General features: G+C 36.0%; 4 protein-coding genes and 1 long non-coding RNA gene across 7 annotated transcripts; 1 reads left to right on the top strand and 4 right to left on the bottom strand.

The window, feature by feature from the left end:
* Positions 1-17,464: 17,464 nt before the first annotated feature.
* On the bottom strand, positions 17,465-22,045 carry LOC110711941. 3 transcript variants are annotated; one of them, XR_002509460.1, is made up of 5 exons: positions 21,715-22,045; positions 19,188-19,347; positions 18,729-19,000; positions 18,132-18,622; positions 17,465-18,031 (listed from the first exon to the last, which is right to left on the bottom strand). It is a non-coding gene; the product is annotated as an uncharacterized LOC110711941 (long non-coding RNA). The 3 variants fall into 3 exon arrangements; XR_002509461.1 differs by lacking the exon at positions 19,188-19,347 and adding an exon at positions 19,924-19,960 and having other exon boundaries at positions 21,715-22,040; XR_002509459.1 differs by lacking the exon at positions 19,188-19,347 and having other exon boundaries at positions 17,466-18,031; positions 21,715-22,035.
* An 824-nt stretch (positions 22,046-22,869) lies between these two features.
* LOC110712017 lies at positions 22,870-26,229 on the bottom strand. Its single transcript, XM_021890444.1, has 2 exons — positions 24,123-26,229; positions 22,870-23,612 (listed from the first exon to the last, which is right to left on the bottom strand). Exons 1-2 carry the CDS (start codon positions 24,468-24,470, stop codon positions 23,016-23,018), a joined length of 945 nt encoding a protein of 314 aa, XP_021746136.1. The 5' UTR covers positions 24,471-26,229; the 3' UTR covers positions 22,870-23,015.
* On the bottom strand, positions 24,715-25,787 carry LOC110711907 (protein ALP1-like). Its single transcript, XM_021890346.1, has 3 exons — positions 25,572-25,787; positions 25,261-25,486; positions 24,715-25,172 (listed from the first exon to the last, which is right to left on the bottom strand). The coding sequence occupies exons 1-3, from the start codon at positions 25,785-25,787 to the stop codon at positions 24,715-24,717; spliced, it is 900 nt and encodes a 299-aa protein (XP_021746038.1).
* Positions 26,230-29,720: 3,491 nt separating the features above from the next.
* On the bottom strand, positions 29,721-32,844 carry LOC110711908 (endothelin-converting enzyme 2-like). Its single transcript, XM_021890347.1, has 7 exons — positions 32,764-32,844; positions 32,575-32,670; positions 32,342-32,465; positions 32,053-32,135; positions 31,816-31,957; positions 31,615-31,730; positions 29,721-29,852 (listed from the first exon to the last, which is right to left on the bottom strand). Exons 1-7 carry the CDS (start codon positions 32,842-32,844, stop codon positions 29,721-29,723), a joined length of 774 nt encoding a protein of 257 aa, XP_021746039.1.
* A 5,439-nt stretch (positions 32,845-38,283) lies between these two features.
* Positions 38,284-39,196, top strand: LOC110711870 (60S ribosomal protein L12-1). Its single transcript, XM_021890314.1, has one exon. The coding sequence runs from the start codon at positions 38,456-38,458 to the stop codon at positions 38,954-38,956; it is 501 nt and encodes a 166-aa protein (XP_021746006.1). The 5' UTR covers positions 38,284-38,455; the 3' UTR covers positions 38,957-39,196.
* The last annotated feature ends 32,893 nt before the right edge of the window (positions 39,197-72,089 follow it).

Consider the following 72,089-nt stretch of genomic DNA (forward strand, 5'->3'; position numbering starts at 1 on the left):
ACATTTCCAACGATATATTTTTAGCCCAATTCCGATGAATATTGAGGAAGTTATGGCCAATTTACTAAACTGGGCCCGGTTTGAGCTTTATGTACGACCCAATGATTTAGGGGAGGGCCTAATATGATTTATCATTCCTAATATAATTAGGAATGGTTTTAGTCTTCTAGAATCTTCTAGAAGGTTCTTTTCATTCCTAATTCAATTAGGACTTTTCAGAGTTTTAATTAAGATCAAATAGCATTTTCGAAGAAATTATATTATTTTATCTTCCAGTACGGTAAACTTATCAGATTTTCAAAAACGCGTTGGAATTAAGACTGGCGTCCAACCCAGGCCTTGGCGCCTGGAACCAGGCTTGGCGCCAGACGCTAGCCATTGGCGCCTGGCGCTAGCCACTGGTGCCTGACGCCACTTAGCCAGGGTTGGCGCCAATCCTGTTTTGTGATCTTCAGACTCTGTTTTGTTAAATTATCTTTTTTGGCCGATTTTCTCTATAAATATCGTATTAAAAAATCCGTTTTGATTCATCGACAATCATCATTCACGAATTCTCATCAACAATTAGTTTTAATCAACTCTCTTCATTCACAAGTTTTCATTCATCCTTCATCAATTCTCAATAAACATTAATTCTTTAGCATTCAATTCTTTCTTGCTTTTTAATACAAAATTCCGCATTCGCAAGATCTAGAAACACCTAGCCATATTCGAAGTTGCCTTCGCCCTAGGCGTGAAAGGTTTAATTTCTGAGGGTTTGGTCCCAAATCTCTCTTTAAATTATTTAATTTAATTGTTTTGATTATTATTTTCCTTTAAGTTACTAACGTGTGTATTTTGTTATTAGAAAGAGGTACGAAGCATCATAGTAAGTGATTAGGGGATTTTTATCCACCAATCACCGTCTGACAAGTGGACCAACCAGGTTCCGCCACGTGTCCTTCACGTAGGCCAATAGGAGCCTGCCACGTGTCAATCACAGATACGTCCTCTACGGACCAATTGAGACACGCCACGTGTCCACCCATGCCAAATGGGAAAACCGGCCAACAAGGCCCAATCCTGTTTAGAGGCCCGGTCAGCCCTAGGTTTACCCTAAACCTAGAGAGTGGCACGCTTCTCAAGACTATAAATACTTAATTAATCCTCATTAAGAGAGAGAACAAGAACAGAAACGTTACGGAACACACTAATAACCGGCTGATCTCGCTAACAAAGCAGATGACCAACATTAAACACTCTCACCTAGAGAGACCTTATTACTTTAATTTCCGCATTAATTACTCCTTAATCAGGTACTAACTTGACCGTTGGAGGTGGAGCTCTCAAGAGTCTCCGTTATTTTGCAGGTACAGGCGTCCGGTTCCAGTCTCGGAATTGTAACTCTCCCGCAGGACATCAGAAAACCCCGAAACATTTGGCGCCGTCTGTGGGGAGAGTACTTCACAGATGGCATCCAAGTCTGTACCGACTCCTGAAGAGAGGCGTCCCCTAGACGACCCTCAAGTTCAGTCGGACCATGACACTGAAAGTGAATTTGAAGTTGAAACTCATACAGCTCCAGACGGGACCCTAAGGGCCCGACGTACCCGTCATACCGAAAGGAGGGAACGGGAGCATCTTCAAACAGGAAGCGAGCCAGCAGGCGCACCGCCTGTTCGGCAACAGCCGACTGATGGGTCTGCTCCCATCACAAGGAACGAACTCATGACCTTCATGAGGGACTTCAAGGGAGAGATTCAAGAGTTAATCAACAAGAAGCCGCCTGCTTCAGTCAAGGAGCAGTCGGCCAAGAAACCCTCCACTTCACTGAAGAGGAAGCCAGTTCAAGGGCGAGAGGCGACTCCTCATCCTAAATCTAGGAAGCGGGAGCCACCTGCCCTTGATTTCACAAAATTCCGTTATCCTTCAGGAAATAGGAAACCAGTTCGTCATATTCAGGCGGACGGGTCAAAGCAAACATTCACAGATGCTCGGCTACTGCTAGAGCAGAAGAAGAGTGACCGATTGTCAGAGTCGGCTTCTACTTCAAACTTTCAAGATAGTTTGCGAAATGCCTCGATGAGGCATACTCAGTCGTACCATGAGAGTCAGTCAGGCGGCACCTCCCGTCAGTCCGGCTTTCATAGTGCCCAGGCGGTACCAAACTTACCATTTGTGCCGCAACAACAGTATTTTATGCAGCCACCTCCCTTTGGTGGACCTACAGCAAAAAACGTCCAACCTATGGACTGGCAGCTACGGTTGCTAAGACTTGGTGAACAGTCGTCGGCTTTCTCTAAGGAAATTACTGAAGCCGCTCAGCCGGCCAAAGTGAAAAATGTACTAGTAGGCACCTATGACGGCACTACTAACCCAGAAGACCATCTGATGGCATTCACCAACCTGATGTACCTTCAAGGGTTGGATGATCCCACTTGGTGCAAGTGTTTCCCAGCGACTCTCAAAGGAATCGCACAGCAATGGTTCGGCAACCTGCCGACTGGTTGTGTAAAGTGCTTCAGGACGCTTGCTTACTTATTTGCCTCCAAATTCGCCATGAACATCCCTGCGAAGAAAACGACCCTTGATTTGGGAACAATTCAGCAGGGCGAGAAGGAGGGGCTTCGTTCTTATATCAGGCGGTTCAACCTGATGAGAATACAGATTCAAGGGTTACCGGATGAGGTAGCTTATACAGACTTTTTTAGAGGTCTCAAAGACGGGTCTACCTTCAAATTTGATTTGGTTCGAAAAAGGGTGGCGACTCTTCAAGAGGCCTTGATTGAAGCAGAAGCCTATATACAGGCGACTGATCTGTGTACGATAAAACAGTCGGACGGGAAAAGGTTCGACAAAAGAGAAGGACGACAGAAACAGTCGTCAAACAAAGATGAGAAAAGAAAAGAGGTCTGGGCGGCTGATTCCTCTAAACAGCCGGCCCAGAAAAAGAAACAAGAATTCAAACCATACTCCCCAAAGTATGTGTTTAACAAGGATAACCAGTTTATCCTAAAAGAAATAAAGGGACGGATCTCAATTGAGAAGCCGGTCCCCATGAAGGGTTCTGCAAACAACCGGAACCAAGATAAAATCTGTGCTTATCATGATGACGTTGGTCATCACACCAATGACTGCATCAGTCTCATGCGGTACCTAGACCGCCTGGCTGAGCAAGGTGATCTTGACACTTATGTCAAGAAATCTACGGGGAACACTTCCTCAAAAAAGCTGTCGGCCAAAAAGAATCAACAGGCCGACAGCTCCGATACAGATGATGCAGTCGTCTACACCATTGCAGGCGGCTTCTCAGGAGGCGGCCCCACTATTAGGGGCAACAAAGATAATATAAGGCGGTTGGATGTAAATTCCGTTCACCAACAACGGCCGTCCAAATATACATTTCCTGAGATTGTCATCACTGAAGAGAATCTAGGAGGGGTAAGGGGGCCGCATGACGACCCTCTAGTTATTGAATGTAAAGTGGCCAACCAGAGGGTTGGCCGAATCCTCATAGATACCGGGAGCTCCTCAGATCTCATCAGCAGCAACTGTCTGTCGAAACTGAAATATCAGACCGACTGCATACATCCGGCCTCCCACCCTTTAATAGGGTTTGGAGGAGGAGTCGTCCACCCACTGGGACGAGTAGATTTACCCATTCGCCTGGGCGAAAAAGGGGAAGGACGACACATGGTAGTCCGGTTCCTAGTAGTAGAGGAACTCTCGGCCTACAACATGATTCTAGGTCGACCAACCCTGAATAATTCCAAGGCTGTTATAATCCCGTCTCTTATGTTGCTCAAGTTTGAGAGGGATAATGGAACAGTCGGCTCCCTAAGGGGAGATCAGAGGATGGCCCGAGAGTGCTATCTCTCGGATGTCAAGCCCACTGTTATGGCCACTGGGTTAAGTGGTGAAAAAACAGACCTTGACAATGTCAAGGAGAGTGCGCCTGTTCAAGAAGCAGGCGGCAAAAAGAGAAAGGCGTCCCAGACAGAGTCCGCAAGAAAAGCAAGGAAATAGCAATCATTGGCAGAGGAGCGGCCGGATGAGTTCCGCCCTCAGCCGGCTGGTGAGCATGCGGACCTGATCTTAGACGACTCATGTCCTGACCGAACAGTCAAAGTTGGGACGACTGCTCTGAGAAACCTAGGTGACGACTTTCACAACCTATTGAAAGAATACAAGGACATCTTTGCATTTGAAGTCCATGAAATGCCAGGCATTAGTCCTGATCTAGCGGTACATAAACTCGTTGTGGATCCGAAAAAGAAGCCGGTACGGCAAAAGAAGCGGAACCATGGCGAAGAAAGAAGTCAGGCGGCAGCCGCCGAAGTTAAAAAATTACTTGATGCAGGGTTCATTCGGCAATGTTACTTCCCAGACTGAATTGCAAATGTGGTGCTTGTTAAAAAGCCGAATGACACCTGGCGAATGTGTGTAGACTACACAGACTTAAACAAGGCGTGCCCCAAAGACAGTTACCCTCTGCCTAAAATTGATAACCTGGTCGACTCAACAGCCGGCCATGCCTTGATGAGTTTCATGGACGCCTATTCTGGTTTCCATCAAATTCCCTTATGGAAGAAAGATCAGGAGAAGACGGCCTTCGTCACTGATCAGGGGTTATACTGTTACACGGTCATGTCGTTTGGTCTTAAGAATGCCCCGGCTACCTTCCAACGAATGATAAACACAGTGTTCTTTGGTCAGATTGGGAGAAACGTCGAGGCATATATTGATGATATGATTGTCAAGACTAAACTTCAGAAAGATCATCTGTCGGACCTCCGTAGAAACTTTCGCCACACTCAGGCGGCACCATGTCATGCTCAATCCCAAGAAATGTGTATTTGGAGTTGAGTCTGGGAAATTTCTCGGATTCCTTATCAATCAGAGGGGAATAGAAGCGAACCCTGAGAAGGTGCAGGCGGTCATTGACATGCAGTCGCCTCGTACCATCCAGAGAGGTTTAGAAGTTAACAGGTTGTCTGGCGACCTTGGGAAGATTTCTAAGCCGATCAGGCGACAAATGCCTATACTTTTTCCAGGCAATTAAGAAAAAGGCAAGGTTTGAATGGGGGCCGGATGCTGAGGCCGCCTTCCAGAAATTAAAAGTTCACTTGCATTCCTTGCCGAGGCTGGTCAGCCCTTTGCCCAAAGAGGTTCTCTACATGTACCTGGCCGTCGCTGATCATGCGTTAAGCGCTGTTCTCCTCGCTGAAAGGGACGGCTGTCAGCTCCCGGTCTACTTTGTCAGTCACGTACTGAAAAATGCCGAGTTGAGGTATCCCCTAGTGGAGAAATTTGGTCTTGCACTCTTCATGGCTGTTAAAAAATTGAAGCCCTACTTTTTGGCACATACAGTCGTCGTGTATACAGACCAACCTATCAAGCGGCCGCTGACCATCATGGAGTCGTCAGGCCGAATGATCAAATGGGCCATAGAAATACAGAGCCTCGAAGTTACTTTCGAGCCTAGAAAAGCAGTGAAGGGGCAAGCCTTTGCTGACTTTATTGTAGAGATGACTCGTCCTCCTGACTCTCAAGTTCCAGACCAAGTATGGAAGGTATATGTGGACGGAAGCTCTACTTCAAATGGTTGTGGAGGAGGCGTCATATGTCAGTCGCCAGAGGGCGACAGGTTCGAGTATGCTCTACGCTTCAGTTTTCAGGCTTCAAACAATGAGGCAGAATATGAAGCTTTACTAGCCGGGATCCGCATGTGCAAGGCGGCAGGGGCAAGAAAAATAGACGCCTGTTCCGATTCACAATTGATAGTGAGTCAGTACAATGGCGAATACGAAGCAACCCATCCGGCCATGATCAAGTATTTACAGGCGGTCCGACAAGCAGTCGGCTCCCTTGAGGATTTCCATCTGATCCAAGTGCCGAGATCAGAAAACAACCAGGCGGATGCACTGTCAAAATTAGCATCATCCGCCTCCTCTGATACTCCTCGAACTGTTTTTTGGGAAGTAATGGAGAAGAGAAGCATCGAGGAAAACCCTATTGGAATCCTAGACAGAAGCTCAACCTGGATGGATTCAATCAGGGCATATCTGACAAACGGTACACTGCCGGATGATCATCAACAAGCGGCAGCACTGAAAAAACGAGCCACCAGTTTTGAAATAATAAAAGGAGAACTTCACAAGAGGGGGTACCTTCAACCCTTCTTAAAGTGTGTTACTCCAGAAAAGGGACGAGAGATACTAGATGATCTTCACTCTGGTTACTGTGCTTCTCATATAGGTGGTAGGACACTTGCTCAAAGGGCAAGGCGGCAGGGCTACTTTTGGCCTACTTTGGAAGCAGATGCAATGGAGATGGTGAAAAAATGTGACAAGTGCCAAAGCTTTGGCAAACTAATTCACCGTCCGGCTACTGACCTCACTACCATTCACAGCCCACTACCGTTTGCTAAGTGGGGCATGGACATTCTTGGTCCATATACGCCTGCTCCAGGCGGCAGAAGGTACATACTTGTTGCCGTTGACTACTTCACTAAATGGGTAGAGGCGGAGGCGGTAAAGGGAATCAAGACGAAAGATGTAATTTCATTCATTTGGAAAAATGTCATCACTCGGTTCGGGGTTCCCATGTCTATGGTTTTTGATAATGGTCCCCAATTTGAGACGCCTGTTCTCAAAAGCTGGTTGGGTGACCAAGGAATTGCAAACTACTTTGCATCTGTCGGCCGTCCACAAGCAAACGGCCAGGTAGAAGCCTTTAATAAAATCATCTCAGACGGTCTCAAGAAAAAGATTGAACGAGCAGGCGGCCTATGGGCGGATGAACTACCACATGTTCTCTGGGCCATTAGGACGACTGAAAAAGGGGCGACTGGAGAAACTCCATTCCTCCTAACTTACGGTGCGGAAGCTGTTCTTCCAATAGAACACTACGAGCCGACTCTTCGGGTAATGCTATATGACGAAGAGGCAAACTGGGAAGCCATGCGCCTGGCATTAGACTCACTTCCTGAAAAGAGGGGCAATGTTGTCTTGCGCCATGAGATCTATCGCCTGAGAATGACTAGATCATACAACAAAAAAGTACACAGGCGTCCACTCAAAGTAGGGGACTTTGTACTTAGAAAAATGGAAGCAGTTGGTAGGCCTAATGAGTCTGGCAAACTAACTCCCAACTGGGAAGGACCCTACCGAATCTATGAGGAAGTCAGGGACGGTACCTACCGTCTGGAAACACCAGACGGACAACCGTTGCCTCGAACTTGGAATGTAGATAATCTTAAAAAATATTTCTTTTGAATGATGTAAAGTAAAGAGCTACTTAATAAAAGTTTGCACTTACTATTCAATTTTGTATTACGAGGGGCATGCCGTCTGTACCTTTACAGTCGGCTACTCTCTATTGAGTTTTACACTATCTTCAGAGGGGCATGCCGTCTGTACCTTTACAGTCGGCTACTCTCCATTGAGTTTTACACTATCTTCAGAGGGGCATGCCGTCTGTACCTTTATAGTCGGCTACTCTCCATTGAGTATTTCACTCACAATAGGGGCATGTCGTCTGGGCATATAGTCGGCTACTCTCCATAAGAAGATGGCCGACTGGTTCCAAGCACATAGCCACCCCCCTAATACTTAGCTAAAAAGATTAGGGCCTGGCCGACCCTGTGCCTAACAGGCGGCTACCCTTCTTTTACTTAGCACCTACGTTCACCAAGAACTTACCAAGGCCACAGGCCGAATGATCAGACCAGGCGCCAAGCCAACTGATCAAATCTACAAAACTAATACGACCTGTCCCAACATCATAGCAGGCGTCCGACGGCATCCCTCCGGATGAAATTCGTCGCAGAGAGCAGCTCCCTTTTGGGTGGAACATTGTTCTATAAACTAATTACACGGTACCTATACGACTGTCCCCAAGGGCAACCACGTAGCCGTTTTTGAGACAAGGATAACTCTATCACTAACCAAACCAGTGGTAGCAGTTGACATCTGAGTCAGATGACCGCCTGTATTACTTGGGATAAATGCAGGGGGTACCTATTGAGTTAATAGCCAACAAACATTGGCGAATCAAGGGGTCTAGCCGGCCTACGCCGCCTGGTACCTCTACTTCTCAAACAAAAGTGACGGCGACTGAGTAACTCCAACGTTAACTCATAGTCACTCCCTCAAATTTGGTATGGAACCTAAAAGGTTTGAGTCGTCCGCCTGTTTTTAACAAACAAGGGCACTCAAACCCATATTCCTACTAGGTAACCTATTGAGTTGATAGCCAACAAACATTGGCAAATCAAGAGGATCAGCCGGCCTCCGCCGCCTGGTACCTCTACTACTCAATCTAGATTGTGACGAAGACTAAGTAACTCCTATGTTAACTTAATAGTCACTCAAACTTAGTATGGAGCCTAAAAGGTATGAGTCGTCCGCCTGTTTTTAACAAACAGGGGCTCTCAACCACTACTCTTGCTAGGTTAACAAATTATGAGTTAAAAGCCAACAACATTGGCAATAAAGGGAAACAACCGGTACCCGCCAATTCCTTGGCGACTAGGTAATACTCTATTTACTTGGTCAGACCACTTTCCTACTTGGTTAAAATTACAAAAAGACAGGCACGCCTGCCTAAATAGTTCGAATACCGATTGAATAAATGGCCGACTGATCGTCTATCCTGGAAACAGACAACCAGTCGTCCAGGGGCATAGGCGGCGTACTAACTATCCGTACCTGTCTGCAACGTTCGGCCATGTACAACAGTCGGTCTAGTAAACAATGGGATATTAGATATGGAATACTTGGACAAATTTAAAACAAAACAAAAATTCATTAAAAATAAGCCGGTCATTAAAGACCAGCAAAATATTCAAAGCCCCGGCCCCCTGGCCGGGTAAATACAAAGCAAACGGCACGCAGGCCGTGGAAAAAATACATTAAGCTTAAGAAGGGGGCGGCTCAGTATTAGCAGCTGCCGCCTGGTCAGCACTCTTCTTGCTGGACTCGGCTTCAGCTGCATCCTCTTTTGATGCCTTATCCCCAAGTGGCACAAGCGCCACAACCGGCTCCTCCTCCTCCTCCGCTTCTCCCAACGCCTCTTCTTCAGCAGCCGCCAGGATCTCTTGATTATATGTTTCCGAACACTGGCGGTACGTTCTTTCCCAAGAGGCAAAGTCGGCATTGGGGAACAGGCGGCCCCAGGTCATGCGCTGGATTTGAGCGGAGTCTTCCATCATCTCCCGGACGAGCTCTTTCTTCTCTTGCTCGGCCTTTTCCGAGAGCTCTTGGGTAAGACTCTTCTCTTGGCTCACCAGGCGTTCTTTTACGCTGGCCAAGGATTTCTCCATGGCTTCGTAAGAGTACATTTTTTGACGAAGAGGTTTCAGCTCGGCCTTAAGATTTGTGATGGTCGCCTCCAGCTCGTCATTCTTCTTCTGGACCGCCTCTAACTGAGCCCGAACAGCGGCGGTAGCCTGCGCCTGATAATAAAGAATATCAATGGTCAGTACTTCATTTTGGGCAATTTGAAACATTGCCTTATCACAGTCAGAGGCGGCCATAGCTTTTGCAGCCTTTACCTCTTTGTTCTTCCGATCAAGCGGCTTGCGAAGGCCGTTAACTCGGAGCAGGGCCTAAGTACAAAAAAAAAACAGGCGTCAGTTTCCAAACAAAAAAGATAACAGGCGTCCTGGAATTCAAATACTCAAAAAGTATACCTCAGCAAGGACCCCTGCAATCCCATCAAGGTCAAGGGTTCCGACACCCCTGACCGCCTCCCTTTCAGATGGAGGAACTACTTTGATCATGGACTTGGCTACCTCTACCAAGTCAGGCCCCTGAGGCCGGCTGCATCAAGCGTAAAAAAGCAAGTTAGACCTAGTCAAGAAGGAAGCAAGTGTAAAAGTTTTTACAAGTAATTGTCCATACTTCTAGGCGGCCCCGCCGGAGTTTTAGAAGAAGTGGTCGGCTGCTTCTCAGCCGCCACTGTTTTCCTGGAAGACCCAGGAGAGCTTGCAACAGTCGTTCTCCGGGCCTTGGGGTCCGGCTGTTGCGAGGAAGAAGCTCTTGGAGTGCCCGACTGAAAAAAAAAAAAAAAAAAAAAAAAAAAAAAAAAAAAAAGAGTTAGTATATGCATAAGACAACTCCTAAAAGAGGAAGAGTTTCGAAGCCTACCAAGGGTGCCCCCTTGTTGGGGGAGTCGGTACAAGACTGTTGCATGAGAGAGGCCCGCAACATGGCCGCCGCAGTCTTGGATGCTGTTATTTTACTCATGGCGTCAGCTGCAAAAAATAAACAGCAAAGTTAGTAAAGATCCCAAGTAAACAAGGCGTGAAAAAACAGAGTATTTGTCAGGCCGGCTACCTCTAGAGCACCGACTGCTGAGGCCACAGGCGGCCAAAAAGTACTCGTCATAGAGCCACTTGAAGCTCGGGACGCAGTTTAGGGATACTTGCTCTCGTACCCCTGAAGTAGAGTTCACCCTAGTCTCTACTTTGAAGAGTCCTTTGTCTAGGATCTCTTTTTTAGCCTTTGGGGGAACAGGCGGCATGCTGCGGCCGCCTGCGAGAAGAGGCGGATCCCTATTCCACTTGTTTAAGCGTTTGTTCAGCTCCGTGTCTGAACCCTCGATGATAAGGAAGGTGTTCCGCCAATCCTTCCATTTGTTCGCCTTACCTCTCGTCATGAGGTAGCCCCTATGGCTTGTTAATTGATACCAGCCGGTACCTCCCGACTTAGGGGTCCGGCTGAGATAGTTCATGTGGGCGAAAGCCTCAAAGCTTGGCTCCACCCCATACATTTCGCACCCGGCCACATAGCCGAGTACGTTTACCCAAGAGTTGGGGGCTAACTGCCATAACCCCAAATCATACCCATCTAAAATCCGCTGAACAGCCGGATGTAATGGGAAGCGCAGTCCAGCTTTGATGGCCGCCACATAGCAGCCAAAGCAGCCGTCATCATAGCTGGTACCAGCCGGCCAGACGACAGTGTCTTCTGGATCCGGCACGAACAGTAAAAATTCGGGGCCCATTCTGTGGTTAGCTATAAAGCTCTCCACTTTGTCTTGCATGGCTGCGATCCGGCCCCGGGGTACCGTGCAGTAGTAGGGGGTGTTTTCCTCTCTGTAAGAGGCGGACGGCTCCGCCCAATTGCCCCCCTTCTCAACTGCATGAGAAAGCCTCGCCTCTTGTAGGCGGCTGTTTCTTTCTTCTGAGCCTGGAGAAGCGTGGCCAGAAGAGCTAGACTCGGACTCGTCCTCTGACGAGTCCGAAGAGGACGACTCCTCCCCTCTCCCAGAGGGGCCCGCCTCCTCTCCCTTAGAAGGAGCAGGAGGAAAATTAGACATATCAACGGTGAAATGGGAAGGGACCACCTTGACCCCTCCCTCAGAACTGTCGGCTTGGCAGCCGCCTCGTTTCACTTCTACATCTGGCGCCTGGTCAGATGTTTCACTAATGAGCACCCTTTGGGAGGAGCCGTCCGAGTTTGAGATCATAGCAGTCTTTTTTGTTCTGGCCATCACGTTCTGCATAGACACAGATACAGTCGGACTTTGTATAAAGGGCAAAGATGGGTCCAGAAAAGGGCAGGCGGCACTCCTAGTCCTAGATTCAGCCGTCCCCGGTGACCGGCTGATCACTAACTTAGGTCGTGTCGTGTGCTTCCGTGGTGCCATTTCAAAAAATAAAAAGAAAATTAAGAGTAAGAGAACTGAGTTACCTGAACGAGTGACGGTTGATGAAGTTCTGAAAATCCTGTGCAGTCGGCTTGTCAGAACAGGCGGTAGGCAGAAAAGGTCCGAAATGTCAGAGCAAGTTCAGGGGTCCGAATGTTCTCGCAAAGTTCTCAAATGTGAAAATGACCGAAGTCAGCACTTCCTTATATAGGCAAAGTGAGAAGGCGAAGGGTCGCTTCCAAATTCAAAATTTGGGCGGGAAAATCTCTCGGCCATTTGCAAGGTGACACCTGTAGCAGGCCGTCGCCTGTCACCGTGCGACACCTGTCACAGGTGACACGTGACCAGTCACGTGCCACCTGTGAGGGGCAAATGATTAGGGGATTTTTATCCACCAATCACCGTTTGACAAGTGGACCAACCAGGTTCCGCCACGTGTCCTTCACGTAGGCCAATAGGAGCCTGCCACGTGTCAATCACAGATACGTCCTCTACGGACCAATTGAGACACGCCACGTGTCCACCCATGCCAAATGGGAAAACCGGCCAACAAGGCCCAATCCTGTTTAGAGGCCCGGTCAGCCCTAGGTTTACCCTAAACCTAGAGAGTGGCACGCTTCTCAAGACTATAAATACTTAATTAATCCTCATTAAAGGGGATCAAGCAATTAATCTCACCTAGAGAAGTCAAAACACACTAATAACCGGCTGATCTCGCTAACAAAGCAGATTACCTACATTAAACACTCTCACCTAGAGAGACCTTATTACTTTAATTTCCGTATTAATTACTCCTTAATCAGGTACTAACTTGACCGTTGGAGGCGGAGCTCTCAGGAGTCTCCGTTATTTTGCAGGTACAGGCGTCCGGTTCCAGTCTCGGAATTGTAACTCTCCCGCAGGACATCAGAAAACCCCGAAACAAGAGTTGTAAACTAATCGACAAAGGAGGGCCTTGTGCACCCTCGGGCAACATTTGGTAGTTGCTCCTAAAGTACTTCACCAAGTTTATGTTAATTTCATTTGTATCCCTTTCATTTTTTTTAAAGTACAATAAGGGTTATTCTGGGCGAGGTAAAATGAGCTGAATAGAGGTTGAAGGTTGGGTTAGTTGGAACATGGAGTTTGTTTTCTTTGCAGCCATTGTTCGGATTTGGGGGGGATATTTCTTTGAGGGAGTTGAAATCTAGGAGGGGGACTCTACAATCTTATTGTTTGAGGGAGATAGTCAAAGGAAAAGGAGGGAAAATGTAATTTTGAACAATTTTTGGAGTGTTTTACCGAGTTACCACGATCAATAACTGGATCCATTGCAGTTTAGGGTACCTACCCCCCATAGGTGTGAAAAAGTAGGCTAAAGACTTGTCTTGTCTATAGAAGCAAAAAATCATCCCAATGGGATTAATTTGTACTATTTCACCTGCACAGTTGAGCAAAAAAACTCCCATTGGATTCTTACTTTACCCTTGAATTAAATGTGGTTTGAACCATAATCGTATGTTGTATCCAGTTTTTAGTAGTACTGGTGTATTAGTGGTACATTGTAGTCTTTGTTAAGTACCACTGGGTGTAGATAGTTTATATAATCTAGTAATCCATAATTATAAGATTTATAAGGACACGAAATTGGTCTTTTAATTGAACCGTAGCATAAATTACACTGGTTACAAAAATTGCTACAATTTCTAATAGTAATTCGCGCCCCCCCCCCCCCCCACAACAACCGGATACACTAACAACAAGGCGGACCATGAACTAATTAACATTTGAAATACAACAAGATGGCTAAAATTAAAATTGTGAGGCCAAATTTCACGATGTTCACGTTTTGATGCTCTAACGCCTCAACCCTATGAACTACTCCACCGATGTTGTACGGTGGTCCATTCTTCACAAGGTCTGAGTCAACATCCCATTCCCAAAACCCGCATTGGCGGCATTTATAATACGGCCTCTTCGAATTCAGCTTGAACATGGAGATAGTATTAATTAAGTATAGGTAGATAGTATTTATGTGCATACAAAAACACTTTAAACATATTGGTACCCTATATTTAGCAAATGATCTAACAACTATGTATTAAATAAGGAAACATACACAGTTTTATTAACTAGGGAATTGCAATGGTACCCTAACCCAACACCATGGAACCCTTTGTATTACCAAAATGTACCACCTCTAGGTAATAGCGGGATTTTCACTGCATAATATTACACCACTATTATCGCAGATACTACAAATTGACAAATACCACTCTATCTAGCTCCACCGTTTTACCCTTCATATGATCAAATATTCCATAACCTATTCAGTGGTACCCTTGTTATTATCATACCATCAACTCATCTATGGTTACTTATCGAACCTAAATCTACCGCAAGTGGACGGGTCAATTACTGTAAATATAGGGTGAGCAAGGTATCGTATCCTCAAGGAGGTCTAATCAAATACCAAATTAAGAAACTATAATATTATTTAGACGATAAAAATATGGTTAGATTAAAATTAAAATACTACTACTAAAAACTAAAAAACTAAATATATAGACGGAATAGTAATCAAATATGAGAAGGAGTTCTAGGTTTTGGGTTCACCTTTTACTTTTCTACCAATGAATATAAACTAAATGTAGGGTTGAAATAACATATTGCAATGATCGAAATTCCTATTGTATATATTCTCCTCTCCCAAGGTAGAATACGTATGTCTATATCAATCTTATGTCTACTTCCGTGATCATAACAATTAACATAAACTCATTAAGAACATGATTTCATATAAAAGACCACCTCAAGTGAATAACTATTCCTAAAATTATTCTACTTGACGTTGATAATCCCACGAACTAATATTAAACTTTCACTCCCGCTAATAATTTAATACCTTAAACGTACAATCAATTGGCCAGATAAACTATACGAATTAAAATCAAGATTATCAATTTGCAATAATGTAAATCAAACCCAAACAAAATACTTCAATCCATTGATAAATTAATAAAAGACTACACCTTTAACCTAGAACAAAGAAATCTAGCAAGCCATGAAAATCAATTCAACCCAATTGTATAACACTGACAAATTAATACTTGACATAATAATTAATCAAAGTTTAACAATTAAAAAGAATAAGGAAGAATTAAACTCCCAATCAAGATGAACTCATCTTCCTCCTACACTGTACTCTGTTTCGCTGCTTCCCTCCGTGCTTTTTTCTTCTCCTATGTTTAGGGGTTTTAAATATACCCTTTAATCTCTCTGATTTTCTGGGATTTGGAAGGAAAAATCCTTAATTAGGATAAGGATCCCCTTGCTTTTAGATAGGATAAGTGGTTGTTTTATGCACAAATGATGTTTATGGAATGAAGTAGGATAAAAGTTAAAGTTACCACCTAAGTAGTAGTTATTTATTGAATTCATAACCCAAAACACAAAAACACTAATAGGGGAACAACCTAAATCAACTAATACATAGTATTACATAAGGATACATAGATAGTAACACGTTTGCATGTCTAAAACACTTTAAGCAAATTAGTAGCTTCTATTTTGTACAATCACCAGTAACACAAAGTTCGTATTACATAACGATATGTAAACAGTAATATGAATTTGCAACAAAAACAATTTGAAGACATCAAATATCTTGTATTAGGTACATACACATAAGTGACTAACACTTGGTATTAAATAAGGACAGTAGGGTATTTCAATGGTACCCTAACCCAACACAATGGAACCTTTTCTATTAGCAATATAAACCACTACATATACCATTATGGTACAATGGTACAATTTTTTCGAGTCTGTTAATGATACAATGGTACAATTACAGTACCATTATTCATGTAGTGGTACTTTTGACCAACTAATTTGTACCATTACTAACGCAAAGGTGTTTTCCTACCAATTATTTGTGCCACAAATACTGCAAATAGTACAATTACACAAAGAGGTAGACATAGGGGAAGGTCTAGGGAAATTACATAATTATGTGTTTCGATTAGTTTTTGTTTATATATATCACATTGAAGTCAAATGTGAAATTGATGTTACAAAGTTAATGGTCCTATGAAATATTGGTATTACGTGTTCATTAATCTATAAACCAAAGACTTATTCCTAACAAGGGTTATGAATCTCACATATTTATACACAGACTTATATCATCTTTCTAATACAAAGCGCAGGGACTAAGTTATAATGAAATACACAACACACCGTCAATAAGTTAATAGTAACATATGGTTAAAAATCCAATTTGGTTATATTTTCAAAAAGTTAAACACAAGGTTACACATCATCCCATTTCTCATTGGTAATCTTTTCAAGTAGTGGTACCCTAAGCCTAACCAGTGGTACCCTTCCTGTTAGGTTTATGATACACTTTTGTACCACTGCTGTTTTGATACACTTTTGTACCACTACTGGATGCACAACATCCAATACAACTTGGAAAATTCCTTATCCATGTAACGCCATCATTTGTTTTTTTGTTTTTTTTGGGAATGCACAATTAACAAAAGACATAATATTAAACGCTTATTAGTTTTAGTAATATTATGAGAAAATATTGGTTATAATAAGATCATTAAAATATGAATTTATTGAATAATTTTGGGTTTGGAAAACAATAACTTTGAATTGAAATAAAGTCATAATTTGTACCACTTCATTTCCTAATGGGCTATATTCGGGTTCTGAATTGTACTACTGAAAATCACAACCCAGTGGTACATTTTCTCCCAAACTTTGTTATAGGTGGTACAAAATAAACATCAGATTTGACAAATGTTTTCTGCAATCACAACATAGGAGTCCTGAAACTTAAATTAGTTGTCACATCAAAAGATGGTCCTGTACCTAGAAAAGTAAAATATGCTATGGAACCATCAAGATCCCTCAATTGAATTCCCCCAGCAGAACGGATATATTCATTGGTCGACAGTGACACAAAGGTGTTTTTCGCAGCAGCTGCCTTCTTTGCATCGTTTTTTGCTCTTGTAGCTTTCTCTTTCCCTTTTATTTTTCGCAGACGGGTTGTGGTTTGTTAACGGTTTGGTGTGGACGATTTTTATCCCGGATCAAACGGTTTTGGGTTAGAAACGGTTCGATTCTTTTTCGGTTCGGTTTTTTTCATTTCGGTTCGTTAACGCGTTCGGTTCTTATACGATTTAACATTATTCGGATCAATTCAGTTTCGGGTTTACTAATATATGGTTCGAGTTAGATTTCGATTTCAAAACTTCAATTTTTAATCGGTTCGGTTCTCATTTGGGTTGGTTGGTTTCAAGCTAGAATCACTACTACAAAACTAACCTCAAGTAACACCCAAAAAGTGTTACATAAAGTGGTAAAAATGTTATTATAGACGATAGGTAACACTTTAGTGGGTGATACATCTGCCCGTGTTACCTAAGGTCTTATGTAACACTTTGGATAACGTATGGTAACACTTTTAAAAGTGTTACTATATAACCTCTTATGTATCACTTTTTTATATCTTTAGTATCATTTTTAAAGTGTTACTTTTTATTTCTTATGTAACACTTACTTATCTTTAGTAACATTTTTCAATCATATAGTATCACTTTATCCGACATTATGTATCACTTTTTCGAACTAATATAACACTTTGTTGATTATTAGGTAACATTTTTCAATCATGTTTTGATATATAGTAGCACTTTATTCGACATTATGTATCACTTTTTTAAAAGTAATGTAACACTTTATAGATTAATAGGTAACATTAATTATAACATTTACTATTTTTTTTAAATATAAAAAAAAATTATTTATACAACAACTATATGAATAGAAATCAACACATATGATAGAAAACAATTTAGATTGAAATACTTTCATAATTCTTACAAAAAAAAATCCATAAACACCAATTTTAATGTTTGGCCAAACAATATAATAATCCAAACACAAAGAAAATTAAGTTCGATCTCTAGCTTGGAAAAAGTAAGGAAAAACAAAAAACTTCCAAATTTCAAAAAAGTCAGTGATAACAGTAAATAGCATTAGTAACAGCGTATAGCAGCAGCTACACAGCTAGCTAGTAGAATGGCAGCAGCTACGCAGCTAGCAAAATGGCAGAAGCAGTAACAGAAGCTGCTAGCCGCAGTCTTTAGCAGCAACCAGCAAAAGCAGACAGGAGTGGCAGCTTCCAGCAATAGCAGACAGCAGTTGGCAGCAACCAGCAGTAGCAGAGAGCAGTGGCAGCAAATCGAAGTAGCAAGAGTCAGCAACAGTAGCAGCGAAAAAACAGCAGTAACAGCAAAAAACAGCAGCAACACAGCGGTAGCAACAACAAAACAGCGGTAAAAGTAAGTTCTTATAGCATCATCAATTGCCATCCTAATTCTTCATCTTGATCCAATTGATCCTATGTGTGAAAGCATCATATATCAAACAACTAGAACAAAAATGGAATAACGCAATAATAAGAGTTAGTGCTTTTTAAAAGATTATATATAAACCATTACCTCATTTCGATGTTGTTCATTAGAGTGTACAATGGGAATATGATCTGTAAGTTCTGGATTGGATGACACATTTTCAAGTGATCGAGTCAAAGTATCCAACACTTTAGGATCAATTTGCTCGAGCGTCTTCATTAATTCTGCTACAATTTCTTTCACAATTTGGTCTTTATAGGGCTTTAAGAACCCATATGATTCTCGTAATTTTCCTGTAAGTCATGTCCAAATCTTTGTGGTTGTGAAAAACTTGTGCTTGTGAACTTCCTAAATGCACTTATGAACTAGCCATGTTAATAGTCTGTGAACTAGCCATGTAAATAGGTTGTAGTTGTCATCGTAGTAATAAATCACTTTCCTCTCAATGCCACAACCTGAAATTAACTAGCCATGTGATCTAAGTGTTGTCTCTCGGTGTTTTGAAGACGCATCTTAGTCAAAGAGACACCTGCCGTGTCCTTAATGTTTGTGGTTATCTTCCCTCTCAATGCCACAACCTGAAATTAAGTATTCATGAACATTATTAAACAAAATATTACATGATTTTCTAACAACTATGATTCACAAAATTAAGTTGACACAAAAAAAAAAAAAAAAAACCACCTTCTTTGAACGAGACCTCATGTTTACACCGGTTTTCCTTCTCTCATTTTCATCCTCTTCACTTGAGTGGTTCAGTTCTCCCTCTTCATCAGGTGTATACTCGTCAGTATCTTTAGTCACCTTCTTCCTTTTTTTCGTTTGTTTCGATCCCTTCATCGACTGTTTCATTTCATAAGCCATGGATGTAACCCCTAAATCCTCCATCCTGATTTTATTTTGTTCTATAATTTTTTGTCTAAGTTTCTCATATTCTGCCATCTAGATATTGTTTCCTACAAAGAACATACAAGACAGTCAGTTGATGGACATTATTGGTGACAAACAGATTTTCAGAGTATCAGACCCCTAACAGATTATCAGCTTGATGTTCAGAGTTTACATTGCTAATTTCACCTTCCTGATTTACCTCAAAAGAGAGTGGCCAGAAAAACTATGTCCTGATTTTCAGAGTAGAATTACCATTCATTTTGTCTGAGATCATGGATGCAATAAGTAATTTTCCATTCATTTTGTCTGATTCCTTCTATACAAAAGTGGATCCAATTGGTGCTCAGCTAAAGGTCCTTGAAATTGCAAACAGCTTGGGGCTTAGTATAACAGTTGTTGCACGTGAAGTTGCCTTCAAAGATATAGGTAATAAATCATCTATTCTGGATATAAAGAGAAATGATTTACCCTAGATGATACTACGTAGTATTTTTACAGGACCTAGGACTTCAAACAATCAGATCAAGCAAAGTAAAGATTCAGTATTCACTAAGTTTGGGTTTGGAGCACAGGACATTCAGCCTTGACTTCATATTTACTTGACTGACCCAAGCCAGACTGAGTCAAAAGGTAATACATATAGCACACTTGCATCAGGCAGTACATATAACGATTAATAAAAGCACCTGAAAGAGCACAAAAAGAGTATGCATATCACCTGAGCACTTGAGCACAGGATCAGCTTATACTCAACTCTGATCAGCTCATAGTCTGAGGTAGATATTAATCTTGCTAATACTCAAACTCAGACTGTTAGCAAGATTAATTTACCTCACACGCAGCTTTATAAATATTGCAAAAAGTCTGAGGCAAATTAATCTTGCTAGAGCTAAAGTCTAATCAGCTATAATCATGCAATGCAAAGACAAAAGTTCATTAAAACTATGTCAATAGTAGAAACTGCCTCAGTGAAGCCGACACAACTCACCTACTGCCCGAGCACAAAGATACCACACAGCTCAAAACTGCCAAATGTAAACACTATCACTATTATATCATACCTCAAATAAATTTAACAATTAAATAAAGGTTAAGAGTAAATTCTATAGCACGACATTAAATTTAACCACTGACTTATGTTAACTAATAAATATAAAGCTCGTTATTTCACTATTCATGACCTTGTTAGATATTCACATTAATGTATGAAATAATTTGTGGACTATTTAGCAGATTTTACTCCAGGCTGCAATTAAGAAACTAATAAAACAGTCTGCAAATTTAACACCACATGATTTTTTTTTTATGGTAAAATGAAGACTTCAAGGAGAGAAAGAGGTGAGAACTGAAATATACTCATAAACATTATTGATTAACATGGACAACATGAAATAACCGTGGTAGTGCTAGATGTTTGGGATTAAATTCTGCCCGATTTGAAGGTTGATGAAAGAGTACAAGGGACTAGGGAAGACATAATACATGATGTGTTTGCTGTTCTTTGAACATAAAGCATGACATAACAGAAAGAGTAGGATAGCATGACATAAGCTTTCCTATACAAGCAAGATATTTACTAAGCTTGGGAGGTACTGTTGGGACTTTGGAAACAGCAAGAGTGGGCTTCTCACCCAATATCAAATTTCAGGCCAGATTAACTAATTTATTGTATGAAGGAGTGTGATCTTTAACTGTAAGTAATAGGGACCTAGCAACCTGCTGTTAAGAAAATTTCTTGTGTCAAAATTGAGAAACAATCATTCATTTATTATCTAGAAAATTGAATGAGGCATTGACCAATTAAGAGTTGGAGATGTGTTCTACAAGAACAAAAGAGAACACAATCAATGATAATGTAGCAATAATGTAGCCAATAAAGCAACAGATGGATAACTACTATTGATAATATCTTGATTTCCAAAGGGAGTAATTTGATACGTAGTATTGGAATAATGTCATGTTAATTTCCTCAACCTTTTAGAGTAACATTCAAAATAAGGAAACTGCTAATTTCCTCCACTCAATAAATCACTTAAATTATTATGGTTCTAAGTAGGATCAATTAAATTAACTAGAATAATCAACTATCATGCTAAATAAATTTGTTTGCCGAATTTTTATTGCCAATCTTCAAGTTGAGAATACTAGAGAGAGTCCAAGACAACTTAACAAACTCAATCAACTTTTCATTACAAAACCACTAAGATCTGCTATACCGAGTTTATCATTGACAAGCTTCTTAAGGAAAAGTACTCAATAGTCATTACAAGACCAAAAGTCAATCAATGAGCTAGGTTGACAACAAACAAAGCTATATCTCAAACTAAACAAAGTCCACAATAATTGTCTTGTTTTTCTCTCATACAAGTCATATTAACAAGATACCAGGTTTAATATAAAGTAGCATCTAGAATGCCAGAGACTGAATTCATCCAGTTCATATATTTAGATTTAGGAATTGAATCAACTAATTGTGTTAAATTCACAACTTCACGTCATTCTTTAAGAATTGATGATTTTTAGGAAAATCAGTAAAACCTAAGATCAATAATATAAGTATATAACATCGTTTAAATAAGAAAATCCATTAATATACAAAAAAAAAAAAAAAAAAAAAATTGCATGAAATCGTGAATAACAACAGGTGCAGATTTCAATTGAAATAATATAGAATCCAATAAAAAACAAACCCTATTAACTAGATTGTGATAATTCACATGAAAATTAATGATTACATAACCAAAAACATCAAAAATCCACCAAAAAAATAACAAGATACCTGATTGGAAGCGCGAATTGATGGAACGCCAGATGACGATCGAGTCGACGATTTTGTGATGAAATTCGCACGAATTGAACTTGAATAATTGAGAGATTGGGTTTTTTGTGATAACTTAAGATTGTCGTTGCTGAATGAGGAAAATAAACTTGATTTGAGTGATTGTTTTTTTTTTTTTCCTTAATTATTCTGGCGGTTTAAGCTAATTGAGGCCCAATTTTTTTTTTTTTTAAATTGCTTTGGCAGTAATCCTAAACTTTTTTAATAAATTGGTAATTAAATTTGAGGATTAATACTGACTTTTACTTTTTTATAAATGTTTAATTCACCTTAAAATAATGTAACACTCTTAGGTGGCGTTTGGTTCGGATAATGGAAACGGAGTGGAAAGGAAACAAATAAGAGGGGGGAAAGGAATCATTTAGCTATTACCTTTACATTTGTTTGGTTCAACTATGGAAAGGAATCAATTAAATTTTACTCCCTTTGTTCTTGTTTGGTCTACCTAATGGAAAGGAATCATTTGAAAATGCAACTACTTATAATAGGAAGTTTTTGCTATTTAATATATGAGCAATTTTACTTGATCAAGTTTTTTTTTTTTTTTTTTTCAAATATTATTAACAAAGAATGAAAGAATTACAACAAGTAACAAACATAAGCCCAGCAACACAAAAAACAGACACAAGTAATAACAAAATCAAAACTAGAACTCAGCCAAAAACACCAGCAGCCTGAGAACACATAAACACCAGACCAAAAAAAACAGCAGGCCAGAAACAGCCACCAACTGTACAGAAACCGAACGATCAGCAGCTACACACCAGCAATTGCAGCAGGAAACAACATTCCAGCATCTGCCTGTATAGACCCACAGCAGACCAGCTGCAAAGGCAGGACAACAGAACAGTAACCCAAAAACACACCAACAATGGAGCAGCAGCAGCAGACTAACTGCTCCTGCTCAAAACCTGCATCAGATCACAGCAACACACAAAGCTAAAGCAAAATAAACCACCCACAGCAGGACCAACTTCAGAAACCAGACAACAGAACTTGATCAAGTTACATACCATTATTAAAATACCATAAAAATAAGTTAGCTATAATATTAAACTGATTATATAATAGCATAACAAGTACTTTTTGTAGGAAACCAAACAAATGTATACTACAAAATTCTGAAATTCAAGAACAAAATAAGCCTTAATTAAAGTTTCAGAGGCCATACATTGTAGATGATTAGCAATACTCCCACCTACTTTTTCTTAAGGAGATCTAAAACATATTGTTTCTTCAAGTTAGTTGGAGCTTGAAAAAAAGATTCGAAGCTTATGTTTTTCAGCCATGAGAATTGTTGCCACCTCTAAAGATTCCGAAGGAGAAACACCATCCAATTTCATAACTTCTTCTAACACCTTATTCACTTCATCATCCATTTTTTGCTCTTTTTCTTCGGCTTTGGACCATGAATTTGCTATAGTTCCAAGATTTGCATTTATGTCCTCGAAAATTTTCCCAAAAGTATTAGATGTATTATGAAGAGAAGCTACTAATTCATTAGCATCTTTGCTTTGATGTGTCTTTCCTTTTCCCTTCATTTCTTTCATCTTTGCTTTTTTGGAAGGAGTATTATCATCCTCTTTCTTCATTGGCCGCTTATGGGATTGAGTTGTTGGTTGAGTGGAATGGGTAGAATGAGTGGGAGAATCTATATAACCGTCTTCGTCACTCTGTATTGTCATAGACTGATTTGCAATCTCAACATTCAAGTTATCAATAGCTCCAACAAATGATTCACTAACTTCTCCGGTTGCTTTATCTTTTGCATAGATTTCAGCAAGTGTCTCATAATGAGGAAAGGGTACTCCATACAACCCCTTTGCTTTCTTGTGAGCCTGCAATGTAATAAACAACATACTCAGCATACTCAGATCAGCATACTCAGCCAGAGCAATACATGCTTAGATAAGACTCTATTCCAGATAAACAGCATTCATAAAAACAATAAAATAAAGTAAATCATTCAAACATGAACCTAACTCGTTTATCCGAATTTGAAATTCTACTCTCTGCTCCTCCCCTACCTTTTTTAGATTATTCCCTTACAGAAATATAAGCTCAAAGCCTCAAAATCCATGTTACATAAAAATAAAATAAAAATCAGCTAATATATCTGCTTCTCATCATACTCACCTTTAGAGCAGATTTATACTAGTACTAAGCTAGCAATCTTACTTAAATCAGCTATGTCAACTTCATATTCACTAATTCATTTCCTGCTAATTATTCTCAGCCTAACATCAGCCACCTCTCTAAATACAAACTTAATAACAATAGCATTATTGAAATGAATTTAATAACTACTCAAATCGTAAAAAATGAAGAACATTAAAAAGCTTACTTACCTTAGCCCATTCATCAAATACAGTTTTCTCTACTTGCAACATTTTTTTGTCCGAATCCCATCCAAATCCAGAAGTAGATAACATCTCTGCCATTGCACTATATTTCTCTGTCCAATGCTTAATCCTTGACTCAATGTGTGGATCAGCTTTCAAGCCACAATTAGGTAGCACATATTTTATCATTTCTTCCAACTTATTCATGTAACCACTCTTGAAGCCACTTTCACTTTTCCATTTAGGATCGATAGATAACTCATGTAAATATTTTATGAGCACCGTATCTTCCTCAAAGGTCCAAAAACGCTTATTCTTACCTCTTCCTCGATTGCTTCCCTCTTCTCCCATCATATACAACTTCAAGGAGAAAATTTACATATATCAAGACAATGAGTGCAAGAGTATAGGTATCATATGGTGTACTAGAAAAAAGTAAGTAAATTAAACATATCACTAAAAAAGTAAGTAAATTTAACATATCACCAAAAAAGTATGTAAATCAAGTTACAGGAGTATAACAGTTTGGTCTTAGCACTAAAGAGTAAATCAAGTTACATCTTGTAATTTGAACCCACTACACCGAGGATCTTGACTGCTAAACTCTTCTACCTCTTGCCCTCCACCCATTAAACATATCTTGTGCTAGTGTGTTTCTAAAATTGGTCCACTGATCTGAAGTTGCAACACTTGTAATATATTCAGGTTCATCATCAGAATCATCATCGGAATCTTCACTCAACTCTTCTTCCTCTATATCATCAGTAGGCATGAATCTTCTAATTAAGTTATGTAGTAAACAACAAGCCATCACGATACGACCTTGGGTGCGTATAGGAAAAAACGAGGGACTCCTAAGTATGCTCCATCTCCCTTTAAGTAAACCAAAACACCTCTCTACCACATTTCTTGCCCTAGCATGTTTCATATTAAAATATTCCTCGGCACTTTCAGGTTGTTTATCTGTCCATTCTTTAAGGTGATATCGTTGCCCCCTATATGGAGCGAGAAATCCATCGCAATTAGTGTAGCCCGCATCAACCAAATAATAATTACCTTCACAAAAATCAAAATAAGATAATCACTAGATACCTTACTAACAACTATAATTATACTCACACAAAAAAAGACCTATTCCATTTACCTCGAGGTACCCTAAGACCATTTGGCCTAGAGAGAGCATTACGAAGGACACGTACATCATGGGCTGATCCTTCCCACCCCGGAAGCACATAAATAAATTCCATATTAGGTGCACAAGCACCTAAAACATTCATAGCAATTGTGCCTTTCCTTGTTCGATATTTTCCCCTTTCTTGTGAAGTCACTCTTACGTTAATATAGGTACCATCTAGCGCTCCTAGACAACTCTACATTATAAAAGACAAAGATATGACTCATTTACATACATTACATGAAAATCTAATAGAAAAAAGAACATGAATGGAATTATACCTTGAAAGGTTGCCACCTTTCATCTTCACATTCATCAAATATCGCTATAGGCTTGTGCAATAAGTGTTCATGCAACTTCAAAATAGCCCTTAGACATAGGTTAAATTGTTGACTCACTGTTTCCCCACTTCTTAAAAAGAGATTTCCAATTGACCCATTCTTTTGATGATGAGCCAATGTGTACAAAAACATTGCAACTATCTCTTGAAGAGTCATATTTCTTGTTCCACTTAAACCTCCTATATCTCTGAGCATCTCACAAATAATATTAAAAGTACGTCTATTGACACGAAGCTCACTTTTACAGCTTACATCACTCTGTCTTATTAAGTGACTCAAAAATAACGAGCGTAACAATTTCCTATTCCTTTTCCTTTCATTTATTTGAGCCCCTCTAATTGTAACAACGCTCATCAAATACCAAATCCAAAACAGCATAAAAACTACAATAATCATTGTAATAACCAATTGAACTTGTTTTGCTCTTCTTCTTTTCCCAATACGAGCCATTTCAAGAACCTTAAAAATACATTCAATAGAAAAAGATAAGATTCTAGTGCTACAACAAAATCATGCAGCTTATATCTAAACATTCAACAGAAATAGATAAGATGCTCTATTATTGCCAATGAAAATATGAAAGAGCATAATTGTCAATAATACTAGCACGAAACAATGATCGAAAACTGAAGAATCGAGTTGGTCCAGCTAAAAGTTGAGAAATTAGTAAGTAGATGTTTACTGTTAGGTACCATTATACACCATATTGTAAGAAATAAAGTGTGTTAATTTCTTTGGATAGGCTAGGCCATTATTATTATATAGATAGGTAAATTTACTTTAAGAGGTCCACTTCTTGAGAGGTAAATCTAACATGAGTATATACATGCATGAAGGATCGAAAAGTAGTGGTGCGGACTATTGTCAATTGTAAATGGTTTTTTTTTTAATCAATTAGTCAAGAGTATCAAGTCTGGAAAATATCAGAAAGAGCATAATTGTCAATAATACTTAATTAGTTAGTCCTAATAAGAAGAACCAAATCCATCAAGCTGATTTGCTAAATCTGTTATTGCTATCATTACATAGCAAAGACAACACATACACCCAACAAACAGTAGATTTAACAATAATTTCAGATAAGATCAATAAATGTTATTAACTGAATGAAAAAATTGGATTGTCCAAAGTAGCATTACCCTAGAGACTAGAAATTAACCAGCAATAACCAAACCAATTGATAAGTAACCCATCAACTTTTAGCATAAGATTAACCAAAAATCCCCCAAAAAAAACTCAGAAAAAACTAATCAAAAACAGTATTTAGTGAAGCACATTTTACAGGTCCATATAATTAAGTTAAATTAGCACAAACAAGCAAGAATCATTGACCCATTAAAGCAAAAATGATATTATTAAAAGGGTTAAAATTAAAATTGATGAACTAATTACGACTAATACAAAAATGATGTAATTGATAAAAGGGGAAAAGGGTTAGAGCATACAGAAAAAAAGAAAGGGAAGATACAGAAACAGCAACATAGTCAGTTGGGCAACCTCTAGATTCTGCACATCCTTTCATTTTCATAAATCTTATTATTAACAATTGAAATTACTCATATCTCTAATGTTGTTGCTGTAAATCTGATATTCTAGTGCTACGACTCTGGTATTCTGGCATTGCAGAATTTTGGCTTCTACAATGATTATGAGATTTATGACATGTATTTCAAATCATGGTATCAAAACTTCAACGACTCAAATCGTGTGGTTTCACTTCTGTAACACCGCAATATCATGAAGCAAAAAGCAAAAAATTCAATTGAAAAATTTAAAACTCAAATAAATCAGAAAAATTAGGGAAAAAAGCTCTAGAAATTAACACCATAAATCGAAAATAGCAATCAATAAATAGATCAAACATTCAAACAAAAATATAGATAAAAACTCAAATAATATTGCAATCAATCATGTATTTCGAGATAGAAAAATCAAAATATACAATCAATCAAATAGAAAGATTTATAAATTCAGCAACAATTCAAAATCTAGGGTTTTGAGATAACATACCTAACTTGAGCGAAATCTAGAGCTTCGATAATTTGGGAACGAAATCTGCATACATTGAGCGAAATCTAGGGTTTCGACATTTCTTTGAGAGAAGAGGCTGTTGTGTGTTTTTGGGGTTAGAGGAGAGAAACGTTAATTGTTTCTCCAGTTTTTCTACCGGAAACAAAGTAGTGGAATGGGTTTCCACTAAGAAACGTGATTTGTTACTATACTCCTCAACCAAACGGATTCTAACGGAAACGGTATCTGATTCCGTTTCCAAGCCTACAAAAATCCCGTACCAAACACCCCCTTAGTGTTACCATAAAATGTTACTTATTTTAAAAGTGTTACTTTGAAGTGTTACTTATGTTAAAAGTGTTACATTGAGTGTTACATTCTAATAAAGTGTTACCAAAGTGTTACCTATATATCTAATATTTTGCATTTCAAGAAGTGTTACCAATTACATGTTACATAATGCCAATTATGTACTAGTGAATTTTTCGAGTTTCTTTTTCAATGGATGAATTAATTAATCATATTCTTTAATTTATTATAATTTTTGTATTGACTTTAATTTGTTTTTGAAAGATCAAAGGATGCAATCATCTATTCTAAAAATTTTGAGAATTACAATAATAGGAGTACATCATAAGAATTTTGATTAGGCAAGCTTTGGTCTAATATAATTCCGAGCACAATAATATATGTAGCACTTTGATGATGTTTAATGAGAAGACAAAGATTATTTTTTCTTAATCCATAATTACATACAAAAGTTAGTAAAAACAATAATGTACTTAGTATCTGTAGTAAACATGTGTGCATAATTAGATTTCATATAAAATTCATTTTAACGTGATTTAATCTTCCTTTATAGCAAGCGGTTTGTAAACGGTTTGATTCATAAACGGTCGGGTCATAAATGGTTCGGTTTGTACATGGTTCGGTGCAAACGGATTGCGGTTTATTAACGGTTCGGTGTAAACGGTTTTTATCGCGGTTCAAACAATTTCGGATTAGAACGGTTTCGGGTTAGAAACGGTTCGGTTCTTTTTCGGTTCGGTTTTTATTGAGTTCGGTTTAGAACTGTTTCAGTTCCTTAATGGGTTCGATTCTTATACGGTTTAACATTATTTGGATTGGTTTAGTTTCTGGTTTACTAAAATACGGTTCGGATCGATTTTCGGTTTTAAAAAATCGGTTTTTAATCGGTTCGGTTCTCTTTTAGGTCAGTTGGTTACGGGCAATTAAACGGTTTCGGTTTGAAATTAGACAGCGCTATATGACATACTTCCTGTTTTATTTTGAAGTGTCTCATTTTGATTTTTACAAAGTATTTTTTGAAATAGGCTTGATTGGGCTTAACCCATTTGGTATGTCCAATTCCAATCGTAAGGTCACAAAATTTTTTTTTATTTTTTTTTACTTGTAATAAGATATGATAAAGAGAAAACGTTAGGACACCGTCTCAGAAGACAATTCCTAATGCAATATGGATCACACAATTAGATAATGGCCCTGTTTAGTAATTAACAATTAGCTGATTGGTAAGAGTTGATTGCATTAGCTATTTTGACTACCTGATTGGTAAGAGCTTATTATGTAGAGTTATTTGGTAAAATTTGATTCTTAGTTGTACACATGAAATGACAATATAGGACATTAGCACGCAATTCATTTTTACTTCACTAAGGTAAGAAGTGGGAGGGAAAAAATGTAAATTAGAGTAACTTTTTAGGATGAAATTGTCATTTGACATCCATTCTCAACAAGCTAATAAAAAAAACTCTATTTTTTAGCTTTTCACAAATTAGTTGTGCCTCAATCAGCTCATTTAAAAAGCTCTTTAACCAAACAACCAAATTAAATGATTTATGCAGCCAAACCTCTAATTTGGTCAAATAAGCTTTTTTTTTGTCAAAACTCTAATTACCAAACCTGGCCAATAAGATCTGCCCAATCATTTGAGCAAATAAGGACTATTGATTTGATATGCAAAACATAATTCATGATCACCATTAGAAAGGTTAATAAGAGAACAAGATTGCAAAAAACCCTGTTACAATGACACTGCTTCTTGACCACTTCACCTTTTTAGTTGTCCTTCGGTTCATCAATGTTTGTCTTGAATAAGAAATCTTCACCTTCCAATTCATCTTGATACAAGCAGATTGATGGAAGGTTTAGCCTTTCACAAGGTTGATAACTATTCAATGATCTTGTGCCCTGTGGTTTGCAGCATAGAAACTTAAAACTTAATTCACTTGCACTAAGAAATTTAGCATAATAACAAAGCTGCCGTAATTAGGGGTGTTCATATCCGGGTACCCGAATCTTCGGGTAGTTGATAAGTCGGCCCGTGTCCCATCCTGGATAATTCGGGTACCCGGTATTCGGGTACCCGAATTATTCGGGACGGGACACGGGTACCCGAATTTTATTTACTTTTTTTTAAGATAAGTTTGTACCTAAAACCTGCTGTATTTTTGTACAAAAAATCTGCTATATATACAATAATAAACCTATTGTTTTTTTTTGCTGTAATTTTTTTTTTTTAAATCTGCTGTTGTTTTTTTTTTTTAAAAAAAAACCTTATAGTTTTTATAGTCTCTTAAATCTCATTTTCTCGGATTTATGCAAGCTGTGGTTGGATCAGTGTTGTGTTCTATATCTATAAAAGCCATAAGTTGTGCCAGACCTATGAGTCTATGGCTGCTATGTGCTGCGTGCTGCAGCTGTTGTAGCATTTATTTCTGTATTTACCCTTCCTACAGTGTTCCAGTTAGGCCCGAAGTATTGATTGGTTGATTCCGTACAATTAATTATGAATGTTTTCTGAAATGGTGAGGAGAAGAATTGACCAATTTGTTATTGTTAGCTAAGGGTTTACTAGTAACTTGAGATAATGATGTGAAACTATTGTATAATGCGGATGCTTATGCTGTTGAACAAGAGTCTCTTAGAATTTGGAAGACTAAATATTTGCTTAAAAATTAAAAAAAAGGGTGATAAAAATGCTTTGATAAACACATGTTCGGCTTTTGCAAGTTAGAGGAGATGTAGAGGCGTAGAGCAGTAGGAAATTACTGAATTAGGGAGAGAGAAGAAGAAGAGCTTCGTGTTTTTTCTTTTAGGGAGTTATTGGATGTTTACCCTAGGTTAAGTAAGTGGGCTGGCTGGAACTGGCAGTGTTAATTTTATTTTTTTTTAAACGGGTATCCGGGTACCCGATAACATGTCCCGGCCCATGAAAGTGCTATTTTACCGGGACGGGTACCCGACCCGAAAAAAACAGAAAATTTTGAAAATTTCCCGTCGGGTATTTTGCGGGTCATCGGGAATTCGGGACGGGACAACCGGGTCGGGTTTTTTTAAACACCCCTAGCCGTAATTATGCATGATCAAATTTTAAGAATCATTTTCGAAAGGATGCAGTCTCATGGGTTTTTAAATTGCATATTGGAAAGAAAAGATAGCATCCTTTGGCCTAATTATTGTAAGTTTAAGTGAAGCATAGTAGCATACATCCAATAATATGAATGACATGCACCGGTAAGGTGATATACACTCCATACAGGTTTCTATGACACTCAAATTAAGTCCTCTTGTCTACTACTCTCCTCATATTCTAGTTACAAGTGTTTTATAAGTTCAATATCACTTTGACTCTCCATTTCACCTCAAGTGCTCAAATTAGAAACTCAACAACAAACATGAGTAAGTTCATTTTGGACTAAAATATATGCAAAGTTTTCATGATGGTTGGGTTGTACACTTGGCACTGTATCCATAAATCTGAGTAACATAACAAGTGATATATTCCAAGAGCTTATACAAGATAACCTTAGTTTTTAACAAATTGTTTCTTCAAGTGTTATAACTTATAATAGACTCAAAATGCGGGTTATAGGAATATGTAACAATTTCCTTTCAATAAATGAATGTTGGTTATGTTCTCACACTTAAAACCCTACCTAGTTCATAAAACATAAAAAAATAATCTAAGCTTCTTTAGAGTGTAGAAGAAATAATGGAATCCATCACCAAAAGTGCTCCACTTCATTGACCATGTAAAATCAGGAGCTTCAAATAATGGATGCCTAAGTGTGGCTGCAACAAAAAGTTAAGAAATAAAGAGGAGAAAAATCCATGCTAGAGCTTATATGATTCAGTGAACCAAAGTTTGAATGTACTACATGCCCAAATGAAATTGATATGTAGATACCATTTGGTTTCAATACCCGGTGGATGCCTTGGAGCATTGCCATGACCTTGCTAATGGTTTCAGATTTTGGGTTCCACGGATCACCACTGTCCACGAACAATACATCCTTGAATGACAAGTATATCCAAACTTGGCAAATTAAAAGCCAATTTGCACTTACAAAAGAAATATTTAAGGCTAAGCTACTAATATTGTTCTCACCATTATTCCTCTCTTAATAACAACATCAAAAGAATCATCTGCGAATGGAAAGTCTAGCATGTCCGCAACCATGGCCTTTATATCTGACATTCAAGGTAGCACAAATCATCCAAAGTTAAGATAAAGGGGGCAACAAAGTGCAACAATCAGTACTGCTAAACCAAAATACATTCAAAATCAGTCAAGACAAACAGCTTGAGAATCATACTTTCCACAAGTGATTAAACCTCAAATCTTCTCTAAATTCATATTGAATTTTAATGAAAGGGCAACAATTAGCAACAACAACACATTGAATAAGCACAAAATGATGTACACCTTAAAAATATCCGAGCATGTCCGTGGATATTTTTAATCCCATTTTTATACATTTCATCACTTAATTGGGAATTTCCACAACCCAATTCCAAAACCTAAAAATTGAACAAACAAATTCATATCAAGCCCAGAAAATTAACATAAATAAATAAAAAATACTTCCGTATTAACATTCTACAAAAAAAAATGAAACAGAGAAAATACAGAGGAATTAGGTTGAATATTCTCCAAAATTAGGTGACGAAAATAGGAATAATCTTTGAGCCATTCATAATGTTCTTCCTTAGCAAATCTATCGTCCTAAAAGAAAATTTTAGAAATTAAATTAGATACAATAAATTTGAGCAAATTTTTTTAGAGTGAAATTAAAATTAGAAACAGGGGAGAGAGAACAAACCAGTAAAGTGGATCAAGATAAGTCAAAACGGAAGAGGGTACTACTGTATCTTTGAGATTCTTCTCCTCATAATACATTAATGAGAGATTCTGGGTACCTTTGATTTCAGAATGTTTTCTTAAACCCTAGATTAAGTAAGAGCGACGACAAGGCTTACAGGTCAACAAGTCAAAGTCTTTAATATCGGAAAATTTGTCAAATCGTTGCTTTGTCAGACTAACTTTAGGTTTCTGCTTAGATTTTGGTTTCCCCGTTTTCTCTATCTTTGCCCCGTTATTATTTCCTATGAGCTGGCACCTTGTCCCCACACAACTTCTACCTATTTACAAAGAATGCCATCCTATACACTTCTTCCCCCATAGTTACTATGCACCAATAGTTTTCTATCAATGAAGATCGGTAGGGTCCTGTATGGCAGTGTGGGGGGAGGTGTTTACACCAAACCTTCTTATGGATAATTTTGAATTCTGGAATGTGAGGGGCCTGAATAAGACTGCAAAAATATGTGATGTTCTTTGGTTTCTAAGACATCACAAAATTAGTTTATTTGGGCTCCTTGACACTAAGGTAAAAACTGCTAATTTTGGTACAGTTTTTGCTAAATTTGGTGGAGAATGGTCTGTTACCTCTAATCATTCTCAGTGTAAAGGTGGTAGGGTGTGTGTGATTTGGAGACCTTCAGTGTTCTGTGTTGATATAGAGGTTGTTGATAGTCAATTTATACATCTGAGTGTGAATCATAAACCTTCTGGTAAACAATTTTGGTATACAGTGGTGTATGGTTACAATGAGAGCAGTAGGAGAGAGTGGTTATGGTCCCAATTGGTAAAACTTAGTACTACAGTGAAAGGTGCCTGGATTGTAGGTGGGGACTTTAATAGTGTTCTCAACCTAAATGATAGAATTGGTTATGAGATTTCTCTTACCGAAGTTGAGAGTTTCAGATTGTGTCTAAGACAAAGTAACTTGAGAGACCTTAAAAGTGGAGGACAGGTTTACACATGGAATAGTAAGCAGGAAGGAGCTTCTAGGGTCTGTTCCAAGATTGATAGGGCTCTTGGCAATGATAAATGGCTTACAGATTTCCAGACTTGTAGGATTGATTTTCTTCCTGAGGGATTAATGGATCACAACCCTTGTGTGATCAATTTCCTTGAGAACGCTGGTAGTGGTAGAAAGCCCTTCAAGTTCTTTAATGTTTGGACTGAATGTGCTGGGTTTTCAAAGGTTGTGAGGGATTCTTGGCAGCAACCTAAACAAGGAACAATTATGTTTAGAGTAATTTAGAAACTGAAAGAGGTGGAAAAGGAGCTTAAAACCTTAAACTATCAGTTGACTTCAACAGTTGAGGATGATGATGCGAAGGCTGCTGTGCTACTATCAGAGATTCAAGCCAAACTTAATGCTGATCCTTGTAATGAAGCACTGATTTCTCAGGAGAGTGAAGCTAGGAAACATTTTAACTCTGTTCATTCAAAGAAACTCAAATTTCTGAAACAAAAGGCTAAGGTTATGTGGATAAAAGAGGGGGATATGAACACTGCTTTTTTCCATGATTGCATAAGAAAGAGGAGGATTCAAAATAGCATACACAGTATACAAAAGGATTCTGGTGAGATCATTCATGATCCCAGTGCTATTGCTGATTCTTTTGTTGATTTCTATGTAGGCATGCTAGGCGCTTATTCTGTCCCTGAGAGATCAATTCATATGAGTGTGATTAATGAAAGGCATGTTCTTGATATGGACCAGAAAGCTCAGCTCTGTAGGATTTTTTATAGGGAGGATGTGAGGAGAACCCTATGGAGCATAGATGATGATAAAGCCCCAGGGCCTAATGGGTTCTCTAGCAGATTTTTTTAAGCTGCATGGTCTACTGTGGGCGATGATGTGTGTACTACTGTGCTGGATTTCATCGCTACTGGTAGAATGCTAAAGCAAGTGAATGCTACTCTCATTACTTTGGTTCCTAAGATAGAGAATGCTTCTAGAGTGGGTCAATTTCGACCAATTGCTTGCTGCAATGTCCTGTACAAGATTATTTCCAAGATGTTGTATGACAGATTCAAAGAAGTGTTGCTTGGCTTGATTGATGAGGTTCAGGGGGATTTTTCTAGTGGAAGGTCAATTCTAGACAACATCCTTGTTTATCAAGACATTTTAAAAGACTATAATAACAAGAGAAAGGCTCCTAGATGCACTATGAAGATTGATCTCAGGAAAGCATATGATTCTATTCATTGGGAATTCATTTAGAGTATGCTTGAAGGGCTTGGTTTTCCTACTAAATTCATACAGTGGGTTATGTGTTGTGTGAGTACTCCTTCTTTCTCCATTATCTTAAATGGTGGGCTCCATAAGTTCTTTAAAGGGAAGAGGGGAATCAGACAAGGAGACCCCATGTCTCCCCTCATGTGTTCTGATAGTAATGGAATACCTTACTAGACTGCTGAGAAAGATTGGTAAGCTAAGGGATTTCAAATTTCACTTAGATGCAGAAGTATTGGACTGAACCACCTAGTTTATGCTGATGATTTAATGTTGTTCTGTTATGGAGATAGAAAGTTAGTAGATCTTCTAATGAGGGGTCTTAGGACCTTTGATAAATGCTCAAGGATCAAGGCTAACCTAGATAAGTCAGCACTGTATTTTGGTAATGTTCCTGTTGATGTTCAAGCCTAGATTCTTGAGGTTTCTGGTTTTACAATTGGGCAGACTCCTTTCAAGTACTTGGGAATTCCTCTCAATGCTAGATATTTTAAGATTAATGATTTTAACAGTTTGATTGACAAAATTCTAGCCAAAATTCTTGCTGGTCAAGCAGGCACTTGTCTTATTCTGCTAGAGCTGTGCTTATCAATTCTGTTTTTCTCAGCATGCACACTTACTGGGCTCAATGCCTGTTATTACCTACTAGTGTGATAAATAGGATAACTCATCTATGTAGAGCTTACTTATGGGGAGGAGATGCTATTTTAAAGAAGACCCCCCTATAGCCTGGGACTGGATCTGTAAGCCAAGGAAGAATGGTGGTTTGAAGATCAGGAATTGTAGCATTTGGAACACAGCTGCTATGGGTAAGTATGTATGGAAGATTGCAAAATAGGAAGAGTCTTTATGGGTTCGTTGGGTTCATACTGTTTACATTAAGGGTCAGGATTGGTGGAGTTATACACTAAAGAAATCAGGGGGATGGGCTTGGAAGAAACTATGTGCAGTGAAGGATAAATTGATGGCTGGGTTTGAAATGAATGACTGGATGAGCAGTAAGTATAGTATCTCTAAGGTGTATAATTGGCTTCAGGGTGATATGTTAACAATTGATTGGTTTACATGGATTTGGAGCCCTTTTAATGTCCCAAAACATACTTTCATTGCTTGGTTAGCTGTTCTTAACAGGCTGAGAACTAGGAAAGTACTAGCTGCTATTGGCCTGTGTCCTGATCCTATTTGCTTGCTTTGTGGAGAAAATGAAGAAGACAAGGAGCACTTATTCTTTGATTGTACTTACGGCAGGAAGTGTCTTATGATAATCAGCAATTGGTTAGGAATCCAGGATCATTGTTTCTCTATTGATGAAACTTGGAAGAGATGGAAAAATCAGTTCAGTGATTCTATTCAGAGGAAATGTGCATTGGCTACCTTGATTGCTGTCATTTATCACATTTGGTTAGGTAGAAACTTTGCTTTCTGGAATAAAGCTGTCATTCATCCTCTTTTTCTATGTAAAGCTATTCAGCTTGAGATAGTTACTAGAGCTAGGAAGTTTATTAATAGCTCTTGGAATAGGAATCAGTGTAAGTGGCTGTGTCACATTAGCTATAAGTTGACCAGCTAGGCTAGGAGACTCTTTTTTGGTGGTTTGTGTTTGGCCTGTTTAGGCTATTGTAGTTTGGGTGAGGGCTTTCCCTCTTTTGTTTGATAATAAAACCTACTTACTTTCCAAAAAAAAAAGAAGGCATAAGATGATAGATGGAAAACCTTGTATGTATAAGAAGTGGATTTAGGGCGATTTGGGTGGGCGGTAAAGTTCGGTCAGTTGATGGTGGTAGTGACGACGGTTGGGCGGTGGTTCTGGTGGTGATGGCGATGGCGTCTAGACGACGACTATGGTTGCTGGGTAGTAGTAGTTTTTAGGCTGAAGGCTTAGAAAGAAAACTTAGAATCGAGGATTAGGTTAAATTAGTCATTAAGTCTTTAGCTAACTAGAGTTAAGCTTATAACTTCATTAATGCCACCATTGAATAATTATAACTAATTAAAGTTTACCAAGGATGATAAGAATTTTTACAATTTACCACTGATAAAATAAAAAACTATAGTGTTACCAATGAGAATTTCCCCTTAAAAAAATAACGGAGGGAGTATACGTATTTTCTTATTGGTTGACTGAACATCTCATCCATTGACGGGAATTTCGCCCACATTCGATCCCCAATTCTTCTTCACCCCATTACACAATAAAGTAGCTACATTTAACAACTATTTACCATACGCTTTTGCTTATACATCTAATACAAGCAGTTAATCAAACCAATTAATACATTAGTTAGTCAATCTAGTTCATCCTAGCAACTAATTGCCAAACTGGGCCTAATATGCTCAATTTTGATACAATACGATTTTCTTGTACATTCAATATTATTTAAACATTTTGTAACTCAAATGCAATGATACAAAGACAATGTAAACCATGTTCTAATGATAATATATATACTTACCTCTTTTTTTAGTTGACACGTATTCGTTTCTAGGAAGTTTATATTTAATTGACACGTTTTTTTTTTTGGGTATGTTTTATACCTTGCATTAACTAGTCTACACCACTTGCTTTATCATTCTCTCTCACTCTTTCTTCTCTCCATAATATGTATGCCTAAATTGAACGCGTCAACTAAATAGAAACAGAGGAAGTATGTTCATTAGTTTATATGATGACACTCATAGTGCAAATTTTATCAACTAGTTCATATACTAGGAAAATAAAAACCATGTCATTAATTAACCATTTTTTATTTTTTTTTTGTTTTTTTAAAAAAAAAAAAAAACCATGCTGTTGGAGAAATTTTTTTTATTGAAAAATGTACCGAAATAGGTTACATCTTAATAGAAATTGATTTAACCTAATGTAAATGTCTATCATACATAGCACATAACAATATTGTTCCACAAAGAATTAGAGGTGATCAACATCGACCCAGGCTGAAAATAGGGCGTGTTTGGGCAAGTTTAAATGCACATTTTTAGTTAAAAGCATAAACTCGACCCGAAAAATCCGCTACTTTTTAGCAGGTTTGGACACGAGATATAATGGTAAGGCCCACCACAAAGAATGCAACAAGAGGCGTCAATTTAAGCCAATAAATTAGGTCTAGTTTAGATTTGAGTCATGCCTTACACAGTCAGCACTAAATCATTGTACTCCAAAGAAACAAGCCTTTACAACATCACCCCCTAAATCCACAAATTCAGACAAAATTGTTTAGCCCAAGAATTACAACAAACACAGACCAAAAAAAGCCCAAAATCACATAGAAATTTCTTCTTCCGTTCAACCTCTGCAAAACCCTAGTTTATAATCCTCCCCAAATACCCATTTCCCTCAATCGCCTCCTCCCTTTTCACTCTCTCTCTCTCTCCTCCTTCACAGTTCACACCCATCTCACTTTCTCTCTCCTTCCTGCAACAATGCCGCCGAAGCTCGACCCATCCCAAGTAGTCGACGTCTTCGTCCGAGTGACCGGAGGAGAAGTCGGCGCCGCCTCGTCCCTCGCACCGAAGATCGGACCCCTCGGTCTCTCCCCCAAGAAGATCGGAGAAGACATCGCCAAAGAAACCGCCAAAGATTGGAAGGGTCTCCGAGTGACCGTCAAACTTACCGTCCAAAACCGTCAAGCTAAAGTCACCGTCGTACCCTCTGCTGCTGCTCTTGTCATCAAGGCTTTGAAGGAGCCTGAAAGAGACAGGAAGAAGGTCAAGAATATTAAGCATACTGGTAATATTTCTCTTGATGATGTTATTGAGATTGCTAAGATTATGAAGCCCAGATCTATGGCTAAGGAATTGAAGGGTACTGTTAAGGAAATTCTCGGGACTTGTGTTTCTGTTGGTTGTACTGTTGATGGCAAGGATCCTAAGGATTTGCAGCAGGAGATTGCTGATGATGAGGTTGAGATTCCTGAGAATTAATTTATATTATAATGTTAGTTTTAATTGTTTTTTTGGTTGAGAAATTATAATCCCTCTTTGTTATCCCTGATATTATCCATGATGAATGAACCACATTTTGTGGGCTTGTTCTTATGATGATGATGTTTATTTTTGGTTTTGACGTTTGAATTTCTGGAACGGGATTATGGGATTTTTGTTTTAGACATAGTTTATGCTTTATGAATGAGGAAGTCGCTTAGTTTTTCATGCGATTATATATGTTGATTGTTTTCTATGATTAATTATTGGTATGATTGTGCTTGTGTGATTCATTTGATGTGATTATTTTCGAAATGTGGCAATGCTAGGATAATACGATGCAAAGTATTCTTTTTTGTTAGTGTTAGTAATTGGGAAAGGTTTGATTAGTTCATTGATATTGCTGTGCTTGTGTGAGATTGTTGGTTATTAGGTTGTATTTTTGTTCATGCTTCTTGTTGGGTATTGTGTTAATGGGTAATGTGTTAATCTAGTTGCTGCGTGTATTTGCTGTACTCTCGGGTTTCGTTGTATTGGTTATGAAGATTATTAAGTTTGCGGTGTATGTGCTCTGCTCTTCATTTATAAAGAGCTTTTTATTGTGTGTGCAATGGATAAATGCTCAATTATTTAGGGGATTCTTCAAGGTTTTTTGTGTTCTAAGGGATAGGATTTTGTATGTTTAATTCACTTACTTGAGTCTGAAGTCTGAGAGGGGATGCTTTTTAGTGGGTATACTGTCAGTGTATAAATGATGGGAGGGATAGATTAGGTGTTGTGTGATAATATGATGGAAGGGTGGGGAAGACATATTGCTCCTTTGGCTTAGAACAGAATTAGAGATTCCATCCCATTGTTTGTCTTTAATTTCTGAGTCCAAGTTTGCTATTGGGGCTAGATGATGCTGTGGTATTTGGTAATTTTATTAGAGGGTATACCGTCACTGCTGAATTTATTATGGGAGCGATAGAGTGGGGGTTGTGTGATAATATAATGGGAGGATGGGGAAGACATATTGCACCTTTGGCTTAGAACAAATTAGAGTTTCCATCCTTTTTCATTGTTCGTCTTTAATTTCTCTTAGTCCGAGTTTACCATTGGGGTTAGATAATGCTGTGGTATTTAGTAATGTTATCAGAGATTCACCAAAGATGATATTAGAGAGGACAGCATTTACTTTTGTTCTTTTCTAGTGTGCTGATTTGCACTTAAATTGATGGTCTTTTTGGCTATCGTATGTTGTTACCCTTGTTTGGAAGCTTCCAGTGTGTGGAACATTTAGTAAGCTACTATTTAATCTTATTGAAGATTTAATGAGCATCTTAATCGAGTTAAGCCTACTGAACTGCGTTTTCTAAATTTTCCAAGTCTTAGTTTCTTATTTCTGCTTTAAAACTATTGTTATTGATACTAGGTAAGGGGGTTGAAGGATAATTATATGGAATGGTGAGAGAGAGAGAGAGAGAGAGAGAGAGAGAGAGAGAGAGAGAGAGAGAGTTGGTAGGTTGTTATTCTCCTGGAATAGAGCTAGGGATAGGATCATAGAATAATTCTGAAATTTAGGATTAATATACCGAAATCTATCAGTGTCTTTTGAATCAGTCTTGTATTACTTGCCGTTCTGCATGTAAAGGCGTATAATATATGGACAAACTTTCTGATGTAATAAGAGCCAGGGACCTTTGTTGATGCCATTATTTAATTATGTCTTATGGTTTGATTGTTTTTGTAATTTCTTAGTTTAATAGATTTAAGCTTCATCTCTCACTCAAGGTTTAGCTTGGTAGCCTTCGTTATTTTTTTGCTTTTATTTGAATTTGTGTTACCTGCAACATTGAAAATGGTGAAAAACAAGGTTATTAAAACTTTTTTTAAGTGGCCTGTCATCAGCTCTCTCATAATGCAGCTAACCTTAATATACATCCTGCTTGCTGTAGAACATTTTTTCATTGGATCAAATTACAGAGACTAAAGATACTGAGTTACCTGGAATTTTATGCATGAGATGAACTATTTGTTGAACACCATCCAATGAACTCTTTGTAAATATTGATTTGTTCCTGTCTTCTTATTTGCGTCCACCATCCAATGAACTCTGAAGTAACATTTTTGTACAATACATTGTAATATTGTTTTCTTGGTGATTACTGGTCATTTATGTTGTTACTGGTCAATGTTATAGCAGCATGCTTTGTTCCCTGATGTCTGTATTATACATTGCATTATCAGTAGTATTTTGTGGGAATTACATCTACCTGTAAATGATAATGCAAAGGTACCTTTAGAATACAAAGGGGTCTAGGGATTATCTGATGTTGCGCTCCATTTATAATAGTGAATGGCTGTGGGAATAAATTACCTATACATTCTAATTTTCATAGTTTGATTACTTACAAATTTAATCATTTGAGGTAATACAGTCAATATTCTTGATACCAATTGTAGGTTTAACTCTTAAATTTGTTCCTATAATCAACTAGCTAATGACTGAAGAAATGATGTATAAATTTATACTCCGTACTTGTATATAAAAAGTGGATTTAGGAAAATAAAATTCCAATAAAACTCCACATTACGAACTACGAAGTACTTAGATTTGGTGTCTTCTGTCCTTCTCTAGATAGTGTTGTAAGAAATGAGAATGATGAGGCGTCTTGTGATGGTAGTCTCTTTTAACTTCCAAGTGTTGTGATTGCTGTATACACTCATTGATTGAGAAATTTTTGCACTCTTATTTGTACACTACCTACTCTGGTTGTCAAATTGCAAGTGTTGATAACTAAACTCCTATACAAGCAATTCATGTTGCAACACGAGTTGAGTTGTTTAAGGCAAACGTTGACTGGTGATTGATTTGCTCTTGGATAAAGGAGGAGGGTTACAGTTGGCAAGTGATAGCCAATGTAAAACTTTGTCACATCGCTTCATATGAGCCATAATGATTAGGAGTAGTACTAGGATGGGTGACTTCTTGGGAAGTTCTTGTGTTGGTTTATATAGTCGATTACACTTATGAGATTAAGACGTTCAAGCAAGTAAGCATGCATGGCCTGATGTTCAGATTAGGTTCATTACCCCTTCCCCCCTAAATCATCACCCTCTTTTACCTTCTTTCCTCAGGCCCACTCTTATAAATCTATAACCAGTCTCCTGGCCTTTCATTGCTACCAACAAATAAAACCCATGCATAGTCTGACCCACGTGCTATGCCATACCGATGGGCCACCTAATAATTTATATTGGTTTACATATTTAAGGGTAACTTAGTTAAATATAAGCGGGCCGAAACGCGGCCGACTCGTCATACTTATACTGGATTTGTGCCATGTTTTGAAAATGAAGTTTTCGCATGGCCTATGGCCCACCGTCATGCCTCTCGTGTCATACCGGGCTTATGATGGCTCGTGTCTCTTTAGTCCATTTTCGTGTCGTGCCTAACTGGCCCTTGTGCCAGCCTGACCCATTTCGCATCTCTAATTCCCAATGTACATAAAAGAAATGTCAATAGTCAAATTAGAAACATATACTTGTATAAATCTTACAACATTTTTTTTATTAGGTAGTTTTTTACAAACTTTTAGTTTTATTAGGTAGTTTCTCACAAAAGTCCATATAATAATTGAGAGAATATTTATCTCAACGTACAATTTCAATATATATCAACTTCATTTAATTCATAAGGCAAATTAAAATAATAATGGTCAATTTTTTTTTTTTGATGGTCAATATGTGTGTCTATATATACCAAATTATAGTGCAACTACTAACAAAAAGCTGGTAATTTTTTCCCTGGATCGATGCTAAATTATTATTATTATTATTATTATTATTATTATTATTATTATTATAATTATTATTATTATTTTATTTTTATTTATTTTTATTTTTTTATTTACACGCAGATTATGAGAAAGTGAAATCATATAATATTTTAATAGCATGCAATGGATGGTAGTGAATATTGCTTTAATCTTTGAAAAGGCTAATTAATCCTTTGATGCGTATATTTTACTAACAAGTACGACTTTTATTCTATCAACCAAGTCAGTTTAACTAAACTAAATTATATCAATGTGCATAACCAACCCTATGCCTAATATAGTACTCCGTAATATAGAGTATTTACTGCAATTGATTTTGAACTAATCCAACTAAATGAGGGTAACATCCTCTTATACATGCCAATGCTTATTCTTTCCGAGTATATAGGTTTATATATTTTCGACCAAATATATAACAAGCTAGAATCAGTTAGATACGAATCTTTGATTCCATGAGTTTGATGCCAAACCCCACACTTTTGATTTCATTTGTAGCATGCGTAGTGGCGAAGCCAAATATGATGCGGGATGTTAACCGTCACCCTCTAAATAAAGACCTACTTAAATATCCTTTTTCCTTTTCAATTTTCTCTTAATAATAAGGTAATTTATAAACAACTCATCAGGATCATAATATCAATACCTTGTGTTCAAAATCTTGGCTCCACCACTGATTCATACTAATTATTGAATAAAATAAGCCAAAATCCCACCTCATGTAAACATACCTGGACCAATTGAAGCCTATAATGAACGAAACCCCCCATGCACGTGGAAACTCGTTACCAATTGCCTCTTAAAGAGGCTAACTCTTTCAACTGCTTACTACACTACTTCACCAAACAAGAAATAAATGTTCGATTTTAGATTACTCCCATAATATATGTTTATTCAAAATAGATATTTTTGTTTATAGAATTTATTTTTGACCGTTGGCTTGATGAAATATATATTAACGGCTCAAAAATAATAGCGCATATTAAGGTATTAGAGTCCCTTCATTTTGGCTTAGTTAGGGTGACTAGGTGATTATTGATTATGATTGGTGCACCATATTAAGGTAATAGAAGTACAAAAAGTACTTATTAGTACCTTGCTAATTTTAGTGCATGTACTCATATTCTATTACTTTGTAGAATAAGATATATTGTGAGCCACACCACCTTTTAATCAGTTTGTTGCTATTGTGAATTACTACCTTATTTTTTTACCACTACCTATTAGCAGCGGACATTACCAAGTTCCATTTCTGGATCCGTACACTTTTTCCTTTTCTTTAACTAACTACACTCTTGCAAATTACGCCTTAATTAACAATCATTCCGCCCTCATTTTATATATCTAAATTAAATTAACAAACTCTAATGTTAATTTCAAGCAAGACTTTATTCCCAATTTGCAAACCACATATCTTAGGTATATATGTTAATTACACCCATTCCACGTTAATTGTGTCCATAATTAATTAAGCTTGTTGGAAACTTTTAATTAATCTTCCACCCTTAATTTTTTTTAATTTTGGTGCATAATTTTGAGCAATAATCCTAAGCATTTCAAGGGATTAATTTAAGAACCTGTTCTTCTACAGGTTAGATTGACAATTATCCCACAATAATACCCTTACTCTTAAATAACAATTGGGGTTTCATTTTGGGGATACATATAAAACATAAACTTTTAAGGCTAGAATTCTCAATATTGGGGATAAACTATAAAAGTTCATATTAGCTAGATTTGCTAATGAATAATTAAGGGGATTTTGATCATCCAAGAGAGAAATTAGAAAATTAAAGGATAAAATAGTAATATTGGTATAGATCAATAATGGAGGGGGGAATTCTACTATGGTCATCCTTATTTTGACCACCACTATACTTAAATGTGATTGCCAATTTTTCCTTTCCTTAAAATGTTGGTCAAACTTCTTTTTCTTATTTTTTCTATTTTTATTTCTTTTCTATTTTCCGAAAGTTATATTTTGATTTTTCGAAATTGTATTTTTTATTTTCGAAATTATTTTATTAAAATCATCTTTTAATAAAATCCAAAAATAAGATAAAATTAAAATAGATAAAAATAAAAAATCGTTATTCAGTGTTCTTCGTTGTTCTTCAAGCTTCTTCAATGTTCTTCATCTATGGACGAATTTAATCACCAATTAATGATCTGTGTCCTTTAGAGTTACTTGCGTATCGATGGACATTAAAATATGGCCAGATTTAAACAACATATTCGAAATTTTAAGTTATTCGAATTTCGAGTTCTAGCGAATATGGGATTGTTTTTTAATCCTAGAATAATTGTTTTTGATTGTACAATACCCATCAATTGATGTGAAATCGCCGATTTTATGTAACCGAACTAAAAAATTTTAAGTTTTTCAAGAATTTGGGTTCGACTTGAAATTTTGAGAAGAAACAGATACAATTTTTTTGCGAAACCTATTTGATCCAAAAAAGGAATATATAATTTTAAATCTTGTCTGTGTATAATGAATTTACCGAAATAGAGATAGGACATTACATGTATGAAACATCTGTATTAATTATTGGCTACGACCATACGTTTATTTGGACATTACCAATTATTTGAATAGAGTGTACTTTGATTGCAATTTATTTTACGCTGAACCTGGACAAATATCTAAATGAATCTTACATAATTATTTGAAAAAAAATTATGAACTCAATATCTTTTAACTTAAGAAATTTAATTTAAATTTTAGGAACCATTTATACCATGTGGGGATCTCACCAATATCATTTCCTAATGTATTATCTTCCAAATTTTGGAAAGATTATTTTCAAATTTTAAGAATATTTTGAAACATCAGCGATAGGCTTTTTGCACTGAACATCCTTATCATTCTTGCTCACTCTTCAACCGAATTTGTTTCACAATTTGCACAATTACTTTTGGAACTCAAATCATGGTTAAAAAAGCAGATGTAAGTATACTCGAAATTGATTTGAATTTTTGCTTTGTATTTTTACCAATAATTGAAATGTAATTCAATTTTTGATTTATGAATTTGTAATTAGATTTATAAAAAAACTTTTTAATTTTTTGAAGGAAGTAGTTATGTACATTAATTTCAGCTATATAGGGTTTATGTATTTGTAAATGGATATAGGGTTTATGTTGTAAACTATACAATTTTTTTTTATAACTATACAATTTGATTTATGTATAACTATACAATATTTGTACTTGTATAACTATATAATTTTTTTATTTATGTATTTGTAATTGGATGTAGGGTTTATGTTGTAAACAAATTAATTAATAGAGAATGGTTTAATTCCATCTTCAAATCACTCATGATCTTTAAAGGGATAATCGCTTTTTCCTTGTGGAAAAGTAGTGCAATGGAGAAATAAATAACAGATATTCAATGCAAAGTGTCAAACATGGAGTTATCATTGGCCAAACTCATTGCCGATGTTGCTAGTATATCACAGAGTATATCCAAGGTTCCAGAATCAACTGATTGTAGGAGTGACAAAGAAGGCGATACCGTTGGTAAAACTACGCATTGAAATCGTTCTTATTCTCCTATCCTAAGCCGTGATGGTGAGTTGATAGTTAGCTCACGTGTATCAACCACTAAGCGAAAGCTAGATGTGAATGACACTGGCGACGAAGGCATAGAAGAAGAAAAACTCTTTGCAGGCTTTGATGTTAACTCATTCAGCATTAGAAGTATCCGTTTCACTAAGCCTTAATCTCCCCCCGGTATGGAAACACTGAAGGACCTTAAGGAGGAGGAAGATACAATGAAGGACAAAAACACAACAGATAAAGTTAAAAGTCCTGACATCAAAGTGAAAACTCCAAAGTCAAAAGCAATAACAAAGACTGATAAAGGTAAATCAGAATCAAACTCCGAGGCGAGGCCGCTTAGGAGGCCAAGGCAAAGACAATTGAGTCAAATTGGAGATAACACTGTGAACTTGGAAAAGGTTAATATGTAATCCTGCAAACTATTGTTGGTCATTACATTTTAAAAGTTTAAAGACTGATCTATAAACTATTGCTCCCCATTTACCGACACAGGCATCATCATCATCAAAGCCAAAAAAGGGGAAGAAAAGCAATGCAAAAGAAAAAGGTGAACATGTAATTTCCATCAATATTTACGCGCAACTAAATTTGTGTACTGACTACAAACCTATTACATACAATAATAGTAATACTTTTTAAAATGGTATTCACTAATAGTATTAATTGTAATTAGGGGTGAGCATGAGCCGGGTACCCGTACCGTTAACACTATCGGTTCGGGTACCCGATAACCAATAACACTAAAAATGATATCCATTAGTCGAACCAATAAGTTCAAGTACCCAAAGTTCCGGTACCCGGATTTTCGAATTGGTTATCGGGCACCTAAAATGATATCCAATAATAAAAATTTAGACTTTATAATATAGTTATTATGATATCATTCAACACTAATCAACAATAATACCACATGACCATGACCAAATTACTAATAATTACTAATCATTTAAATTATGAAGTGATTACGAAGTAAAGTAAGAGTTTAGATTTTGGATAAACAGATTTAATTAGGAAAAAAAAAATTGCTTATCGGATCGGATTGGGTAACAGTTAATTTTAAAATGATACCCAATAACCGTACCTGATAACAAATTATCGGATCAGGTACCCGAAACGTTATTTTTTATCGAAACGGGTATCCTAATTTTCGGTTCGGTTATGGTTCGGATTTTTGGGTTTTCGGTTTTTCGGATAATTTTGCTCAGCCCTAATTGTGATTTTGTATTCAATTATTACTAATACCTTGGCACTTTTTAAAACATGTAATATAGCAACTTGTTCATAAGAAAGCAGTAACATGCGCGGCCGAGAAGGGAAACCAAACTATATCTGAAATGGTAAGAAAATTTCCAAAACCTTACTTATTTACTCAATGTGGTGTGCGAGTGACAACATTTAACAATAACATCTGTAGGCCCAATTATCAAAATTAAAGAGGCTGAAGAAATACAATTCTGATGCAATCACTGAAGAGGTGATATGTTGTTATTTTGATTATTTTATTTGGCAAAGACGTAACCATTGATTGGTCATTACCTATATGTCTTGTATAGTTATTTGTGTTCTGAACTCTTATGCATAACCCGCAGGGACCAAGTAGTGCGATTGAAGTACACAGTGTAATGACAATGGGAATGTGTTTTGATTTCAAGAAGAGCATTCACCACAACCTTAATTTTTTGAATATTTATCACAACTGTCATCCTTGGAGAAAAGGATATGTATAAAGGTTCACAAAGAAGAAAATTGTGATGAATTCTATTGCGCAAAAAATAAATCAATTATCAGGTTGACTGTGGGTGAATCTTAGTGTTTGTATCCAAATAGGTGGATAACTAATCAGGTATACTATTATTACAAATTTCTCGTTGAATTTGTTTTGTGGAACATGACATTTTTATTTATTTATTTTATCTATTACAATTGCAGCTTATAAATGTCTATTTGTATGATATACAAATGGGGTTAAATGACACAACTAAGCTTTTATTGCCGACAACATTCCAGGTATTTATAGTGGCTTTTATTCTATGTGTTTATTTTTTATTGTTGATATGAATTCGGATTATATATGCTGCGTGTAGTCATTAGTACTGAAGTCAGATCAACATTGCTCGCATTACATAACTCCATCTATTCTCAGTTATTGTTCCAAAATGTTTGAACCTTTTATATCGTGTGGGGATCTCACCAAGGTAGAATATGGAAAAAAAATCAAACCATTGGTTCCTATTGGTATATCATGTCTTTATAAAAAAATGTGTATATCGTTGATTCGCTACAGATCACTGACAGCCGATACATTCTTTCTATGGATACGGTAACTATCTGACTCTATGGTTTATGAATATGGTAACTAACGATCACTGACTGTCGATACCCTTTTTCTACTGATTGTGTGATTAAAATGGTTTCTGAAATTGTGATTAATAAGCTTTGCTAGCACTGCAATGCGGAGAAATCCCTTGGGTCGATTTTTCAAAGAATTCAAAAATCTTACATTTGAAGTTTTAGATGTTCATAAACAACCAAACGAGCATATCTAACATCATTCCATTTACCTAAATGTTTTCATTATTCTAATCTTTTTCTAATTTAAATATTTTTTGTTATTCAGTCATGATTGTGGAATGTATGTCTTGAAATACATAAAGTGTGGTGATATCAAGGCCATGAAGGACATTACCTACACAGTATGGATGAAATTTTATTACTTGTGAAACTTATCATTTTCTATTATCGCACAATTAATAACTCCCTTTTTATTTGTGTCATTGACCAGACAATTGACATGCGTGTTGAACGATTAAAGTACTTGGCAAGGCTTCTTCTTAGTAAGCATAATAATGAAAGTAACATCGAGAGGTTGATTGGTGCTAATTCCGTCTGAATGTTATAGATGTCATTGTTCAGTCTCAGATTATGTTTTCAAGTTTTTAGTCAACTTCATATTGTAACATTTATTTTGACAAGTTATAATAAAAGCAAGGTAAAATTGTTGTTATCGGCTTCAAAATTAAAATTATTATTATTGAATATGTGTATGTAATGACCTATTAAATCAACGGACAAATAAAAAAAAACCCCTTGGATATTTTTTTAATTGCTTTTCTGTACACAACTTTTTAGAAACATTCAACCTGTAAATAGTTTTTTAAAATACAATAGATAGTAAATATTAATTTCCTAATGTAATTCTATACAATGAAAAAAATCTATTTACAATAATATGTTTTTGTAAAAATATACAAGAAATAACAGTAATAAATTAACTTTTTGTTCAAAAATTTAATAGTTTGACAAAGTAGAGAGTAATCATTTATAGGTAGTGCACATTTAATAATGTATAGTTTCTATTTAACAAAATATCTATAATGTATTAATTAACATAAAAGAAAATATACAAGTTCATCGATTAATAATGTCCTAATGTAATTATAGGCAATACATTAGAGAAAATATACGATAAAATATCCTTTTCAAAAAAATATACAAGTTCACAGTAGAAGGTAGTGTAGACACCTAAAAATGTCTCCCCAAAATCAAACCCGATGATGAACAATCTTTCACCGCCATTATTGGTCGGGTAAAGTATTTAACCTTGGGAGTGCTTAAAACCCACATTTAATCAAACATAGCCTGCAAATCAATCAACAAATCAGTCCAAATGTTTAATCAAACTTAGTCCAACTCACATTTCAGCCAAACCCTTTTTAATTCATTCCGTGTTATTTATTAGTTAAGCCCGATTAATAAATAAAAAACCCTAAGCCTGAAATAAATCCGTAACTCTGAAACGGCGCCTAATTTATCACGTGCTTAATGCAAATTTAATGTTAAAAATGAACCTAGACTATTTTCCAAAAGACCAAAATGCCGCGACACGGCAATGTCTGCCGCGACACGACAATTTCTGCCGCGCCACGGCAAATTCTGCCGTGACACGACAATTTTTTGGTTTAATTCTTTCGCGGCGCTTCAATTATAGGGTTCCGTACTTCACCCCTCATATTTTCTCTGTAAATACAAGGCCGATTTCTTAGTTTTGGGGCATCAAACAATCCTCTCTTTCCCTCTTATACAGCAAAACATTCTCTCTTTCTCTCTTATGGTCTAGCCTAAATACTTGCCTTCCCTATCTTATCATCATACATCCCTTAAGCACTCACCGGAGTCCATATAACACCCGAAGTTCTATACTTAAACCAAGGCGTGAAAGGTAGAACCGACTGAGGGTTTGACCCCAAATCAACTCTATTTTTATTCAATTTAATTTCAATTTGATTTTATATTTTTATTGAAGTTACGAACAATTTATTCATGATGTAGCAATTCAAAGAAACGCGAAACGTGAGTAATTAATTCACTTAATTACTCTTATTATTATTCTTATTGCTAGTATCATGATTAGGGTTGTAATACCCCAATTTTATTTATATATTTAACCAACTATTTTCTAGTATAAAGCTTTAAATTTATAATTATTTTATGGAAATTTATATATTATGGAATTTTTTTTTTAATAATTATTATTTTATTTTTATTTTCGGATTTATTATTAAAAAAAACAAACTGATTTTTGGGGTAAAATCCAGGAACTGATTATTTGAAAGCTATTTTATCTAAAATTTGAATCTTTAATTTATCATAGTTAGTTACATGAATCTATCCCAAACCTCAATCTCACCCAATTCTCACATATAAAATTGTTGGCTGTGAGAAAAGGGGGCACAAAAAAAGAAAAATTACTCTTCTTCTTCCACCCTTCATCTCCATTGATTGATAGGTATGAGAGCTCAAATAACTCATAATCCCTCCTTTATTTAGATGACTTTAACTAGTCAATTAATCTTCAATTTTTCGGCTAGTAGTCTTTAATTAACACCTTTCATTGCTAAACCCGTAACTCCGTCGACGAACCCGACGTTTTGGCACTCAAATTGAATCTTGTTCTTGTCTCCATCTTAGACCACCATAGCTTCAACCCTTGCCGTCAACACCGTTGTCGTATTAGCACACCTTCTTCTGAAATTGTCAAATTCACCAAACTGCTCTTAATATATACCCTTTTTCTTAAAAAAAAACACATAAGTGAGAAATAATAAGGGGCGAAGGGAGGAAGTAGGTTATCATACCTGAAGTTGGTTGCAATCCCGTAGAATGGTGGTGGAGTTCCATAGGAGCACTACTGATTCCTTACCATTTAGTGGACTTTAATAAAATAGCACTACTGATTTCCTTTACGATTTCGTTTTTTTTTTTATGTTTTTTTTAAAAAAAACAAAAGTTTTCTTTCGTACTACATATGTAAACGAGTTGGAGGCATAGTGTTTAGTATTGCTGACTTAGTATTATTATCTGTTTATTTGTAGACGGAGGCTAATAGGTGAACGTTTCGGAGGTTACTTACCTTGAGATTTACGCGTAACTCAAGATAATTTTCAATGTCCATCATCTTTAGAATCCCGTTAGGAAATTGTTTGAAATATTATGTGCCAACTATGTGCTTGTGTAATTATATGTGATGAGTGTGTTACTATATGATATTATGGAATCAAATTATATACTAGTTTTCTATAATTGTGTAATAGTATAACTATTTTCGAAAATTTGATTAATTGGTATCGTACGTATAAGTATTTCTTTTATAATTAAAATCTCGGGAGTTGGTCGATTGATTATATGTGATTGAAGGTCTCCAAGGCCTATTGGGAAACGAGTTGTAACTAATATGTCATGTAAAATGACTATGTTCTAATATTATTGAAATTAAAACATTGTTACTCGGGATTAAGTTGATTTATGCAATACTTGTGTGCAATGTGATCGGACTATTTAATATATTAAAATGTACATTAAATTAATAAGGGAAATGAAACCCGAAAGGGTGAAGAACAGGTTGCCCACTAGTAGTTATGGTTGCTACTAGTTGGTTTAAATTAACGTATATTGCTGTTTAGTCTTCCTCCTAATCAATGGGTATTAGTGAGGGGTGTGCACACTAGGGACATTCTGTTTAATTTATGGCCATTTGGGGTTACACGCGACCCTTTGTAAAGTAGGTGGTGACAGGGACTAGTCCCGGCTTACTGACGTTCTCTTTCCCTTTCTTAACTAAAGTAATAAATTTTATGTGACATCTTGATTTTGACTTATTATTATAATGTCGATAAAATTGTGTTGTATAAAATGTTTTTTGAACCAAAATTAATTATTTTACGGGATGGAGTTGAATTACTCAGTTTATCTGATTTTGGGAGTTTTCTCTCTTTTCTTGTTTCTGATTTATTTTGCACGTTTGTAAGAGGGTACTCGGTTACGTGTGAGAAAACGTTAGAATAATCACGTAGCTAAGGAAATTTAGTTTAATTTCGAACTTATTTATTTCCTCTTTAATTAATGTTTTTAAAATGTGTTACAATTTGGATGTAACGACTATTTTATCTTTGCCGTCACTTAGATCACTTAGTTTATAAAATGGTATTTTTTTTTGCTTTACATTTATTTTCTATGGAAAATAAGTGTAGCAGTAACACTCCCAAGGTTCGATGGTTGGTTTTGAAAGGTAAAAAGGTTACTCTTATCATTTTACAAAGACCCGAATATTGGGAGTGTTACAAGGGTTATTATTATGATTTGATTTGACTAACGTTATTATAGCTAAACTGCTTACAATGTTAATGATGATTTTATTATGTTTATTGATCACCACATTGCATGTTTAAAGGGAATATGTAATTGAATATAACGCCTAATAAGATATTTTGGACGACCGGTTTAGGTTCCTTTTTAATCTTGTTATTAATTGAAGTGATCACAATATTTTAGAATTATATGTTGCATTAATATTCAACCAATTTTGCCTAATATTAGTTTGGAGCAAATTGAATCTTTGTTTGCATGCCTTTGAGGTCGCAGGAATACTTTTCATAATAAGAATCGAGTAGTGGCCAATACGGGCGAACGTGACTCCTTGACTCACTTCGTACCATCATCCCCGATCCTCCTTTCGTGGTTCTGAACCATATGGAGTTATTAATCTCATGGATTATGAATGGGGTGTAACCTTCATGGGTCAATCATTGTTGCCTATCGTTGTCCCTTTTTGTAGTTTCCTTTTATGATCCGTGAACGTTTTACAAGTTCCTTAAAAACTTGTTCGCGGCTGCCTACTTTATTTGTTCCTAATCGTATGTCAATTCCTACTTCCTATGAGTGCCAAGCATAAGCACAACATGCTTAAGTAGGCGCGCTTCGAATGACGCCTACAATTTGGCGACTCCACTGGGAGGATTTTTGGTTACTTATCTATTTGGGTGATCGATATTTTATAAAGATGAGTGGATGAGACTTGAAATATTCTTGAATCGTATTCCTGTGATTAATTTGGCATTTTTTGCCTATGCATTGACGTTTTAATGTCGTATTTAGGTTTGCCCTGTAGGAAAAGTTGAATAACCTGATCGCAATTGAAAAAACAGAGGCACAAATTAAATTTTTTGACTACCGGGTAATGACAAAACTGCAGTGTCACGACAGAGTTTTTCGTGACGGGACAGAATATGCCGTGATGCGGCAATCTTTACCGTGTCACGGTAATTCCTGCCGTGGCGCGACAATCTCTAATTTTTTTTTTTCAGTGGTTCAGTTTATTTTTTTTCTTCTCGTTGTTAGCTTCCTTCAATTTTTCTGAAAAGCCGTATGTGTTCCACATACGTTTTAGTCCCAAGGGATTTAAGCTCTATCAACCTGAAAACGTTCATGACAATAAAGGTTCATCCGAGTTATTAAATCCACCCAAACCATGGAGTCGAGTTCGATTTAATCACGAACTTGCGGAGTAACCCGTTGGCATACACCCTCAAGGGAGGCTGCCTTGCTAACGTGTCCAAACTCTTAACCATGGTACCCTTTTGACACCAAAAAGCTTGACCATAGTGGAACATAGAACTTGACCTTAGATTACGAACTTTTCATTGCATCATTGTGACTACGTGCTTTACGTGAGCATCCTTGATTGTTTTAATCCTAACCTTAGTGATTATTCTTTGTCTATGGTGGTTTATTTACGACTAACTAATGCCAACGGACCGTATTCACTTAGTAATTAGTGCAAACACTAAAAAAAAAAAACTGGAATAAATGCACAAAAAGAACCTGTAACTGAATACTGTGCCACGGCAGAAATGCCGCGTCACGGCAATCACTGCCGCGTCACGGCAATCACTGCCGTGTCACGGCAACATGTACCGTACCACGGTACAGTTTACCATGTTACGACAATTGTTACCGTGCCATGGTAATCAGGTTTAGTCCAGCCAGTCCTTGTTTTGGTCTTCCGTGCTATTTTTGGTCCATGCGTCAGACGTTTTGATACTGTTTACATGTCTAGACATACAATCATGCCACGAGTCTTATAACATCACCTAATCACTCACGAGTCAAGTATAGTCCACACACTTTCTTTATTTTTCGACTCGAGTCGTACACCATGTCGTTTATGATCGTATACTAGGTTCATGCATATGTCTCCTTTTTCCATCACAATTAAATGAGTGGAGTTTTTCTCACCTGTTTTCATCTCTCCTCTCTTTTTTTTTTCTTTCCTATTTGGAATGTTGAGTTACCATTAAGTTAATTTGTTTTATTTCACAGCATTTGGTCAAAGAGCAGGGGTAGATTGGTACGGTTCGAGTCACTACCGCAACAACCTCTTAGACCTAAGAGGCGTTTAAAGAAGACTCCGTCATCTCCACATCAACTATCACCTTCAAACTACTTTCAATTCATTCCAATGGCCAGCAAAGAAGATATTGAGGGCATTCACAAGTCCATCGAGGAGCTTTCTGCCATGATGCAAACCGTTACCACCAAGGTCAATATTGTTGAAGCTTGATGATGATGAATAAAAGAAAACTTCAACTAATACGATTTCTCTAAGTGTTGTAACTAGAATAGGTGAAATTGAATTTGGAAGTGGAAGAGAAATGTGTCTATGAAGACACAAGGAGACTCCAAGGAAAGTTAAAGAAAGTAGAAGAAAAGTTCCTTAGTGGAACTAACTGAGTTCCCTAACAGGAACATGAAGAGAAGCTCTCTAACAGGAGCTTGACAGCAAGTTGAGAAGATTGACTTGGTCTACGTTGAAGACAGTAAGTTCCATAAGAACTTGACCTGCGAAGTTCCAGCAAGAAGCTGGAGAGTGAAGGACAATAGGAACTCAATCCTGGTGTGCGTGAAGCCCAAATATCCTTAACATAGAAAAGTTGATGAGATAATCTAGCTAGAGAATATAAGTCTTTTTGTTAAGTTTATTTTTCTAAGGATTATTGTAAATATGTTAAGTCAGTTTATGCATGGAATTTATTAGAAGCATGACAAAGCTTGACAAAGCTTGGCAAAGCTTAAAAATGGAAAGTTTGTAAAAGATAAGTTTTCAATTTATGAAAAAGATCTTCTAAAAAGATTTTATAGAATCCAGTTTTACATGATATTATTCTTTTCATAAATTATATCTTTGATAAGTTTTCTAAAAAGATTTTCTTAACAAAAGATTTACATAAAACGTGTTTTATGAAATTGGTAGTTTTATAATTTCTATCTTTTAGAAAACCCTACTTTACATATGAGTACTTCTTGTATATAAAGTAGAATTCATAATATACACAATTTGTGAGTTTATGCGTGAAGAATCTGAAGAGAGCTCTTAAGTGTAAGTTTGCCAAGTCTAAACTTTGTCATATTAGTATCGGATTCCATGTGTAGCTTTCCTATCACATATTAGAGTCAAGAGTTTGTATTGTTTTGGTTTGGATGAGTGTTTAACTTATTGCGCACAGATTGTAGGCTTCTAGATTGAAGACTGAGTGAGTAGACATTCAGGGAGTGTCGAGTAGAATCTAAGTCTGGGATTTAGGTTGGGTAGGATAGGGTCCTATCGAGTAGCAAGTTCAGTCAGGAACTTGTGAGTAAAGGTCTGATTATAATAGGTTGTAACTAGGAGAGTTTGCCCTATTATAGTGAAGTGTTTTGGTGTTTGAAATCCCTAGGAGGGTCGAGGTTTTACTTCCAATTGGGCCCTAGAAGGTTTCCTCGTAAAATCTTGTGTGCTTTGCTAAGTTCCTTAATATCCTGTTTTAATTCCGCAAAAAGTAGTCAATAGAAACTCACATACAATTCACCCCCCTCTTGTAATGTTCGTCTCAACTAACAAATACCATGGAACAAACCAAAGTCACTGTTGCTACAGTTGATAAAATTAAAGAACTAGTGAGAAAAATTTCTGAAGAGTTCACCTACATAGAACAACCTTCCACTCCTTTGGCTGTGAAGGATAAGTTCCCTGAAAAGTTCTCCACTTCTGACATACCCAAGTTTAAACCCACTGACAATCCAATATTTCAGTTGAAGGCCTTCTTTGCAACCATGGCTCTCAAGGGATTGGACGTATCACTCTTCCCTAAGGTGTTCCCTCTCTCCTTAGAGCATGCTTGCCAACAATGGTTTTATTCTCTAGATGCCAAGCACACTGCAACTTGGCAAGATGTCACTGAAAGTTACAAGAAGTGTAACATTCAAACTAGAACTTCTGAACGTGAACTCTCCATTCCAAACAGAAAGAGAACGAAGGCTTCACCGCTTCTCTGAATAGGTGGAGGGAAACAACTACACTCTTGGTGGATCCTCCCAAAGAAAAGGAGATGATTCGTCTCTTTATCTAAAATCTGACTCATAAGTACAGGCAACATCTCAAATTCCTTCCATTGAATACTTTCAAAGATGTATACGATATTGGCATCAATATTGAGGACGAGTTAATAAAGACTGCTGGTAGTAACAACAGCTATAACACTTGGAAAAATAAGAAGAACGGCCTTCCTTCTTCTTCGTCTTCTAAGCCGGAAAATACTACCAACAGTGTAAGCCAGGTCGATATTAATGAAGTGCTAGCTCTTGATACTTCCCTTCAAAAGAAAAGGAGAACTTACACTCCTTTGGGAATGACATACGACACTACCTTTGATCACCTTTACGGTCAAGGCTTGATAACACCTATTGGACCATTCTTAGAGCCAAAACCTGAACAAAGGAGTGCGAAGTGGAATCCTAATGCCCATTGCTAGTTCCACCAAGGAAGGGGTCACTCTACCGAGCAATGCTGGAATATAAAAGATGCTATTCAAGATCTAGTGGATGCCAACAAACTTCCTGTCCCTCCAAGCGGCAAGAAGTGATAAGCAGCGATGAAGACATGGCCAAGATGAGCACCTTGAGCAAGAAATCATGATGTTTTATTTTTATCATTTATTTCCTTTTCCCCCATTCATGTATAGCATAGGTTTTCCATTTCGCAGTTCTGTATGTGTTATTCACATTTCTTCATTAATAAAATGAGCGTTTTTACATCTCAATCATGTTATTTTCGCCTAAAAAAACCAATAGCGAAACTAAACACAAGGTACATCAATGATTGGAGGCATTTATGCAACCCATTCATTCCCCTTAAACCATTCAAACATATATTTCATTTCTTCACTAACCATTTTGAGCCTCGTTTAACGTTTGACCTTCTTTTTTTCAACCCACATCCACCTGACCTTGGGATGGGAAGGTGTGTGATTTGTGTAACATTAAAAAAAAAGGCAAAAGAAAAAAATCAAAGCAATAGTAAAACAATGTTTAAGGGCAAGTGTTCCAATGTTTTTGATATGAACACGTCTCGAATTGCGTCTCTCATTGAATGCTTGGTACCGTGCCTAATAAATATGAATGCTAAGTGAGTGATGGACTGCATGATCTGGGATTGCTCACATTGATTAAAAAGAAGTATAAAAAAAATATACAAAGATGAAAAAGATAAAACTTGCAAAGTTCAAATTTCAAATACACATTTACGCATCTTGGGGGGCTTCTCTCGGGTCTTGAGCCTTTTACCCTTTTCTTCTTCAAACCATTAGCTTAACCAGGTTACAACCCTCAAAGGACCTCTTTGAGGTGTACACATACTTGTGCAAAGTTCGGCTAGAGCTACGTTTGGCCTGATTCCTAACGGATACGTAGGCAATCTTATATCGAGGTGCGACCACATTCATATTCACATCCATGTATGATCGAATTAAAGAATATCCAGTGCTCATCCTTATCCATCTAGAGCTAGACTTGGGGGCTTGAACCTACATCACTTAGCCTACCCAGCCTAAAGAGTCACCATCTTGACTCTTTTCACATCTCTTTCCATCACCATAACCCTTGCAGCCTCACCTTAGTATCACTTTCACACACTTCATTCACATATTCATGGCCATATCCTCTTTCCCTTAGGAACCCCTTATCATGAAATCTTTTTCCCACACCACGCATGCTTCACGACAGCATCCAGCAAAGTCATCATCATTTGATAGCATTATACAAATGTACTTAGCTTCTTGACCTAGGTACATTTATCAAGATTCATGCAAGACGTGCTTAGCTCCCTGACCTAAGTAACATTCACTATTGCATACATTACATTATTTCATGCATTACTCAACAATCACCATTGTATACGTGCTTAGCTTCCAGACCTAAGCAACATTCATCAAGATTGCTTTTCATACACTATATGATTCTTAGCTTCCTGACCTAAGCAACATACATTGACAACAAACTACTGTGCTGAGCTTCATGACCTAAGTGCATTCATTGATCGTGTCACATGATGTAATTGTCCTTAGCCTCCTGGCCTACGAACATTCATCATGCATACATTATTTTCAAGACGAGCAATTTAATTTGATCCATGCGATTCATCTCGCGTTGCTCAACGAGGAAGTTCAAAACTTCTTCCTTTTTTCATGTCTTTTCTTTTGGGGAAGTTCAAAAACTTTTTCAAATTTTTCTCGGTGTGGAAGTACAAAACTTCTTCTATTCTTCAATCTTTTTTCTTTTAGGGAAGTTCAAAAACTTTTTCAAAATTTTTACTTCATTTTTTCATGTCTTTCTTTTTCGAGAGAAAGTCGGTACCCTCCACTCATGGCAAAACATGAAAAAAATGACGAAATTTTTTTGCTTTTGCATTTTCATTTTCTTGTGTCTGCACACACACTCAAATCATACACATACACACACAATCACAAGTCATACACATGTCATGTCGTGTCAAGTCAAGCTTGGTCAAGTCAATCATAGTTTACGTGAGTCCTTAGGCAAATCCCATTTTGCAGGTGTCAGGTACAACCCACGTTCGGGGATAAGCAAACCATTAATAGCCCACGTTCGGGGATAAGCGAACCATCTACAGATCGCGTTCGGGGATAAGCGAACCATCTATAGCCCACGTTCGGGGACAAGCGAACCATCTACAGGCCACGTTCGGGGATAAGCGAACCATCTACAACCCACGTCTGGGGATAAGCGAACCATCGAAAGCCCACTTTCGGAGATAAGCGAACGATTTACAACCCACGTTTTGGGACAAGCAAACCATCAATAGACCACGTTCGGAGATAAGCGAACCATCTACAACTCACGTTCGGGGACAAGCGAACCATCTACAGCCCAGGTCCGGGGACAAGCGAACCATCTACAGCCCACATTCAGGGATAAACGAACCATCTACGACCCACGTTCGGGGATAAACGAAGCATCTACGGCCCACGTTCGGGTATAATCAAACCATCATCATTCTTCAAATACTCAGTGATCATCTATCATTTAGCAGGGTGCTCGAGGCGTAGGAGTCTACGTAGAAAACTACTAAACGTGTTTATTTCCATGTACCGGTGTCAGATACGCATTCTATCTTTTCACTCTTTTATCTGTGGAACTAACGCTTTTCTGCAGATTTCGGCGTACACAGAGTGATTTAGGATCGCAGAATGTCTGAAATCATTCTCCATCCCAATCGACTACTTTGACTATCGTTTTCGAAACTTACGTTTGTACAAACTCAGTCAAAGTGGGGGCTTCTGTAGACACCTAAAAATGTCTCCCTAAAACTAAACCCGATGGTGAACAACCTTTCACCGCCATTATTGGTCGGGTCAAGTATTTAATCTTGGGAGTGCTTAAAACCCACATTCAGTCAAACATAGCCTACAAATCAATCAACAGATCTGTCCAAATGTTTATTACTCAGTCCAACTTACATATCAACCCAAACCCTTTTTAATTCATTTCATGTTATTTATTAATTAAGCCTGATTAATAAATAAAAAACACTAAGCCTAAAATAAGTCTGTAACTCTAAAACGGTGCCGAATTTATCACGTGCTTAATACAAATTTAAGGATAAAAATGAACCTAGATGATTTTCTAAAAAACCAAAATGCCGCGCCACGACAACATTTGCCGCCTCAGAGCAATTCTGCCATGACATGACAATTTTTAGGTTTAATTCTTTTGCGGCACTTCAATTATAGGGTTCCGTGCTTCACGCCGCATATTTTCTCTATAAATACGAGGATGATTTCTCAGTTTCAGGGCACCAAGCAATTCTCTCTTTCCCTCTTATACACCAAAACATTCTCTCTTTCTCTCTTATGCTCTAGCCTAAATACTTGCCTTCCCTATTCTATCATCATACATCCCTTAAGCACTCCCCGGAGTCCATACAACACCGACATTCTATACTTAAACTAAGGCGTGAAAGGTAGAACCGACTGAGGGTTTAGGCCCAAATCAACTCTACCTTTATTTAATTTAATTTCAATTTGATTATATATTTTTATTAAAGTTACTAACAATTTATTCATGATGTAGCAATTCAAAGAAACACGGAACATGAGTAATTAATTCACTTAATTACTTTTATTATTATTCTTATTGCTAGTATCATGACTAGGGTTATTATTATGATGTGATTTGACTAACGTTATTATGGCTAAACTGCTTCTAATGTTAATGATGATTTTATTATGTTAATTGATCACCACATTGCATGTTTAATGGGAATATGTAATTGAATATAACGCCTAATAAGGTACTTTGGACAATCGGTTAAGGTTTCTTTTCTAATCTTGTTATTAATTGAAATGATCACAATATTTTAGAGCTATATGTTGCATTAATATTCAATCAATTTAGCTTAATATTAGTTTGGAGCAAATTGAATCTTTGTTTGCATTCCTGTGAGATCGCAGGAATACTTTTCACAATAAGAATCGAGTAGAAGCCAATACGGGCGAACGTGACTCCATGACTCACTTCGTACCATCATCCCCAATCCTCCTTTCATGGTTCCGACCCATTGGAGTTAGTAATCTCATGGATTATGAATGGGGTATAACCTTCATGGATCAATCATTGTTGCCTATCGTTGTCCCTTTTCGTAGTTGTCTTTTATGATCCGTGAACGGTTTACAAGTTACTTAAAAACTTGTTGGTGGCTCCCTACTTTATTTGTCCCTAATCGTTGTCCCTAATCGTATGTCAATTCACACTTCCTATGAGTGCCAAGCATATTCACAACATGTTTAAGTAGGCGCGCTTTGAATGACGCCTACAGGTAGTAATTGTTAATAGGTAATGTTCTAATGCAATTACAAACAATACATAAGATAATTTTTATTATGAATAATTTCTTTTCAAAAAATAAAATACAAGTTTATATTTAACAGAATGTCTATAATGTATTAATTAACGTAAAAGAAAATGCACAAGTTCATCGATTGGTAATGTCCTATTGTAATTATAGGCAGTACATTAGAGAAAATCTACAATAAAATATCCTTTTCAAAAAATATATAAGTTCACAACAGAAGGTAGTGATTGTTAATAGGTAATGTCCTAATGCAGTTATAAACAATACATAAGATAATTTCTATTATGAATAATTTTTTTCAAAAAATAAAACACAAGTTCATAACATTAGATAGTAATGTTCTATCATGCACATCATTCCCACCAACATCCCCACTGTACTCTCCTTCTTCGCCGTGCCAAATCCACACATGGTATATATTTAAGCCTAAACCCACGAAAAATTACATGATGTCTAATGATTTCAACACTATTGACCACCTTCACAGTATTATAATCAACACAAGGACAATAGAGGCAATCGACACCCATTCTGCGCTGATAAGATGAAGCTCTCTCGCAAAACTCTTGAACCCCATGAAAGAATTCCAATGTATCACATCTACCATACATCCAACCACGATCCTTCTCCAATAAGTAAATTGTCACTAAACATAGCAACATATTACGAATAATGTATAATTGCTACATATATTATATATGTAAATCAAATTCAAACACACACCATGCATATAACATTCATATAGTAAAAAGATGCATATATGCTTCCAAAGGGTCCTTATCACTCCAACCTAACCCATCCTTGAATGTCTAATCTCACTAGTGAATGTATGTCGACTTTCCAATTTTAAGGAAAATCCAGTAGCATTTCCCCCCAGTTCTCCAAGTACACGATGTAGATAATTACTCACCCACATATGTACCCAGAGAATAGGGTGAGGAAATGGTAAGCCAACATATTCCTTAAATCGAAAAAAAGACATACATTCACGGCCTAATTGAGAGTAAACGTTCAAGAACAGTCCCAACCGGAGTCTATTCAAGACTTTCTCCTAATGAGAAAGCCTTGAACGGGTATCTAGGCATATGATGATGCAAGCATTTTATATATTGTTGTATTAATTTTTCATTAAACAATACACAAGTTGTAATAGCATGAACAAACTTTTATTAAATTAATAAAGAGAAAGAAATATAGCTTAGTAAAGTTTATAATTCATACCAATATAGCAAGTACAATGGATGTATTCTTTCTAACTTCCCACTTGAGATAAATATGTAGTATTCAAGCTAAACTTGTGCTTCAATTCACATATGAATCTATAAAAAAACAAAAAGAAAAAACAAAACAAAAAACAAAAGTTAGTAATTAATTAATACCTACAACATTGCTAAAGTATAACGCATCATTAATCAAACTAACAATTGCTAATCACTAATTTTTTAAAAATTTAGAGTAATTGATGTAATTTCACTAATTTATTCATTAATTTATAACATAATTTCTAATCACTAATTCAACACAGTATATTTTACATACCAAAATTCAACTAACTTCACTAAGTTATCTGCATTTTAATGTGTATTAAGTTTAAATAAGACAATGAGCATATACATAAACTCTAACAAGTTATGCAAAGAAAATAAAAGCAGAATTAAGTTAATTCATCAAAAAAATAAATTGGTGAATATAACCTTAATGTTGATGAATTTCAAACAACAAAAATTAAAACTAACCCTAGATTACAAGAAAACTTCGCGGTGGTACGTAGTTGGAGGACGCAATTGCATGTGGCGGTAGTGGTTGAGGGGGAGCCGTGCGCGCAGGTGAGACAGTTTACAGTAAGAACCCTAGATTACAAGAATGCCAAATTACTATACTGAAAATCAAATCAACGACAAACCCTAGATTGCGAAAACTGAATTCGATAATTTAAAAAGGACAAAAACAAAATCTTACCTCGAAGCTGCTTCAATGGTGGTGAGAAAGCTTAGAATCCGCTTCAATGGAGAATTAAGAGCACGCGTAATGGAGGAGAGATATGGAGAAAGCTCATAATCCGCTTCAATGGAGAACTACGAGCACGCGTAATGGATAAGAGATATGGAGAAACCAAGGAGGGAAAACGAAAGTGAAAAAGAAGGAGGGAAAGAAAACTGAAATGAAAATTTCGGGGAAAGAAAGAAGAAGAAGAAGACATGCGCAGCTCAAATCTTTTATTTATTTTTTTTCTTCTTAATTCGCACCGGTTTGAACCGGTGCTAATAACATTATTTCGCACCGGTTTGGTTTGAACCGGTGGGATTACTCTTTCCATCTATTTATTTTTTTAATAATTCGCACCGGTTTGAACCGGTGCTAAAAACATAATTTCGCACCGGTTTGATTGGAACCGGTGCGAATACTCTTTCCCACAATCCTTCCTATTTTTTTAGCACCGGTTTTTAAAAACCGGTTTGCATTCTACGGTGCTCATTACTGTGTTTTCTACTAGTGTAATTAGCTATTGTTCTAATGTAAGTATAGACAATACAAAAATATTTCTGTAATGAATATTTTGTAAAACGATGTTAATAAAACTCATTTGCTCCTCATTTGGAGAAGTTAAATCAATTTTTTTTTTAAATAATTACTTCGTCCAAATAATTAGTTTAAAATATTAATGCATTTTACAACATTCTACAAATACTAAAAACTTATAGAATTACATAATGTTGTAAATACGACCTTGTTCATATCAGTTTTAGAAGCCTAAAAAAAAGAAAAAATAAGAAAGCCAAAATAATTTTGTCCATACAATCCACACCAGCCAAAAGAGAATATGTAATGGCCATAATTAAGATATGATAAAGCCATCACTAAAAAACAGAGGTATCACCATCATCTTCACTGATCAGCAGACTCACTTGTTTTGTTTTCTATGGACGTAGCCGCAACATCATGCTCGCTCATTTGCATTGCCATTGCCACCTTCCACCAGCTTTCATCTACCCTGTCTTTTCAAGGGCACTAGGCTCACTTGCAACAGCGTCTTGAACTTCTTCGGGTGGTTTGTCCTCTACTGCATCTTCACCTTCCACAACGTCGTGACCTTTCTCGGGTGCATTGTCCACCGTGCCATCTACTTTTCCACCGTCCACAACGTCGTGAACTTCCTCATGTGCTTTGTCCTCAGTGTCATCTGCATTTAAACTTTCCGCACTAGGCATTTCATGAACAACATTTTCCGTACATTTAAAATTTTGACCTAACCAAAATTTCAAAGACATGTATCAATACAGTTACAATGCGTTAATTAACTAAATATCAAAAAGTTATTCCTTTGTCTAATAGCAATTTATATTTCGGGTGACAACTTTTGTATTATGTATACACATAATTATAGCAACTATTCAAAAATACAATGCTCGTACAAGTTAATAATGGCATGTGATAAATTTAAAATTAATTCACAAAAAATATTTCCTTTGAGATTAATAATTAGCTCTTGATTGCTTATTTTTAAGAAAACAATAGTACATCGTATGTTATAGCCACACCTTTTTTTAAACAAAATATTTCATACAAATCTGTAAAAAAAAAAATAAAAAAAATATAAATTTGATTGATTTTTTTAAAAGAAAGGAAAAGAATTCATTTGACTTTTATCATTAAGTATTAACCTATGACGATAAGTGGTGATTGCTTATTTTTAGGATAAATGATTACATTTGTAACTATAAGATATGTAAAGATCATAAAGGTTCTTTCTTTCTTTTTTTTTTCTTTTTTTTTATTAGAGAAAGGTAAAGATCATAAAGTAATCTCATATAATTAGGTTGCTTATAGATAATCTATTACAATATTTCATTATAAATTCTAACGTCTTTTTTTGGATATAAATCTTCTTAATTTGTGTCTTAAAAAAAAGAATAAATCTTCTGAATTGGTTGCACTGTATTAGGCAAAAACAATTATAGGTATTTCAGCAGAAGGTATAGTAATTAGAGACACTTGTATAATATTATGCAATCAATATATTTTGTTTTACAAGATTATTAAGGTAAATTATTTTGTCATTTATAATTTATTTCTAAGTATTGAATACATAAGGAAAAAAATTCTAAATGTAACACCTAATATAGATTAAGTAATTTAAGGTAAACTTGATTTCAAGTGATTATGACAAATAAACCAACCCACACGATAATAAATGCCAAAGTTTAAACAAAAAGGGTGAATTTGATTGATTTTTTTTTAAATAAAGGAAAATAATTCATTTGGGTTTTATCATTAGGTATTAACCTATGACGGAATTTCTAATTACCAATAGTAATACATAAATTCTTTTTTTTTTTTGAGGAAAAAATTACTAACACTTGTTCCATAAAAAAATTCAAAAAAAAAAACACATTACATATTAGACAGTTTACAAATTATTAAAAAAAACACATTACATTCTAGACATTTTAATAAAACACATTACATATTAGACATTTCACAAAATTATTAATAAAACACATTACATGTTAAACTAAGGGGTAAAAAACACATTATAAATATTAAAAAAACAGATTTAAAATCATCAATATTAGTAATGACAATTCAATTCATTACTCATTACATATTAATTAAACATCACACCTACATATAAGAAAATTATTTTGTAACATAAACACTACTAATAATTAGTTAATAAATTACTCTTTTGACATTATAGTATTAAAAAGATTAGATCAAATTAAAGCTATTACATCTATTTCAAACGTAGATGGTGTAAACCCAGAAGTCTAAAGTAATCCGGCTTTGGCCTTTTGATTTTATATCAAATGGGGTTGTCATCAAACCAAGTCCACATCTGTCGCACTCCAGAATCATTCACAAAGTACGGTATTACCTTCCCCCATTCACGACAACAAGCATTGATTGAGTAACCCTTTTTTCGCTCATTTTTTACCATATTAACTCCATCACAGACTTGACTCCGCCAACACAAGGACTTTTAGGATCAACGGGTAACACATCATGAAATGTGCACAATTGAAAGTACAATGTTTTTGGTAACGGAGGAACTGACCACTTAGGGTCCCTCATTTTATCTTCCGTTATATTTTATAAACAGTTGTAAACCCTAGTGTCCGGTGGTTCATTTCGTTATTCGATTATCCTCTTTCTTTTTAACTGTCATTCATCATAGTATGAAACATCATTTCCCTTTTGTTTTTTGTAAGGGGTTGTATTGTATCCATCATCGTTTAATGGCCTTTTACCTTTGCGACAAACATCCTGTCAATCAATTTTATGTCAACATCTACAATAACATGTGCAATTGTAATAACCAAAGTTATTTTGTGTCAACACCCATTTTCTAACCAAAACATTCATTCATCTTCCGTACAAATAGTTTCAAACTAAACACATTCAATATAAATTTATTTTTATAAACAAAGTTGTTAAATAAAAACAAGTTAAAAAAAACATAGTGTATAATAAGATATTAAAGAAAAGTATTGGAAATTAAAGGCAAGTACTAAATAATTTAAGATGTGATTATATGTTTTCTATTTACATATGCTTTAGGAAATGCATCAAATATAGGAAATGCATTAAATACGAAATTTTAAATGAAATATATTGTTACTATATTTATGTAAATACTTGATTATGTAAAAATAACTAACACATATAATGTCTTGCTCTTCCTCCATGCTGTCTGGATTAATCTCTTTGATCTCCATTTTCAAATGTGACGAATTGTACTGGGAATTTTTCAATAAAAACAGTTATTGCTTTTTTGTTTTAAAATATTTACTAGTACAATGAATTGATTTATATAAAAGTTAATTGTAACCGTTTTTTTTTTATTTTTTTTAATGGTGGTGTTGTAGTGTAACCGTTTTATTTTATAGATAGCAGTATGAAAGTTATAGTTAATTATTTTTTTTTGTAATTAAAGTTATAATTAATTTTAAATTAGTGTTATTTATTTAAAATATTTAATTTTATATTAACATTTTATAAAACAAAAAAACTGTTAGTCATTAAGTCTTTTTTAAAAAATCTTCATTAATAAATTAAAATTTACCTTGCCATATATTTAATGTAAAAACATTTAATATGTAAAGTATAAAATAGTAATTGGTTAATACATTCTCAACCATTTTGAGTAATTTACGTGTTTGATATTCTAAACACACTATTCTTTGTGTTTATCAAACTCCGGAATTAAAATACATTGTTCAATAAAGAAAATGTACTTTTTATATATCATGGTAATTTACTTGTTTTATAGCAACTATTCAAGATTGAAATTTAGATTAATAACAGCAGGTGTTCTATATAAGATATTGCCTCAATGACTATAAGTGGTGATTGCTTAATTTTAGGAAAAATGATTTTATTATAAATACTAACGTCTTTTTTGGATATAAATCTTCTTAATTGGTTGCATTAGTTTAGTTAGAAAAAATTATATGCATAACTATTATATGCATTAGTTCTTCTTTTTTTTTTTTTTTTTTTTTTTTTAATTTTTTTAAAAAATACATATAATTAAAATTCTTGTTAACTCAATTCATAACTAATATACCACCATACATTAATAGATGGCAAAGTAAAATAAGATAATAAAATTAAATGACACTACTTGTCATGATTAACATTTCACGCAAAACAATGACATGACCACTCATATGTTACATATGTCCCCTACTACTAATTATTGAATGGTTTGTATAACACATATAAACTATTGGATTAAATGAAACAAGTCTATCAATAAATGTTATATGTTCCTAAGCTACTTGTTTATTCATGTTCAAGGACTACTCTTATAAAAGCTCGTTTGTTGGTCACTTTAAATTATACATAAAGTTGTTTATTAGGTGGAAAATAAAGTGTGGTAATTGCAAGTCGTTATAATCTCAAAATATTAAAGTATAGTAATTAGGAACAACAGTAGAAGATAATTATTAAAATAAATTATTTTGTTTGATATAAATATTTTCAAATATTTGGCTACGTAAGAAAAAAAAAATTAATAAAGTAACACCTAATTAGATTACCAAATTTAAGGTTGTTTAATCTTTAGGTATTAACCTATAATATAATTAATAATTACCAACAAAATTATAGGTTTGTTTAATCATTAGGTACTAACCTATAGTATAATTAATAATCACCAACAATATCACAATACATAAAATATTAGTATTTGAATCGACTTTCATTATAAAGGTTTGTGACACAAAAGGTAGTAAGAGATTACCAGTCTAAAATTGCAAAGTAAATGAAATGCAATTTAGCCATGTCAATTTATTTTTAGAAATCACATAAACATAATATGCACGATAATTAGACATATATAATTAGTACATCTCCAATTAGGTTTTAATCACATCATCTACAAATATATTTATGGAAAAAAAATCAAAAATTCAATGTCATCAATATTAAATCTACCAACACACTCCATCTCACCCCATCCACATATAATAAACACCTTGGTTAAAGGAAAAAAAAGTCAAATTTCAAAAAGAAAAAAGAAACTGTTAAAAATTAAAATTAGAAGGTAAAAAGTTAAACCCCCCCCCCCAATACACAACCGCCATTCACAACCGCCAAAACCACTCTTCTCAACAAAACCTCTCCAATTCGTATCATACATTCCATCTTCTTCAAACTCGAGCAAAAGGTATGTAAGTTAATTTTAGTTTTGTTTAATTTCTTTATGTTTTTATTTTTTTTTATTATTGTATTTACAAAACTTAAGTTTTGATTAAACGAAAATCACGAATATTTTTCTTATTTTGTCTAATCTACAATATTTTGTCTAAATATGCCTATTTTCTAATTTTTTATGAAAGTTATTTTAGGTTTTATATAATCGTCGCCATCGATTTGTTGTATATTTTATGCATAATTTGTATATTTCATATGAGTGTATCTATAGGGAACTTTTCAACTCCTTGGAGCCCTACTGCGGTTCATGCTTTTGGGCATGGCGACGCTCCAAGGAAAAGGAGCAAGAGAAAAAGAGTCGCTAACAAGTTTTAAGAACTTGTAAACCGTTCACGGGTGTAAAGGTTATAACCAATTCACAATCACGGAGATCGCTAACTCCATAGTGGTTTGAAATCATAACTAGATGTTTAGGGATGGTGATACGAATCCAACGTAAAGAGATTGAACCCGACCTAAATAGGCTCTATTCAATTCTTATGATATTCATGTTCGCTTTTCTATCAACATAAATACATCAAGTTAATCCTAAACCTGTTTAATCTATGTTGGTTGATTATTAATGCACAATCAAATCTATTATTGGTGATCACTTGAACTAAAGTCATATTAATACTAAATCAAATTATTAATTATCTTATTAGGTGTGATTTCAAGTACAAATTCACTTTAAATCCGCAAGAAAGGGGGGGGGGGTGATCAGGTAATAACAATAAATCAAGAATAATCAAGCATCATATGATTAATATAACAATCATCATCATAAGAACATCAAACCATCGTTAGTAGTAAGATCCTAGGCATGATACTAAACGGATCAATAAAAAATCCTAGCATATCACTAATAACAAGATCAAAGCGTTATCCTAAACATGATACTAGAAATCATAAAAACATCCTAAACATGATACTAGGAATTATAATAACATTGTAAGCATGATTTCTACTCCAAAATCAAAGAATAATAACAAGGATAATTGAATTACTCACTTTGATACCTCAACCTTCTTGCTATTAAAACAATACACACATAAGTAAACTTCAAGAAAGTTAAATCAATAAAGTAAATAAATCAAATATGAATTGGAATAGAGATTTGGGACCAAACCCTCAGAACTATCAACCTTTCACGTCGAGGTTGAAGGCAACGTCGAGTATGACTTAGAGTATTCAAATCTCGTGAATGAGGTATTGTGACTGATTTGGAAGAGTATCAAGGATGTGTTTAGGCTAAGGCTAAGAACATTGGAATAAAAAATTCCGGGTATTATTATGATGATTGGAGCTAGGTGGTTATAACTTAAGATTGATGGTTCTAGCTAATTTGAAAACGGGAAAAATAACCACTATTTATGAGGAAAAAAAGAGTACAAACGATCAGAAAAGATTAGAATTTGGAACGGAATAGAACTTCTCTTAACGCGCCGCGTTGGGAGCTGACATGCTGCGTTAGGACTGTCGCAGTGCGTTAGTTCTGGCTTTGTGCGCTAGTTTTAAAGAATAATCTATTTTATTCGGAGTTTGGTTTCTGATGGGTTTTCTGCGCAAATTATATCCGAACGTCTTTTAATTTGAATAGAACAAGGATTATCAAAAAGAGAAGTTTATTCAATCTTATATCTTTGATCTTTATCTTTTCAAAAAGGATAAACTAGAACCTTTCAGAAACTTCTAAAAGGGTTTTAATTGATTTAGGATTAGGAATAAGATATTTGGACCCTCATATGATCATTGGGTCGTATGTAAGGTGGACCTAGGCTCGGTTTGGGCTCAATTTAGTATTTTGGCCATAACTGAAATTTTTACTTACACTCCCCTTTAGGTAGAGCTCCCTACTCCCCCCATGTACTACGTCGTTTTGTTTTATTTTTGGTTTCCTTTTTTTTCTTTTTTCTTTCCTTCTTCTTATTAAGTTCCTTTCTTATCTTTCAAGCCATTTATATACATGATTTTTATTGATTTATAATCTAATTTTCTGGTTATTTTTTCCTTCGTCTTTTTTTTTTATTTTTTTTTGTTTGTTTGCATTTTCTCTCTCTTGTTCTACGTTATTTGTCTCTCATCATGGATGAATCATTGATTGGAGTTGTTGATCGTGATTGTGAAGTTTTGCATTCTTCGACTGCCGATTTTGATCGTGATTGTGAAGTTATTTTTCCTTCTGCTGTTCGATTGCTTGATTTATTTGTCGACAATGTGAGTTGTTTTGATCAATTTCATCTCTATTTTAGTTCAATTTTTGTTTACCTTTGTAATTCTAGTTAATTCAAGTTCAATTTTGATCATTTTTGTCTTTGATTTCGATCAATGTGAGTTATAATTCAAGTTTGTTAGCTGTTTTTTAATTTTTTTATTGATTGCTGATTTTGATTGCTATATTACGTTAATCTGTATTACAATTTCTGTATTTATTCGATTTCTTATATTGATCGTTATTGTACTAATTTATAGTTATTTTGTAGTTTTTATTTCTTAATTGTTAATAAGTAGGTTTTTTATGTGGTTGATT

Source organism: Chenopodium quinoa, unplaced genomic scaffold (assembly GCF_001683475.1).
Source record: "Chenopodium quinoa cultivar QQ74 unplaced genomic scaffold, ASM168347v1, whole genome shotgun sequence".
Taxonomy (NCBI): Eukaryota; Viridiplantae; Streptophyta; class Magnoliopsida; order Caryophyllales; family Amaranthaceae; genus Chenopodium; species Chenopodium quinoa.

What these genes read in the sequence shown, in the direction of transcription:
- LOC110712017 (XM_021890444.1), bottom strand. Translation starts at nt 24,470, where the DNA reads ATGATGGGAGAAGAGGGAAGCAATCGAGGAAGAGGTAAGAATAAGCGT. An exon ending in TATTTGATGAATGGGCTAAG is followed by an intron (nt 23,613 to 24,122) that starts GTAAGTAAGCTT and finishes ATTACATTGCAG; the next exon opens with GCTCACAAGAAAGCAAAGGG.
- LOC110711907 (XM_021890346.1), bottom strand. Translation starts at nt 25,787, where the DNA reads ATGACTCTTCAAGAGATAGTTGCAATGTTTTTGTACACATTGGCTCAT. An exon ending in AAAGGTGGCAACCTTTCAAG is followed by an intron (nt 25,487 to 25,571) that starts GTATAATTCCAT and finishes TTTATAATGTAG; the next exon opens with AGTTGTCTAGGAGCGCTAGA. An exon ending in TGGTCTTAGGGTACCTCGAG is followed by an intron (nt 25,173 to 25,260) that starts GTAAATGGAATA and finishes ATTTTTGTGAAG; the next exon opens with GTAATTATTATTTGGTTGAT.
- LOC110711908 (XM_021890347.1), bottom strand. Translation starts at nt 32,844, where the DNA reads ATGTATTATGAGGAGAAGAATCTCAAAGATACAGTAGTACCCTCTTCC. An exon ending in ATATTCAACCTAATTCCTCT is followed by an intron (nt 32,466 to 32,574) that starts GTATTTTCTCTG and finishes TTCAATTTTTAG; the next exon opens with GTTTTGGAATTGGGTTGTGG. An exon ending in AGCTTAGATTATTTTTTTAT is followed by an intron (nt 29,853 to 31,614) that starts GTTTTATGAACT and finishes TGCAAACCACAG; the next exon opens with GGCACAAGATCATTGAATAG.
- LOC110711870 (XM_021890314.1), top strand. Translation starts at nt 38,456, where the DNA reads ATGCCGCCGAAGCTCGACCCATCCCAAGTAGTCGACGTCTTCGTCCGA.